The sequence below is a fragment of the Lissotriton helveticus genome, chromosome 3_1, assembly GCF_964261635.1.
Source record: "Lissotriton helveticus chromosome 3_1, aLisHel1.1, whole genome shotgun sequence".
Classification (NCBI taxonomy): Eukaryota; Metazoa; Chordata; class Amphibia; order Caudata; family Salamandridae; genus Lissotriton; species Lissotriton helveticus.
The window spans coordinates 1,464,298,960-1,464,371,048 of NC_136061.1; positions in this window are offsets into that span (position 1 = coordinate 1,464,298,960).

Below are 72,089 nucleotides of genomic sequence, written 5' to 3' on the forward strand. Positions count from 1 at the left end.
AAGGTACCTGCAATTCCGAAAACTTATAAAAACCTGGCTGTTTGCGTCCATCTAGCACACCCTCTGTCGTACTAGCTTCTGGTATGTCCGCAAGCGCTGGGACGCCCCGTTGCTGGGGTAGCCATGCGCTATACAAGATTCCATAACATAACATAACATAACCTTCTATCAGCAGTGCTCTGGTACCAACATGGGGGCAATTGTTGCCCCTAATCTGGCAAACATATACATGGACTACGTAGAACACAGATATGTACTGACCCGTATCAATATGTACCACCCCAGCATTATATGGGAGAGTTTGTTTGAAACTTTACCAACTGAAAAATGGCAAGCAGCAGTGAAAGCCAGAAGGCAGAAAGAAAGAGGAAAATAAAGTTCAGCAACATGGAGCTGCAGGTACTTGTGGAGGAGGTAGTGAGAGTGCACAACAACATTTTTGGCAGGCACTCCCTCACTGTTCCCGAGTCTGCCAAAAGGAAAATCTGGCAGGCAATTGTAGAAAAAGTGAATGCTGTGGGAGTCACAACAAGGAATACTGAGGATCTCAAAAAAAGATTCTACGACCTCAGGAGCCTCACCAAGAAAAAAATGGCTGAAATCCACAAGCAGGCAGGCCTAACCGGTGGAGGCAGGAACCCAGCGCCCCCCGTGACTGACCTGGAGGAGTTGGTGGCCTCAACCATTGAGGCAGACAGCGTCTGCGGACTGGGAGATGTGGACAGCTCAGCCAGAGCTGCAACAAAAAAAGGTAAGAGGCATGCGCTGCATTACACCCCATACCAACCTGCTTCCCTTTACCCTTTGTAGACAAGCAAACCCCAGTCCAGTACTGCTATCACTATACAGGAGCAATGCATTATGGGAAATGTAGTCAGCAAATGTAAGACCATGTGTAACAGCGCAGACATTATTTATTTATTTATTTAACAAACTTAAAAAGCGCGACTGTCACCGTTGCAGGCATCCTGGCGCTGATGAGGTCTGAGGAGGCGGAAATGAACACAGGGAGTGCGAGCTTTCAAGCGTTACCTTGGAAAATAGCCAGGTTTTAATAATTTTTCTAAAAGGGAGGAGTTCAGTGATGTGTCTAAGCTCAACCGGGAGAGTATTCCAAAGTTTAGCAGCTGCCACCTCAAAGGATCTGCCACCAGCTCGGACTTTCCTGAATCTGGGTACCACTACCAGCTTAGCATCAGAGGATCGAAGTCGTCTGGTTGATGAATACCAGGCAAACTTCTATTGCAAGGGGTCTGGGCCAAAACCGTGGAGAGCCCTAAAGACTATGCAGAGGGCCTTGAATTGTATCCTCTGTCTAACCGGCAGCCAATGAAGTTTGCCCAGAGCAGACGGCCCGTGAGATCTTCTCGGGAGCCCTAAGGCAAGCTTGGCCGCCGCAGACTGGACCCTTTGGAGCCTGTCCAGCAGGAACCCAGGGGAACCGAGCAGAAGGGCATTACAATAGTCCAACCTGCTGAGGATAGTACACCTTACCACTTGGGCACGGGCATGGATGGGAAGGAGCAGCAGGACTTTTCTCAGAGATCGAAGGATGGCAAAGCAGCAGGCAGACATCTTTTGCACATGCGTCTCCATACTGAGCCTTTGGTCCATCATGACCCCAAGATTGCGGACTGATTCCACCGGCCGTACTATGGACCCAGTTTCCGGGGGCCTAAAGTTGTTTGGGAATGGCCGGGAGATCTTGGTTCCGGCGCTAAAGAGCACCTCCGTCTTTCCTGCATTAAACTGGAGGGAGTTGTCCTTTAGCCACCGAGACGTAACACGCAGGCAATTGTGGAGCACTTCCACAGATGTTGATTCCTCCCCTTCTAGGGAGAGGATCATCTGCGTGTCGTCAGCATAGGTGACAATCCTGATATTAAAGCTTTTAATAAGAGAGATCAAAGGTCTGAGATACAGATTAAAAAGAATCGGGCTAATTGCAGAGCCCTGGGGAACCCCATGTGATATTAGAGAGAAGGCTGACTGAAAAGGTGGCATGGACACTGCCTGCTGCCTATCCTGCAGGAATGATTGGAACCACTGCAGAGCTGTTCCTCTCACTCCTGCCTCAAACAGCCGCCTCAGCAGAATCTTATGGTTCACCGTATCAAAGGCGGCAGACATATCAAGCATGATCAAAAACGCTGCCTGCCTTCTGTCTGCCCGCCTTTGAAGCTCGTCCATAGCGGTGGTTAGAGCTGTTTCGGTTCCATGGGCAGGCCGGAAACCGAATTGATCACCATCTAGTAGTTGATGACATTCCAGATAGTTAGAAAGAGTGTTACTAACCAAACGCTCGACGATCTTGGCCGGGAAGGGTAACAGGGAAATGGGCCTATAATTTTTTGAGCAGTCTGGGTCCAGGGACGACTTTTTTTAACAAAGGAGAGACTAGCGCCCGCTTCCATTGAGCTGGAACAGTACCAGTCACAAGAGACTGGTTACATATGAGGTGGAGTGAGGGAAATAATTCTTCCTCGAATTCCTTCTAGATTTTAGGTGGTATAGGATCCAAAGGAGACCCAGATGAAATCCCTCTGGCTAGCTTCGTGAAGGCCTCGTACGTAAGGGGTGGGAACTCACGTAACAGATCTTTTGTGGCCATGACTGGGCCAGTCGCCCATGCCGCAGGAGGCCCAGATCTTATATCAGAGGGCGGGACACAATCTGGAGTATTCAGGTCCTTAAGGATAAGGTCAATTTTGTCTTTGAAAAATACAGCAAGATTATCGCACAGATCTTGGGACGGGACAATGGCGTTTCTGGAGCACTCAGGATTAGTAACACTGTTGAGTATGTTAAAAATGCTCCTAGAATTATTGGTGGAATTGCAGATCACAGAAGAGTAGTGTTCTGCCTTGGATTTGTTAATCTGATTCTTATAAGTCATGACCTTGTTTTTCCACACCTCCTTAGAGGTTTCGTTATAGTCCCGTCTCCATCTTCTCTCCGCTTGTTTACATCCCAGTTTTAGGTTTCTTAGATTGTCATTAAACCAGGGGGCAGAGTCCTTACCTTTACAGCTATGTATTTTTAGCGGAACATGTGCCTCAAGGATAGTAGTGATGCCACTGCAGAGAGAGGTATAGTTATCTTCTATTGAAAAGCTGATCAGTGTGGAAAACCCTGCCAAGGGAATGCAGACATCAGCAAGTTAGTGAAATGAATGCAGATAAATGAAAGTGAAATGTGTAAAACATTTATTGTAGTGACTGTGACACAGTAGCACTCAGTTAATATACGCTTATTTATACCTATGGGCCAAATCAAGCAGTCGACCCACTGACACAGAAGGGACTGCACCAGTGAGGGAGGAGAGTGAGGAAGCAGGTCCAAGCCAAGTGCAAGCCTCGCAGGAGGAAGGTGACACGACTGGCATCTCCCATGAAGATGACACTGTACAGACCCCAGAGTTGCTGCACTCCCCACAGCTTTCCCAATCCCCTCCCTTGATATTCTCACCAGAAACTTCACCATCACTGCTCCAGTCCACTCCTGCAACTTCACCAGCCAGGAACCGTGTCGTGGCCCCACTACCAATAATGGAGGCAGCAGAGGGTGAGGGTGAGGCACAAGTCACCGTAGATGTGAGTTCTGCAGCACTGCAGTCCACAAATGAGACAGTCACTGCTCGCAGAAGACAACGCAGACCCAGCAGTGCAGGTGGACGTGGTGAGGGCACTGTGTTCCTTGGGCTGGAGGGGAGCATGGTGCGCATTCAAATGATGCAGGGCAAATCCATTCAAGCCTGCCAACGCCAACTCATAGCCCTGAATGTGCAAATAGGAGACATGGGGAAGGGCATGAGAGACATTGTGGATGTGAATAAAGAGGTTGCCAAAACAAATACGGACATTGCAGCAGGGATGCAGCAGATGAGCACCTCAATTACGTAGCTATGCACCAAACTTGACAGTCTGTCACACACAAGGCGCACGGATGCCCGTGCCCACAATACGGCCATCAATCGCTTGGCCACTGCCACATCCCTGCTATGCAGGAGGGGCATACATATGCAGGAGGCTTTGACACAGAATACAGCTGAGGTCACCAGGGGCATGGCCAGAATTACAAGTGCACTAGAGGCAATGTTAATGTCCCACACAGCACAGAATCCTGCCCTGGACGTGGCAGAGGCTGATGACACTAGTAGCCAGAGAAGCATAGCAAGCGCTATTCAGGAGACACGGTGGAGTCTTAGGCGCCAAGCTGAGGCTGCAGGGCACGCTGAACAAAGCGAACAACATCCTAGTGGCTCAGGGAAGCGCGGGCGCAAGTGAAATTACCGGTCGTGGGTGAAGTAACCCGGGACATACAGTCCCCACGTTTATAATGTTTATTTTGTTGCACTTAAGTGCTTGAACGTTGTGGCAACATTAAAATACGTTGGTCCCATACACAACCTGTCTGTGTCTCATTACTTACTCAGAAATAGTTGTGTGTAATCTCCTCACGTCTGTCTCTGCCATCCCTTGGTGTTGACACTCCAGCAGGTTGTGTTTCAGGCTCAGCAATCTCGTCGTCATGATCCTCAAAGTCTGACAACTCCACCTCAGTGCCCTTCTTCACAGCAAGGTTGTGCAACATAGCACAGGCAGCAATGATTTTACAGCAGGTGATGGGGGTATACTGCCGGGCACCTCCACTCTTGTGCAGGCACCTGAACCTGCTCTTCCATATACCAAAGGTACGCTCCACAACATTTCTTGTGCTCTTGTGGGCCCGGTTATATCTCCTTTGGCTGGGTGTTGAGGGGTTGAGGTAGGGGGTGAGTATGAAGGAGCGGAGGGCATATGCACTGTCTCCTAAAAGGAAATGGCTATATATTACTCAATTGCACACATGTACTTCTTACTGCAATAGGTGTTAATGGGGTCGCACAATGTGTCTTACCTAGGAGGTATCCTTCACCAAATTGCCCTGCTGTCAGCCGTGCATAGATACCGCTGTTTTGAAATATGAAGGAGTCGTGGGTACTCCCAGGAAATTTTGCCACAAGGTCAGTGATCGCGCACTTGGCATTGCAGATCACCTGCACATTGATGGTGTGGGTGGACTTTCTATTCCGATATAAGTATTCGGTGGCAGCAGGGGGACAAATGGGAATGTGGGTGCCATCAATGCAGCCAATGATATTGGGGAAACGCGCCATCAGATAAAAGTCAGTTTTTGTTTGGAGCAGTTCAGCATGGGTTGCAGGGAAAGATATATAATGGTCCATCCTCTGTAACACAGCGTCAAGGAATTTGTGGAAAAAGCGTGACAGGCTGGGTCACCCCACCTACTGCAGCAACCACACTCTGAAAGCTCCCAGACGCAAGCAGGTGTAGGCTGCACAGCACCTGCACGTGGGTTGGAATGGCGTGCGCCCTTGGGATAGTGTGCTCCAGCAGTGGGTGGAGGTCCCTGATGAGGTCCAAGATGGTGTCTGGGGCCAACCTGTACCTCTGGAGAATCTCTGGCTCAGTGAGCATGAACAAGGTGATCCTCTGTCTGTAGACCTGCTCCTGTCTCTGCCATTCCCTCTCTCCTTCCTCTCGTAGCCGTAGCCGTCTCGCAATGACATAAAATGCCGCCATTGTGAAAAAAGTATTGCATTTTGGGTCCTTTTTTATAGGCTGCACCTGATTACCACCTGGTTTCAATCCATGGTAAATACAGACTCTTAAATACCGAATTTCAAGCAAAATCTGTATTTATGAGCTTACCTACATCTCAATATTCAATTTTACCACTTCTTATTTACCGAATCGGTATATTTACCGATTCGGTATATTTGCCAAATCGGTAAATTTACCGATTCGGTAAATTTACCGAATTGCAAACCATTGCGATTCGGTAAATGTACCGATTCGGTATATTTACCGATTCGGAATGTTTACCGATTCGGTAACTTTGCCGAATCGGTAAATTTACCGAATTGGCCGATTTTCGGTCCCCTACATCCTGAATGCTCAATACCGGTCGGTAACGGCCGAAAATCGGTAATTTCGGACGTTACCGACCGGTAGTGGGCCACCTACATCTGGCCCCTAGTCAGGTAGTAACTCCGAATTTTTGGACTTTATCTCATATCTGAACACAGTGCAGACCCACCTTACCTTTACCTCGAACATCCACAGATCATGTGTGGCCTTCCAAGACCTGAATATACAACATGTGGAAGGCCTACTATATACATCCCTGTACAGAAAACCCACGGAGCACAACACGCTACTTACGTACAACAGCCATCATCCCAGGGCTCTGAGAGATAGTTTACCCTATGACCAATTTTTAAGACTCCGGCGCAACTGCGCCAAGAAAGAAGATTATATGAGAGAGGCTAACGTGCTTAGAAACAAACTACTATGTAGAGGTTATCTCCAAAAATTAGTAAAAAACTCTCTCAAAAGAACCTGGTTCTGCCCCAGAGAAACACTACTCACGCCCAAAGAGAAGTTCCCAATAAACAAACTCATTTGTGTCACCACGTTTGGCATACACACCAACAAGTTACGCAAACTAATTACGAAGAATTGGTATATTATCAAGAGTATAGAGCCCATTATAAAAGTCCCCATATTCGCCTTTAAGAGAGGCAGAAACGTAAAAGACCATCTCATCAGATCTTCCCTAGAAGGACCCGCACAAACCACAAGAACATTGCATACCACATGGGGCCTTCCAGAAGTCAAGGGGAATTATAAATGCGGCAACTGTGTAGCCTATCCACATACCTGCAATACGAAAACATTTGAGCATGGAAATGTCAAACAAGACCTCGAATTTTTTGCTAATTGTAATACCAAAAATGTGGTTTACTGCATTACCTGAACGTGTGGACTTACATACGTGGGCCAAATCCAAAAGCCCATTAAAGCTCGTATTGGAGAGCACCATAGCAGAATCAGGAATTCTGTTCTCGATGCCCCACTTGTCAACCATTATTTGGAGAAATCTCAGCAGACGAGCTCAAATGGCAGGTCATTGATAAGGTCCTGATCCCACCCAGGGGTGGAGACCTGTTGCAAATCCTTCAACGACTAGAATGTAGCTGGACAGAATGCATTAACTCAATCATATTGAGGCTCAACTCTGCAGATGAATGGTGAGGATTTGTCATTTCTTTGCCGGTATAAACTAACAGGGCCTGACAAAATGACCAAGCTTGAGCGCAGATACACAGAACTAAGCATCTAGAACATGTATACCCCTCACCAGGCAAGATCAGCAATGTGTATGTAAGTCACATGTGTATAGCAGAACTGTCGAAAAAGAGGGCTCACTGCAAGTACACTATCACTAACAGATACTACGCCAATCGCGTATCCAGGAAGGTCCTGCTGAGTGGGCAGACTTTGGATTGTCAACTTTGGCTATCATGGATATCGAGAGTGAAAACGCACTTCAAATGCACTTACAAAGCCAATATTTATCTATAATTTGTTTTTGTTTTTTACATATTAGAAATGTCAAAAAATAATGATCGCAGTGTTTATGGCATATTAGAAATATCGAAAGAAGGATTGCAGTATCTATTAAATTGACTTGTTGGTTATTGTATGAAAAAACTGTCATACATGAAGTGCCAATTACAGATGCACGGCTACTCTAGGGTCGGTGTTCGATCTATAAATGCAGCATGGTCACACTAATTGAATAGACTACGAATTATTAATGACACGATCTTAATATGACGTATTATACATGGTGAATTAATGATTACAATGTATGTCTACAAGGGCTGCTATGGTCTACTATGTTACACCACATATCACGTCCACCGGTCTGCGTGTATTGTTGATGGCTATTACCAATTATCTCGGTATTGTTGTACAACTGTATTTATCATTGCCTGTTACATACACGAGTCAAACAAACTGTGACCATAGGAACCCACTAGTACTAGGCTCCCGGATCACAAATACAGAGACCACTCCAGATGTTGGGCTATTACGAGACACCTGCCGTTGGCTCACTCATTTCCCAGTCTCTCTACTATGTCGATGCTTCGGTGACCACTGCGATTACGGATTCACCGAGCAGTTCCCTGCTCTGCTCTCTATTCACCAGCCCCCACTCCCCGCCAAAAACGTTCACCCGAGGCATTGTCTGTATATAAGACAACGCGGAACGGCTCCTCACTGTCATCATACCATTGAGAGAGGCAGCACCATGGAGGACCGTATTGAATACATCGTGATTGCCAGGTAAAATGCTTTCCGTATAACGGAGCTCGGGCCCGTATTTCTGATAACTACTTAGCCTTTATTGACGAAGAGACTAACAGCAGACTCTTCTTCACAGTGACTGCACCATCAGGAATGAGCTACAGTCATTGGCAGTAAAAACTTTTTTATCCCATTCCAACATCCCTTCCAGAAGAGAGAGCGCCATTGTGCACATTTCGGTAAGAATTGCTTTTGCGTCGGCCACATTCATTGTTTATCATGGACTTTACCTGCATTGATTCGCCCTTATATTTGAATCCATTTCACAGTCCCCTGCCTCTTCAGCCACACCATGATCGTGGTTACCACAGATCCTATGGACTGACCTATTATACATGTTTGCCTGCCTACCACACCCTTCTAAGGGGTAAGTAGTACAGTGTACGTCGTTCATAATTTTGGTGCCAATTTCTTGGCTCGTTGTAATCATAAGTCTTATGCGATTCTCTTCCTGTCACTTTTCAACAGCTCCCGGCCGGGAACACTGTGAGTCTCTTTTATTCATTTATTCACTTCCACCACACGGTGCCACTTCCTCCAATTACATGTTACCAAGCAGACGCTGTTGTCGCATCGCAGGGAAAGTGTGTCGCTGCTGCAGCTGTCGCATCTTCGCTGAAGCAACTTGCATCGCCAGAGAAGGGGATCGACAAAGCATCAGATGCTGCCGCATCACCGGGAAGCATGTTGCAGGGCCTGTTGCGGCTCAGAAGAATCATTGAGTCGCCGCACGGCCGTCGGGCATGCACACATCATGTTGCATCAATGAGAAAATGCTATTTTGTTCATTGCACCAGATCTTCATCGCATCACAGCGCTTCTGGTCTCATCACCATGGAAGCACAGTAAGAAACTGATGCATCACCTCTGCACGCCGAGAAGAACTGACGCATCCCCTACGCATCAGTAGGGACCCAACGCATCACCGTTCGTGCGTGTAAGGAACCGACGCATCACCTTCCCTGCAACACTTTCGTTGTATAGCGTTACGCATCCAAAGGTACATTGAACTCAAAGTGTTACATCTTACATCTTACATCTTAACAGAACTAAGCTAATTCTACCATTTTTTAAGTACAGTATTGTGGATTTTTTTCGTTTGTTTTTTTGTGTTAAGTCTATATAAAAATATTTATTTTTATACTACAACTTGTGTGGTGTCCATCTGTGGTGTTGTCACTGGGTTACTGTATGTGTTCATGAATGCTTTACACACTGCCTCTGAGATAAGCCTGTCTGCTCATGGCAAGCTACCAAAGGGGTGAGTAGGGTTTATTTTAGGAGTGTACCCCCTTACCCTGACTAGACGGAAGGGTCCCTATTTGGTCAAAGGTGCCTAACTCTGCCAACTTGAGAATCCCAAATCTAACAGACGGCATCTTCGTCCCCTGCTCTGTTTCAGCATCCGTGGTCTCTCTTCCCCGGGTAATTCGGGTTTCCCTGCACAGCGTTGCAGCATCCTGTCTATGTTTGCTCTCTCTGCTTGTCTTTCCTCTGCTTCTCTCTTGCATGACGAAGCATCCTGCTGTGTTCCGCATCCTCGATCTCACACTCTACTCTTCCCACTTGGACAAACTTGGATTGCAGGTAGCTCGATAACTCATGTGCATTAATTTGCCCATGATATAGGTCATATATAAACAATAATTGTCTTTGCACGCTCCTCCGTCTTTTGGGGACCTGCCTTGTTCTACTTTTGGTTCAAACCCCTGGGAATAAGAAATATATTTATGTGAGTGATCCTGAAGAAAGGAAGCACAAGGCCAACCTAAGGTGAAATTAATAGTCGGATTTATTTTGTGAATGGACATTTCTAGATTAGGTGAGTGATTTATGCTCTTTTCTTTTTTTCACTGCTATTGGAGTTGTTTTGAACATTTAAGGCAATGATAACTTTTATTTATGCAGATAAACACCTTCATACCGTATTTGAACTAGTATTTAAACATTGGAAGAAGGGAGACGTTCAGGTACTCATATAACAGTCTTTTGTCCTTTGTACAATCTCTTAGAAGGTGCGACCCAGAACTCACTTTCTTCCTTTTTTGCCTCATATAGGTATTCTCCTATTTGCTTGAATAGTCATCCTACCAGGGATCATTGGGGGACATTGTTTCTCTCTCTCTTACCTTCCCCTCTTCCCCCGATTTATCGTTGTGCTTTATCGTTGTTGGGCACCATTAGTGGATGGGGGACAGTGTTTCTTTCCACATTGCATGTTGTTCCTGCAGAAATCTAGGTAAGAGCCTGACAGTGTGGCAGTAAAATATTAGCTGCAGTTTGCTGCTTTACTACCAGCTCTCCTAGTAAGCCCTTCATGTACAGGGTGTTTTGCTTTCACAGCTTCCAGATTTCTTCCAACATGATTTTCCCCTTGCAGTAATTCATTTCTGCAGACCACACTATTTATTGTTGATTTGGTTAACATTTTATGTTAGTGAGCTACTGATTTTCCCATAAAGGGCGCAGAGAACTGGTTGCGGAGGATTTATTATGAAGAGGGGAAACCTTTGGGTCATTGAGGCCTGTATCATGAATCCATTCTTTGGCCTATGATAATATAGGAGTCTACACCTTCCTTTTTTCCTACTGTAATGCATACATTTACTCAGAATATCTCGGGGTGAGTCTTGATGCTGACTGCTGAGCTTGGAAACAAGAGGCAATCGCTGCCCTGTGGTATCGCGCTCTGCTGTCTCCTGCCCATGCACTAACTTGGAGATCTTTAAGAGTTAATTATGCGCATAAGACTTCGAAGACGAAAAACAAAGGCCCCTTCTGCTTCAAGTCAGCGCAGACAACGGTATCATGATATGGTCCCTTAGGTTGTGTTTTTTTATTGCATGGGTTTTGGAAAACACATTATGCTGCACTGTTTTCTCCACTGCACCTGTAGAGACAAGAACACTTCTAACAAGGTGGAGTTGACATGTATTCATCCGCTGAGACCGTACCATCCATGCACAAGCCAGATTGGCTTTATTCAGACAGGTCATGATCAGGTCAGTGCATAGGCAACTCCAGCAGTTACAGCAAAGCATCAAGATGTATCCTGCTCATGGCAGACTTCATATTTAAGAAACTCCTAGCAGTGAGTCAGATAGATTGCAAAAAAACTCCACCTTAATTGAACCACACAGGGAATACAATTTGATCAGCGCTCTCTTTGCTAGGAAATACATTAGTACTAGGCCCGGACAGAGTTCACGGAGTTCCGTTTAGAGGAACTCCGGAAAGTGACACAAATAACTCTGCGGAGTTCCACAAGTGGAGGACTGCAGGGCGAAATGTCGTTCACGCTGATCATCCTGCCTCTCGAATAGAAATTCTACCCATTGGCGAGCGCAAGCGTGGAAAAAACTCTACTGCACTACGTGGAGGAGTCTCTTTTGGACTCCGCAAGCTCGCGGAGTGCAGAGAACTCTGCATATTCTATCGAATGGGGCGAAGTTCACTGCCCAGGCCTAATTAGTAGACAGTAGAATGCCGATGGAAATAATTACTTCTTTACCAGTATAATCTCTGTTCATGATGAAAACATGTGCTGATGGAGCAGGGCACACCTGTTAGTTTATTTGTGATGTGAGGCCTAGAACGCTGAATATCAACCATAAAATGACCACCCCTTCATTAACCAAAACATATTTGCCATTTGTTAAGGAGTTATACATAACGTTTGGAAAGAAACGTTTGTTATTGAAAGCAAAGATTCCAAACGGAATTATTATGATTACTAGATATGTCATATGTTAATGGGTAGGTTATTTACAGACAAAAATCGACGATTTCAATGAGAAGCTATCTCGACGAATACCATGGGCACCCCCCAAAATGATATTTTTAAAATAGCCATTTAGGTGATTTTCTTGATTTTAGTCACTACTGGACTCACAACAAAGAAGCTGGGGTCTAACATAGTTTATGACGTTTTAATTTTTTTGCTAGATAATTAAACTGACTAAATTGTTAATTGTACTCTATTTGACTTGTAGTCATATTTTCCATACCATTTAACAAGAAATACTTAAATATCTGCTTGTCATATCTAGATGAATAGCCAAAAATGTACTTGTGTTTGAAGCTGCTGAAATACAAATTGTCACCTAGTGTCAGTCACATAATAATGTCAGTGATCAGATATCCGTCTGTGAAAAAGATGTGTCTATCAGGTAGGCAAGGATCACTTTGCTTCCTTTTCCTTTTCAGGACCTCATTATGGGTTCCCAATTATCTTGTGAGGCTGGGTTTGATGATACCTACAAATGTCAACACGCGAAATGATAGGGATCACAAGCAGTTTTCCCCGAAAATTGACAATAATACAAATAACTGATAAAAAAGTGTCTAAATGTGCTTATTTTTCTAGGATTAAAGCTACAAACATTTACTACCTGTTTGAAGCAGCCTTGAGCAGTGGTATAAGGACTCAGGCAGCAGGAACATAAATATCCTATCCGTTATAGGGAGCTTTTTTTGTTCACCCCAGTTTTATTGTGCTCCCTCAGCACCTCTTAAGCTTCCATGGGCCATATTGCAGAATACGGCATGCTCTCTTTGTTTGCGATGGGCGCACCTTCTGTGCAAACAAGGAGAGTGCACCATATTATATTGAATGCGCTGTCCACAGGACAGCCGCGTAGTTGTGCTGCCCTGGGGGCAGCACATTCAAGTGACTGACGGGGAGGCTTTGAAGCAGCCACTCCGTGTTTCACTGTGCAGGCGACAACTCACCCACACTTTTAAGGGGGATTGGAGATCCCCTTTCAGACGGGTAACCTGAGTAACTGCTACCGCCTGCAATTGGATGCCTGGGAGGTCCATAGGACTCCTTTTCCCCATTGCAGAGGGATGCTATAAGGGACGCACTGACGGTTTGCCGCCTTTTTGGTGCACTGCCATTGTACCTCCTGACAGTTTCTTTGTCTCTGCTCCCGTGTCTATAATATGGCATGGCACAGAGGGAAAGGGATTCAACAATTATTATAAGGCCATGCCCCGTGCAAATGAGGGCACACCCTTTGGTGATAAGGCTGGTGCTAGATGTGCTCCAGGGCCATCGCCATAACAGAAAGGGCCACACAAGCGTCTGCAGCCCTTTCTGTCAAGCAAATTTGGCACCCATGTGCCCCTTGCGCCCCCGGTGCTCTTTCTATAATAGGGCTCTGGTCCGGTGTCCCTGAAGCCAGGGCTATTGAGTCCAGAGTTTCAGGTCAAAATAATTACATCCCCTGAGCCACCAGGAAACCTGCAGTTGCCCGACCGGGCATACTACTTGAGGCAAATCATAATGAGGGCCTTAAAGTCTTCATTAGGAGGGTCGGAGATACACCATTCTCATTAACGAGATAGCACACAATACATTTTACCATCCATGATAAGGGAATTAAAGGACACTGCTTGTAAAAAAGAACTAGAGTAGTATCAAATGGAACATTTAAAATATGATGAATATCCTACATGAATATAAAATATAAACTATAAATACAACATATATTGGAAAGGAAGATACTGCTATAAACCTCACACAAATGCGTCTGCAAGTCACTATGCTGAATAACCGTATAGTTAATAGAATATTATAAAAAGGCAGCTAGTTACCGGTGCCATTGAAATTCCAGGGCCCACTGTAATTTAGCTGGATATGTAAACTGAACCCAGGGGCTCAGCCTCCTGAAAGCAGCCACAGTCTCCTGGTGAATGAACTCTTTGAGAGAGGGGAGTAGCCAGGGGAATCAGACCTGTAAATGCTAATCCCCCCAATATTTTACCATTGCTCGTGGAACCTTAATATTCCATCTTTAATCATCATTGGCTCTCCACCCAGAGTACTGGCACCCATCAGTAACGCGTGGGGCGAAGTTAATGGGAAAAAATCTAGGCCACTCAGAATGTGCCATAAAAAAGTCATAACACTTTGGGGCATATTATCAAGTAGGGGCGTTACCTTATCGCCGCTTTTATCGGCAGGAAACTGCCGATAAAGCGGCGATAATGGGCTTGATAATATGCTCTATGAATTCCAATCGAAGCCCATGTTAGAAGTGAAGACATCTAACATGGGATTCGATTGAAATTCATAGAGCATATTACCAAGCCCATTATCACCGCTTTATCTGCAGTTTCCTGCTGATAAAAGCGGCGATAATGTAACGCCCTTACTTGATAATATGCCCCTGGGTTTCCAAATGTTTTCCGCAAACAGGCACAGATGTCCCATGGATTGCAATAGTATTAACTTGTGTGTGATGCAATGCCACCACTTTACACTAAAATGCAAAATTGTGTTATAGCTTGAAATCTGGTGATCACACATTCAATATATTTTTACTTCTATCCACTTTCTCTAATTGAGAGCATAGCCTATCAATGATCTAAATCACGCCACTGCAATATAATTTAATGTTGTAATGACAGGGGGCTATATTTTCATGTTTTGAGGTTCATGGGGTTAAATTTAAGAGATGGATTCGGCGAAAAACTCTTCCCAATCCCTACTAACATTTGCAATACTGGGGCATGCCATAATACTTCTCCCTTTTCCCTCAGGCCAGCCTCTTTTTGTACCTCAGCAAAGTCGGATTTCTGGGCCAGTATTTAAAAATTGCACTGCTTGTCACTTGTGCATACAAGTTCAAATGACATATAAGTAAACATATTCATATAGAACCCACGTTAATATACTTTTTAGATATGAATTGTGACGAATACTTAATTCCCTTTCTTTTGTAAATTATCAAACGTGAATCGACCAATTTACAAGGAAATGTCCCAGATACGAGGAGGCTTGTTTGTATTTACTTTACTGAATGTGGAAAGAGAAAAGAAACAAAAGGTCATTTTGAAAAAGATTTTAACTTTTATCTTCTTTCTCTTCCATTTATTAATTTCTAGTTGGTTCTTTCTTGTCATGAGTGTGGAGAGTTATTATATGCATTGAAGAGACAGCAGGTGACATTTAATTATAAGTAGCTTTTGTGTGTGAAGCAGTTCGCTGCCAGGTCTGCCGATTTTTTCTTTTCTATATAAAACTAAGCAAGATAGCTGTGAGTGACTGCTGTTCTAGTTCTTAACTTCTTATAGTAGCCAGAAACTTCTCCAATTGTTGTAACTTTCTCACACTATCCTTTGAATGTGAGAACATTCTGTCACGTACATCTTCTGTACAAGCTGTTACTTCATATTGTTTACAGTCTGTTACTCATGGGAAACTCTGATTTGTGTTAGATGGAACTACTAAAATTGGCAATGTGCTTGGAGGTACCTGGTGATGTAGCCATCAATTTCAGACAGGGACATGTCATTTCCTGCTGAACCTTACAAAAAACGATTTTTTTTTCTCTTAATCAGTCTTGGAAGGCAAAAAATGGCATCCACTCTTGCGAGGCATGCAGTTTTTGCTCATCACTGGAAGTATGTCTGTCAAAAACCTAATCAGGTTAGGTGCATAAACACATCAAGCCGTGGAGCAATCCCTGGTGGGAGCAGTTTCAATCACTCCATCAAGCTCATATGGGTATGAGTCTGTGTCCTACAGCTGCGAGACTCGAGAGGGTTGTGCACAAAAACAACAGAGCGTACACGAGTTCTGCGCATGCGAGTTGATACACATTCTGTGAAAAATCCTAATAAAATATACCACCAAACCATCTGTGCAAAAAAGACAACAGTAACCACTTTCTAGACAACATCCTCTCTGTGAACGTGTCATACACAGCACAATAACTTGTGCATGCTGTCTGCAAGTTTTCTTAGTAACAAAAACGAAATGCTCAAGGGTCATTTAGAGTTTGATGCAATCAGAGCGGTGCTGTTAATTAGAGCTTTACCTGCCCCAACAAACTTGTGTGACCCCCTGCTCCATTTACAGCAGTGGAACTGACGGTTCACCATCGGTGGAGCCACAGCAAAGGTTGTCCACTCAATGGTCACTGTATATCATGCATTGGACGGCCCTTGCTCCTTAGGAGCGGCCTCATAGTGCATATTTTCTCTGCCCAGTCAGATACATCGACAGTGGCTTCTGCACAGGGAGAACTTTTCCTGCATGAAAGGGCCATTGTTTCTTCAAAGGTCTGAAATGGATTCCCTCTTTTGGGGTTTGCGTCTAAGAGTGACAACATTAATCCCAAATGGACTGCACCAATATGACGGCCTGCTGGGTATTCAGCTATGGCGACTACATCTGCTGCACCAGCTGATGACGTTTCCTCACAGGAATCCTAGGCAGGCGGGCAGGGATCTCTAGATGGCGCTATTTCGCCTGGTGGTAAAAGCAGCGCCCTGTTTCTCAGCAAGCTGACAGCCACCCACCAAACAACGAATTACCCATGTCAGTCTCCTGTTAAGTAATCAGGATATCACTAAATATCCCAAGTAAAGGGGAGTATATCTTTCTTTATGTGAGCTCTATGTGATTGTCACACTTTGGAAGTCTATGTAATGAGCTGTGCTACCAAGGACCGCTTTAGGGAATGTGAAGGCAATGCCCATTAGAGCACATTGTAAACTCAGTGTGTAAAAGAGATTACACAGCACAACTTTGAGAACTATAACCCCACTTCTAAATAAGTGGCCTCCCTCCGAGCAATTTTTAAACAGTAAGTTAGAAAAATGTGGAACATTGACAAAAGATGACCTGGGGAGCAATGCCTACCTCTCTGGGATGAACAAAATAAAATGCTGTTCAAAACCTAAGATCCTGATGCGAGGCTGCCTAAAGGCAAAATACCCTTAAACTGTCAAGTATTCAAGTATTATCATTTACGTTTTTTGTTATTGTATTTTTATTAATGCAACCCAGAGCATCGAGAGGGCCAGAAAATTAATCAGAAGTGTACTTATAACATATTGGCGTGAAAACATAATTGAACAAATCCAATATATGCTTTCATTAGAGCTTGAAGGAGAGCCCTTTTGACAACAGTAGGTTTTATCAGGATGACACCTCTAAATAAATTAGCATATTGACAAATAGAAACTAAAATTCAAATTTCAGTGGCAGAAGGTACACTTCAAACTAATATAGAAGCAAGAACTAAGAGTATCTGATTTTCATCCTCAGTGCACTGCAGATAGGTACGTTAACAAATCTAAAAGAGAACAGGAGGAGAGGTACAAAATAGGATAGACTAGGAACATGACAGATGGATGTAAGAGAATGTCCACAAAGTCCTACTTTGACAGATAGACGCTTCAGCTAATCAAAACATTTTTTTCTGTTTGGACTAAGGAGCCTATTAGGATGGCGGACGGAAATGTGTTCTGTCCGCCATGGTCGCGGCAAAATCACTCCCGACCCCACCGCGGAGAATCCGCGGTTGCGATTAGGATATTTATGTCAAGGAACTCCGACCGCGGCGGACGGATCATAACAAACACCGTCCGCGGTGGACCGAGCACACCAAAGACCGCCGTAAGCGGATGGTTCCAAAGAAACACCCTCCGCCGCGGACGAACATGACCGCGGGAACAGGCCCATCCGCCGCCATACCTGCGGAGGGTCTGGCCGTGCGATTAGGATAACGCCGCCATTCCAACAGAACTCACCACCATCCTCGACCGCCGCGGAAACAATGCATCGCCAAACGGACCATGACTGCGGAAGGACCCCACAAACACCATCCCTGCCGTCAAACTGATTCCAAAATGGCAGACGGAAGTAAATAGAAAACACACCAAACAGGACACCCAACCACCTGAAACACCTACCCCCAGCAACTACACGCCCCAATGACACCCCCCAAGCACCGAAAAATGCACCAAAATCACCACACCCACAGAACACCTGATTGCCAACAACCATTGGGACACCACCACCACACAGAGTATAAAATAATTCCCTCCCACTACCACAGTCCTTTGCATCACAGCAAAGCTGCAAGCAAGAGCCACAAAACCACCAACAGCAGACACACACAAACAGACATACAACCTGCACAGAAACACACCCACCACACACACACCCACAACACCATCCCTACACACCACACACCTGCACACCCCACCCCACCCCACCAACACCTTGCACATCACACACCATGGCACCTAAGAAAAATCCCAAGTTCACAGACAGTGAGTTGAAGGTCATGGTGGATGAAATCATCCGTGTCGAGCCACATCTTTTCGGCACCCTAGTCCAGCAGACCTCCTTGGAAACCAAAAACAACATGTGGGACAGGATAGTGACCAGAGTGAATGCGTCAGGGACCGTGCCACGCACCAAACACGAGATCCAGAGGCGGTGGCACGACCTCAAGGCAAAGGTAAAAGGCATCAGGACGAAGAACAACCTGCGGGCACACCACACTGGCGGCAGCACTCCCCCGATGCCCATACCATTTGCAGAATGGGAGGAGAAGGTGCTGGGCATACTTCACCCTGAGAGCCTGGAAGGAATCGAGGCGGGACTAGAGGCTGGTAAGTACAAACCAATGACCACTATCACACTACCATGTTCTGCCGTGCACAACTGCCAACACACATCTCCCTGGCTCCAATCCATGCATGTGTGCCATATAGTCACTAAGCATGGGCGTAAAATCCGTTCCGCTCGCGAATTTTTCGGATTTTTGGCAAATTCGCAATGCGCGAACTCTCGCGAATTTGTCGAAAATCCGTGAATTCGCTCGCGGCAGATTTTTTGCTTGGTGATACAATATTGCGGCGCGCGGCATGGTGCACGGCGTTCACTTTCCGTCATTAAGCGTTTGCCGAGTTGTTTTTCTCTATCATATTTTGCGAGTGCTGCGCCATTTTGGATCTTGCTGCGGGATCCCGCGGGAGTTTGGCGCCCGCGAATACGTAATCGCGGCTTGCCACCTTGCACAGCACGCCTCACGAGAGTTCGCAATTGCGAACACGTAGTTGGGGCGGACAGGAACAATCTCGCACTTGCAAAATAGAGATTTTGCAATTCTGCACAAGAAATCCACCAGCAAACAGGATAAACCTTCAGAAAATGATGATTTTTATCAGAATCACTTCTCAGGTTGACATTTGCATGGCCTTTTTTTTTTTGCAAGGAGTCCATTTTTTTGGGGGGGGGGAGGAAGTGCCCCACAGTCTCCAACTTCCTGTTCCTGTCCAGCAGGCTCCTCCCAGTGCTTTCTTCATGTGCTGGTCACTTTCATTTGGACCTTGACCTGGAAGGATTACTTTTTGTGGGTGCTGCTGGATATTTGGATTTGAGGCCTTTTTGACTTTCTTTGGATCACTTTTGGATTAGAAATCAACTTTCACAAGTAAGTTTGTTTGGGGCATTACAGTTGCTGCAACTACAATTTTGGAACTTTTTCAGAACATTAAATAAAATATATTGTGGGTAGCCACAGTATCCAATAGGACCAGGGTTGGTTATGGGTGCATAATACAACTGTTTTGTTGAATTTAAACACCATTGAGGCCATGGATGGGCTGGGATTGTGCTGATTTTTGTTGTTTTTGTCGTTTTTTTTTGGGGCTGCTGATGGCATTGGATTGTGGTGATTTTTGGGTGTTTTTCTGTTTTTTTGGGGTGTACTGTTGATGTGGACTGGCCATGTGGGTGGTGGTGGTGGTGGCCATCTTGAGTGCTGGCTGGTACAGGCAACATATGCTTGGGGTGCAAGGGGCCATTTTGAAGAGAGGCAGTGTCTGAGGCCTGCACTTATTTTGCCTACTTTTCATCCATTATGCCCAGGGGTGGTGAGTGTTGCATGGGCCTAGTCTTTCTGTGGGGTGTCTTCTTGAATTTAAACATCATTGAGGCCATGGATGGGCTGGGATTGTGCTGATTTTTGTGTTTTTTGTCGTTTTTTTGGGGCTGCTGGTGTGGCCTTTTGCCCAGGGGTAGTGGTGCATGGACTGAGTGTGCCTGTGGTGTGGTCTCACTCTCTTTAATGTAAACATCGTGGATGGCATTGGATTGTGGTGATTTTGGGGTGTTTTTCTGTTTTTTTGGGGTGTACTGTTGATGTGGACTGGCCATGTGGGTGGTGGTGGTGGTGGCCATCTTGAGTGCTGGCTGGTACAGGCAACATGTGCTTGGGGTGCAAGGGGCCATTTTGAAGAGAGGCAGTGTCTGAGGCCTGCACTTATTTTGCCTAATTTTCATCCATTATGCCCAGGGGTAGTGAGTGTTGCATGGGCCTAGTCTTTCTGTGGGGTGTCTTCTTGAATTTAAACACCATTGAGGCCATGGATGGGCTGGGATTGTGCTGAATTTTGTGGTTTTTCTCGTTTTTTGGGGCTGCTGGTGGGGCCCTTTGCCCAGGGGTGGTGAGTGTTGCATGGGCCATTCTTTCTGTGGGGTGTCTTGTTGAATTTAAACACCATTGAGGCCATGGATGGGCTGGGATTGTGCTGTTTTTTGTTGTTTTTTTGGGGCTGCTGGTGTGGCCTTTTGCCCAGGGGTAGTGGTGCATGGACTGAGTGTGCCTGTGGTGTGGTCTCACTCTCTTTAATGTAAACATCCTGGATGGCATTGGATTGTGGTGATTTTTGGGTGTTTTTCTGTTTTTTTGGGGTGTACTGTTGATGTGGACTGGCCATGTGGGTGGTGGTGGCCATCTTGAGTGCTGGCTGGTACAGGCAACATGTGCTTGGGGTGCAAGGGGCCATTTTGAAGAGAGGCAGTGTCTGAGGCCTGCACTTATTTTGCCTACTTTTCATCCATTATGCCCAGGGGTAGTGAGTGTTGCATGGGCCTAGTCTTTCTGTGGGGTGTCTTCTTGAATTTAAACACCATTGAGGCCATGGATGGGCTGGGATTGTGCTGAATTTTGTGGTTTTTGTCTTTTTTTGGGGCTGCTGGTGCGGCCCTTTGCCCAGGGGTGGTGAGTGTTGCATGGGCCTAGTCTTTCTGTGGGGTGTCTTGTTGAATTTAAACACCATTGAGGCCATGGATGGGCTGGGATTGTGCTGTTTTTTGTGTTTTTTGTCGTTTTTTGGGGCTGCTGGTGTGGCCTTTTGCCCAGAGGTAGTGGTGCATGGACTGAGTGTGCCTGTGGTGTGGTCTCTCTCTCACTTTAATGTAAACATCCTGGATGGCATTGGATTGTGGTGATTTTTGGGTGTTTTTCTGTTTTTTTGGGGTGTACTGTTGATGTGGACTGGCCATGTGGGTGGTGGTGGCCATCTTGAGTGCTGGCTGGTACAGGCAACATGTGCTTGGGGTGCAAGGGGCCATTTTTAAGAGAGGCAGTGTCTGAGGCCTGCACTTATTTTGCCTACTTTTCATCCATTATGCCCAGGGGTAGTGAGTGTTGCATGGGCCTAGTCTTTCTGTGGGGTGTCTTCTTGAATTTAAACACCATTGAGGCCATGGATGGGCTGGGATTGTGCTGAATGTTGTGGTTTTTGTCTTTTTTGGGGGCTGCTGGTGGGGCCCTTTGCCCAGGGGTGGTGAGTGTTGCATGGGCCTAGTCTTTCTGTGGGGTGTCTTGTTGAATTTAAACACCATTGAGGCCATGGATGGGCTGGGATTGTGCTGTTTTTTGTGTTTTTTTGTCGTTTGTTTGGGGCTGCTGGTGTGGCCTTTTGCCCAGGGGTAGTGGTGCATGGACTGAGTGTGCCTGTGGTGTGGTCTCACTCTCTTTAATGTAAACATCCTGGATGGCATTGGATTGTGGTGATTTTCGGGTGTTTTTCTGTTTTTTTGGGGTGTACTGTTGATGTGGACTGGCCATGTGGGTGGTGGTGGCCATCTTGAGTGCTGGCTGGTACAGGCAACATGTGCTTGGGGTGTAAGGGGCCATTTTGAAGAGAGGCAGTGTCTGAGGCCTGCGCTTATTTTGCCTACTTTTCATCCATTATCCCCAGGGGTAGTGAGTGTTGCATGGGCCTAGTCTTTCTGTGGGGTGTCTTCTTGAATTTAAACACCATTGAGGCCATGGATGGGCTGGGATTGTGCTGAATTTTGTGTTTTTTGTCGTTTTTTGGGGCTGCTGGTGGGGCCCTTTGCCCAGGGGTGGTGAGTGTTGCATGGGCCTAGTCTTTCTGTGGGGTGTCCTCTTGAATTTAAACACCATTGAGGCCATGGATGGGCTGGGATTGTGCTGTTTTTTGTCGTTTTTTTGGGGCTGCTGGTGTGGCCTTTTGCCCAGGGGTAGTGGTGCATGGACTGAGTGTGCCTGTGGGGTCTCACTCTCTTTAATGTAAACATCCTGGATGGCATTGGATTGTGGTGATTTTTGGGTGTTTTTCATTTTTTTGGGGGTGTACTGTTGATGTGGACTTGCCATGTGGGTGGTGGTGGTGGCCATCTTGAGTGCTGGCTGGTACAGGCAACATGTGCTTGGGGTGCAAGGGGCCATTTTGAAGAGAGGCAGTGTCTGAGGCCTGCACTTATTTTGCCTACTTTTCATCCATTATGCCCAGGGGTAGTGAGTGTTGCATGGGCCTAGTCTTTCTGTGGGGTGTCTTGAATGTAAACATCATGGATGGCATGGGATTGTGCTGATTTTTCTGTGTTTTTCGATTTTTTGGGGTGTATAACTGAACTGATGTTCCTCTGTCTTCCATTGCTTTTAGGTGCACAAGACTCAAGAGAACCACCAGTGCCAGGAAGAAGTCCTGCAGCGGTGTGTGTGTGCAGCATAACGTCACGCGACGTCACGTCTGGACACAGACAACTCTGCAACTCGTGTAACTGCTGCCTGCTGTTCTGACCTGCTCTGAAGAAGATGGCCCCAAAAAAAGTTACCCGTAGCTCCTCTAGCAAGAAAGTTGCCAGTAAGGAGCAGAAGAAGCAAGTTACCAAGGAGACTGGTGTGCCGGCCGCCCCTTTTTTTGGGAGTTAAAAAAAAAGTATGCCTGCAGCAGCAGCGGGATCTGCTGGGGACCAAGCTGGGAGCAGCATCCCCGCTCCATTGGGCTCAGTGCCACCACCACCACCACGCCAACTTAAGTCCAAGCCCTTCACTGCTGCAGAGGCACTTAGTCTAGTTGTTCAATCCCATCGACCAGTGATGTTGGCTCATCGCAAGAAAGTAGCAGCAATGTCCCTCAATCAACACAGGTTGTTGTAACTCATCTGACGAGTGTTGAACAACCACAGCCGCAACAAAAACCACATGTGCAAGTACAAGCCCAAGTACATGTGGAAGGAGAGGCAGCGCAAGGAGATGCGCAAGCAGAGGTGCATGGAGGGTCACAAGTGCCCACAATAGTTGTTCCTCCCGAAGTAGGGGCAAATCAGGAAATCGACAATCAAGGCGAGGTATCATTTGAGGAAGACACTCCTCCTGATGATCATTCATTGTCTTCCACACCCCTAGCAAGGAAGAGATCAAGGGTGGTGTCTACATCTTCTTCAAGCACACCTCCTTCTGATGATACGGATCAAAATTGGGAACCAGCACCACTGCCGTCTGAGAGTGAGGCACATGATCTGACAAAGGTAGTTAAGCGTAAAAGGAAGCTCGTCCAAAGTCTCAGAGTTATGGAGTGTGATGATGAGGCTCAACAAGAAGTGGCGGATACTGCTGCTGATGAAGACTCTGACAACGACCGCCCAGTCATCATAAAGGTCACTGCAGCCCCAGCGGGCATGCAGCAAACAGACATTTTGACCCTAGCCCGAAAAGCTGCTGAGCGTGATGATGATGATGTTGTCGACGAGGAGGCAGTGGAAACACCACAATCATTGGAGTTAAGTAGTACACCAACTCATACCGCTTCCATATTTCTTTCTCACAAGAAGGGACCTCCATCCACCTCGACCTTAATTAGTGGCGGTGAAAGTGCACAACGTACAAAAGTTGGGCAATCCAGATCTCCACTTCATCTGGCATTAGCAGCATGACCACCACCACCAGTATCGCCGCCTCCTCCGGCCCCCACAGACACTTCAAGTTCCCAGTTTGGGACTTCTTTACTGTTTGCCCAAAAAGGGAAAAGTTCGCCATTTGTACCATTTGTAAGGTTGCAGTTAGTCGTGATAAGTTTGGTACCAACTATGGTACCGGAGGCCAGAGAGGTCATCTTAGGAGACAGCACACTGTCCAATGGTTTGCGCACCTAAAGACGATCAAGGAAGCCCGAATTGGAAGTCAAGAAAACGTTGATGTTTCATCTGATGATGACGAGGAGGAAGAAGACGTGTCAAACACTTCACTTACACCCAGTACCCCTGTCAGCAGCACACCCCATGTGAGGCACACTAAGAGTGTTGGAGCGAGTGAGACACCAACGCGAAAAAGTTCACCAGCGAGCATAATTGGATCAAAGAAGTCATTATCATCCCGTAAATGCTTGGTCCAGGGCAACATTAGAACCATGTTTTGTTCAGACGCGCCATATGAACGCAACCACCCACTGACGCGTCTGTATAACACTAAGCTGGCTAAAATGCTAGCTGCGGACCTTCTCCCTTTTTCTTTTGTAGAAGCGGTAGGTTTTCTAGAATTAGTGGCAGCGCTCTGCCCTAAATGGAAGGTTCCTAGCCGGTTCTATTTTGCCAGAGTTGCGGTTCCAGCACTACATGAAGATGTGCTGGAGGTGATTGGGGCAGCTTTGCAGAAGAGTGCTGTTCACACTATACATCTGACAACAGACATGTGGACCAGTGGCGCAGGCGCTGATTACATGTGCATCACTGCACACTGGGTCTCTTTTTCAGGGGTTAAAGCAAAGCTAAACGCAGGTGTTGACCCGGACCAAGTTTTTAAAGCTGCTCGGAAACATGCAACACTAGCCATGTTTGGCTTGGAGAAAAGTCACACAGCACGAAACATTTTGGACGAGTTTAACAAAAAGGTCTTTCACTGGCTGTCCCCAAAAAAACGCCAGATTGGTTATGTTTCCACGGATAATGGCGCCAATGTAGTTAAGGCCATGGCGCTGGGTGACTATTTCAGAGTGCCGTGTTTGGCGCACTGTATCAACCTGGTAGTTCAAAAATTCTTGAGTGATAAAGACAGTCCAGCGTGCGAGGTAATGGCCACCTGCCAAAAAATGTGCAACCATTTCAGCCATTATTTTAAGGCCCGGAAGCATCTGAGGAGCCTGCTACATGAACGTCGAATGCCAGTGAAAGCACTCATCCAGGAGGTGGCAACACGTTGGAACTCAACCTTCTACATGCTTGAGCGTCTGTATGAGCAGTATACGGTACTCGATCACTATTTCTTAACACTGGGTACAGCTCAGAAGGACCTGAGGATGGATGCGGCGCACTGGGAAATAGTTAAAAGCCTGACAGAAATGCTTCGTCCTTTTGAGGTCTTCACGCGTGCAGTCAGCAAGGAGGACTGTAATTTGGGAAAAGCTATCCCATTGTTGTGCATGCTGGAGCACCAACTGAAGGCGGTGTCTTCTGAGTTAGAAAAAGATGAAAAAAACAAAGACCCCAGAGAGCTTAAACATGGCCCGGCACACCTTCTCCCACCGCTTCCGGCGCTCCCGGATGCCATAGCCGGTTGCGATCTTGCCGCCTCCCAGGATGGTCTTGGGGAGGCGGCGCTGGACGTGGAATATTAGTGCGGCCACCTCCTCCGCGCTGAAGATCTCCCGTGGCATCACTAGCTCCCCCCCTCAAACGCCCGCACGGGAGCCGGGCACGGGGTGCGGGACCCTTCCCCTTCTCAGGGTGCTTCCTGGCTCCCTTTACCATGGTCTGGGCAGAAATGAAGTTAAATAATAAAGAAGAAATAGAATAGGGAAGAAGAAAAGGAAAGAGTTTAAAAAAGTAGTTTAAAATTAACAAAAAGTAGCAGAAAACACAAAAATATAGATCTAGAAAAATAGAGGGATAGATAATAAGTAAAATAGATCAAAAAAACTTCAAACAAGCAAAGGATGGCAGAGATTCAGAGAGGATACAGAAAGCATGCCCAGAACCATAGCAATGAATGAGAAACAAGATGGCCGCGCCCGTTCACGACCGCGTGGGTAAGTTCGCGCGAGATTTTCCTCGCGATCACGAGCGAAATTGTACTAGCGAGCAGCACACTTTGCGAGATTACACATAGCGGCCGGAAACGGAATTACGTCACGCAAACAAGATGGCCGCGCCCGTGTACGACCGCTAGGGTAACTTCGCAAACGTATCGCTACAAGCGCCTTGCGAACAAGCAAAAAATCACGCGAACATACACGCCGCAAAAAAAAAAATAGTGTATTCGCACGCATTCGCGGCTTCCAAAATCGATCTTGCACGGATTCGCGCCCCGCAAATCGCGCGAAATTGCAGAAAAACGATTTTTGCTCAACTGAAAGCAATCAGCAGGTGCAAAAGTTCAAACTTAACATTAGTAACCATTCACTCTAGTGCTTCCTGAGGGGCCCCTCCAGAGTTCAGTTGCCTATTTGCAACTATTCTATGACCCTGCTATGACCCAAACAGCAGGCTCATAGAATAGCTACAAGTAGACCATAAAGGTCCTGTGAAAGAAAATTTCACTGCAACAGAAAGAAAATTACAGATAAGGAAGGAAGCAGGTGCCAGCCAGACTGGAAGTTTCAAAATTACTGACACATTAATCACCCCCAAATTAATTCATGGCAGTTGAAGAAGGGCAGGTGTGCTTGCTTTCACTGCAACAGAAAGCAAATTACAGATAAGGAAGGAAGCAGGTGCCAGCCAGACTGGAAGTTTCAAAATCACTGACACATTAATCAACCCCAAATTAATTCATGGCAGTTGAAGCAGGGCAGGTGTGCTTGCTTTTTTTCACCCCAATAATCTACAGTGATAAACAAACCTAATGGGTGGCAGTGAGGATGTACCAGAGGGTGGCATGGGTGTACCAGAGGGTGGCAGTGGTGAAACAGAGGGTGCTGTGAACCTGTGATGATAAACCAGACGTAGAAACAACATAGTCGCGGCCGTTGCGAGCCGAAAAGTAAGTTCGCAATTGCGAAATGGTCCACAAATCCTCGCGAACGCTCGCCAACACAAAAAACGTAAAAATCCGCAAATCCGCAAGAGTTCGTGGATTTTGCGTATTGCGAATCCGTAAATTCGCAAATTCGCGTACGCGAGATCCGCTAGATCCGCCCATACTTAATAGTCACCCAAATGTGAAGTCGTGGGCTCAAATGCACCCACCATGACCAAACACAAATGTTGCCTCCTACGTTCCCAGCCTTGCATGTTGTCAAAGCAGCCAGCACCACAACTCCCAACAGGCCCCATGTCTACAGGGAGGATGGTGGTGGGTGGGGTGTGTGAGAGAGGTGGGTGGGGTGTGTTAGAGACCAGCACTACAACTCCCAATAGGCCCCCATGTCTACAGGGAGGGTGGTGCTGGGTAGGATGTGTGAGAGACCAGCACTACAACTCCCAACAGGCCCCCATGTCAAAAGGGAGGGTGGTGGCGGGTGGGGTGTGTGAGAGACCAGCACTACAACTCCCAACAGGCCCCCATGTCTACAGGGAGGGTGGTGCGGGGTGGGGTGTGTGAGAGAGGTGGGTGGGGTGTGTGAGAGAGGTGGGTGGGGTGTGTTAGAGACCAGCACTACAACTCCCAACAGGCCCCCATATCTACATGGAGGGTGGTGCGGGGTGGGTTGTGTGAGAGAGGTGGGTGGGGTGTGTGAGAGAGGTGGGTGGGGTGTGTTAGAGACCAGCATTACAACTCCCAACAGGCCCCCATGTCTACAGGTAGGGTGGGGGTGGGTGGGGTATGTGAGAGAGGTGGGTGGGGTGTGTGAGAGACCAGCACTACAGCTCCCAACAGGCCCCCATGTCTACAGGGAGGGTGGTGTGGGGTGGGGTGTGTGAGAGAGGTGGGTGGTCTGTGTGAGAGAGGTGGGTGGGGTGTGTGAGAGACCAGCACTACAACTCCCAACAGGCCCCCATGTCATAAGGGAGGGTGGAGGTGGGTGGGGTGTTTGAGATAGGTGGGTGGGGTGTGTGAGAGAGGTGGGTGGGGTGTGTTAGAGACCAGCACTACAACTCCCAACAGGCCCCCATGTCTACAGGGAGGATGGGGGTGTGTGGGGTGTGTGAGAGAGGTGGGTGGGGTATGTGAGAGACCAGCACTACAACTCCCAACAGGTCCCCATGTCTACAGGGAGGGTGGTGCGGGGTGGGGTGTGTGAGAGAGGTGGGTGGGGTGTGTGAAAGAGGTGGGTGGGGTGTGTTAGAGACCAGCACTACAACTCCCAACAGGCCCCCATGTCTACAGGGAGGATAGGGGTGTGTGGGGTGTGTGAGAGAGGTGGGTGGGGTGTGTGAGAGACCAGCACTACAACTCCCAACAGGCCCCCGTGTCTACAGGGAGGGTGGTGCGGGGTGGGGTGTGTGAGAGAGGTGGGTGGGGTGTGTGAGAGAGGTGGGTGGGGTGTGTTAGAGACCAGCACCCATGTCTCACCCCAGATCAAGATTGAGTCCGCCCACCATTTGGTGACCAGTGCATCTCCTCCTGCAAACTGACAGGTAGATAGACATCTTCTCAGGGGGAACATCCAATAGCAGGACAGGACCACACATATCCAAGTATTGCCATCCCAACTCCACACCACCATATTGACCTGTACTGTCAACCACAACAACAACCATGTCCTGATTCCATAGTGAAATGTAATGTTGCTACAAAAAACATGTCATGTCCACAGCATTTATTTTGTAACTCTTGTCCCTCAGGTGATTGCAACTTAACATGCGAAAGCAGCAACCGCCAGCACCAGTCGCCCCCCTCACAGCCAGGACTCTCCGGGGACGAACCCATTGACAGCTCGGGTGCCGAGGACGAAGCTGGCCCAAGCAGACTCCCAGGGCCATCAGGCTCCCAGGACATCCCGGCCTCCACCACCTTGGCCTGTGTGACTACACCAACACCTGCCATTGTGAGCTGTGCAGCTACCACCACCACCACCACCACCACTCCTGCCTGTGCCACCCTGCCTGACCCATCGCCCGATGATGGTCCATTGACATCCCAGGTTAGCAGGGAGAGTGGGCGGGAGAGGACACAGGTGAGGCCACAGCTCACAACCAGGAGTGTAGTTGCTCGGCGAGGGCGGGAAGGAGACCCACCCCATCGTGGGGCCGAGACCCTGGAAGCCATCGCCAGAGTCAATGCCTCCTATGAGCGGTTGCAGGCCCAGTCCGATCGGGCCCACCAAGACTCGCAAGAGAACAGCCAGCTGTTGTGGTCAATTGACACACGGATTGGCCAATTTGTGGACCTCATGGGCCAGCAAACTGCTCTGTGGAGGGATTGGTTATCCCACGCCACACCACCACCCCCTCACCCAAGTGCTCAGCCGGACAGGTCACCAACACCACCGCCACCATCATCTGAGGCCACAGACAGGGAGGTTGAACCTGACCAACCTGCCCCCACAGCTGTCTCCGCTCCGGTTCCAAGACGGAGGGGCCGTCTGAGGCTGGATGCAGCTGAGAGCAGTGGAAGTGCACCATCTACCCGCTCGAAGAGGGGCTGCCAGTGACTTCACCCTTCCTTGAGCCTGCCATTCACCCTGTCAACTATCCTGCCCCACAATGCCAAGATTTGGCACACGTCTGTTGGACTAGGTGGACATCACACAATGTGTTGGCCCCTCGGTGTTTTCATCTGCCATGACCTTCAACTCTCACTTCCTCCCAACACCAACATCAATCCACAACCTGTAAATAAACACTACGTTAACACTCTATGCTATGTGACCTCCATGTTTTAATCACATGTTTGTCTAATAAATTGTCATTACCAGGTGCAGGGATCAATGTTCTTGAGAATCATGCCACTGTTGGAGTGACCTAGGGAAAATGACAGAACAACAAGCACAGGTCAGGAAAGTGATTCACACCCATCACAACACAATGTACTGCAACATCCCACAAACCACACTCATCACCAATTAAGTGGATCACAGGACACACATCAGGGAGCATTGCATGTACAACATCTCACACACACATCTGCTAACAGAACATACCAGAACAGGCAGCATAGACACACCACACCCACACATCACCAGCAAACATCCATCACGCATTGTCTAGCTGCACAAGAGGTAGCTACTTACATTCAAGGAAAATATCGCTCAATGAGCTGACGCCTCTGGTCCACACCTTCTTCCTCCCCACTATCCTCATCAGTGGACATGGGTGGGATGGGAGGCGGAGCAACCTGTTGGTCTTCAGGGTCCATGATCAGTACAATGTTATTGCGCAAGGCCAGGTTGTGGAGCATGCAGCAGGCAATCACGATTTTGCAGACTTTGCCTGGTGAATATGGCAGGGCCCCTCTGGATTTATCAAGGCAGCGAAACCTAGACTTCAGCAGTCCAAAAGTACGTTCTATCACTCGACGTGTCCTCCCATGGGCATCATTATAACGCATTTCACCAGGGGTAGTAGGATTCCGTATGGGGCTCAGCAGCCACGGCCGGTTTGGGTACGCAGAGTCGCCTAGGTGGGGGGATGACAGACACAAATATCATTACCAGGATTGGTGGGAACACCATGCCACACATGCAACACTATTGTCCTCACAACACACTGACAACACAATTGTCTTCTCAGCACACTCACCTACAAGCCACACACGTTCTGGACCCAGATTAGCCATCAGTTGGGGGACAATGCTGCTCCGCAGGATGTGGAAGTCATGGGCCGAACCGGGAAATCTGGCACACACATGGGAGATGATGTTGTCAGCCAGGCACACCACTTGCACGTTGATCAAATGGTAGTGCTTCCGATTCCTATATACAGGTTCACGTGCCTGGGGTGGTATGAGACCAATTTTTGTTCCATCAATGGAACCCACTACGTGTGGTATCTGGGCCAGGGCATAGAAGTCCCCTTTGACTGCTGCCAACTCTGCCAGACGTGGAAAATGGATGTAATCATCCTTGTATAGCATCATGGCATTCAGAACATCCCACAGTACCATGCTGAACATGGATTGTGACATCCCCCCCCGGCATGACCAACTGTGTACTGGAAAGTGCCAGTTGCAAAGAAGTGAAGTGCCGCCATCACCTTTGCTGTGGGTGTGATAGCTCCTGGATATGTCCTGCGTGGCTGCAGATGAGGTGACAATTGTGTTACAAGCTCCTGCAATCTACGTCGATCAAGCCGGAATTTGCGATCACCTCCTCGTTAACCATGTCCTCCAGCACAGTGTATGGTCGATGCACATTTGGAGCCCTCCTGTGTGGGAGTAGATGGTAGCAGATGTCAATTGACCAACAACGCATAGCTGTGCCACACAATCACATCTTGACCAACACAATGCAAATAATACATGTTGCAGACAGTGATAATATGTGTGACGTGACCAATATATAAGGCAATACAGCTAACTACACACACAATGTTCAACCACAAACAACATCCTGTGTGCAAACATGTCCAATGTAACGTGCACACATGTTGAAATATCTTGCAAGAACACATGACTGAGGGCCCACATGTGGACAAGCGCCCCCCCAGACACACATGTAGGTGCACACACAACATGAACATGGAACGCACCCTCCTTGTCTTCATGCACCCATGACCACACCTACAATGCTGGGCCTCCTCACATGACATGCGTGGGCACACAACAACAGACACGCATACACAGAATGCATGTACACCCACATCATTGTTACTTGCACACACAAACCACACACTCACAACAGCTTATGAATGTGGGTACACACCCTTGATGTACTGTGTAGATGTGTACAAATGGAAATGTGTGTCCGCAAACCCAAGACGTCGACACGTCGCCATGCATATCTGACGCAACTTGGGGGCACATCACTAGCCTTTGTTAACCACTGGCAAGGTCAACAGTATGAGCACACATGCAACAAATGGACATGAATGTCACACGTGGACACCGTCCATTGACTTGACATCATTATTCTTGCAGCATTCCGGACATGTCCTGACACACATGTACAACTATGAACATTACATATATGTGGAGACATGCAGTGTGTGTACATACGCCATCTGGGGACGGCTTCCACCAACACAGAAGATGATCGTTTACACAGCAATAAAGCATGACATATGCTGTATGGTCAAGGACCATCCCGGTCACACCCCGCAAAATGCATGTGCGCACTACCACGACGGTGCATCATTTGAAACCAATCACTCATTGGCGTCGCTATGGCGGTGCACGCATTCATCGGTGGTGCTGCAGGTTAACACATACATTTGAAATGCAATTCGAAATGACAGTTGATACCCTCCCTTACAGTCACATTGCCTGCCGGTCCTGGCCGGTCACCCACTGCCGGGTGCAGGCCGGTCACCCACCGCCAGTCCTGGCCGGTCACCCACCGCCAGTCCTGGCCGGTCACCCACCGCCAGTCCTGGCCGGTTACCCACCGCCAGTCCTGGCCAGTCACCCACCACCAGTCCTGGCCGGTCACCCACCGCCAGACCTGGCCGGTCACCCACCGCCGGGTGCAGGCCGGTCACCCACCGCAAGTCCTGGCCGGTCACCCACCACCAGTCCTGGTGGTGGGTGACCGGCCTGCACCCGGCGGTGGGTGACCGGCCAGGACTGGCGGTGGGTGACCGGCCTGCACCCGGCGGTGGGTGACAGGCCAGGACTGGCGGTGGGTGACCCGCCAGGACTGGGGGTGGGTGACCGGCCTGCATACGGCAGTGGGTGACCGGCCAGGACTGGCAGTGGTTGACCGGCCAGGACTGGCAGTGGGTGACCCGCCAGGACTGGCGGTGGGTGACGCAATGTGACTGTAAGGGGGCTTATCAACTGCCATTTCAAATTGCATAATCAAATGTATGTGTTAGCCTGCACCGCCCCCGCGTAATGCGTGCCACGCCATAGCGGCACCAGTGAGTGATTATTTTCAAATAATGCACCGTCGCGGTAGCACGCACATGCGGTTGCCGGTGTGTGAACGTGATGGTGGGTGCACATGTAACCAATGGGAACAGGCTACGGGGAGCGCGTAAGCCATGCACCGCCACACCAGGGCGAGTCATTGGCTCTTTTTGAATGATGCATCCAGGGAAAACCAATTGCTGCAGACGTGTGCCACTGATATGAGCTCAGGGCCCTATATATGTGTGAAGATTTTCTGCACACATTCACTGCTTCCAGCCACTGCTGCCTGCGACCGTCACCTCGACCTGCTGCTCCAGAGCTATCCAACAACTGCTGCCTGCGACCGTCACCTCGACCTACTGCTCCAGAGCTATCCAACAACTGCTGCCTGTGACCGTCACCTCGACCTGCTGCTCCAGAGCTATCCAACAACTGCTGCTGTTGTGCCACAGTCCTGGACCTTGCCATGCAGAGAGTGCGAGAGATCCGGTCTCGTCCCTTCACCACAGCGGAGCTGGATGTCCTTGTGGACGGTGTGCTCAGCCACTATGAACGGCTCTACGGTGCCCCCGGACAGGTGGTAAGTGCTGTGGGTAACATGTTGGTGGGCACGAGGTGGTCACTGACTCCTGGCTTCTGCAAGCTTGGCGGTGTGCTGTGGGACCTTCACATGTGTTGTACTGAGCATGGCTGCATGAAGATACGTGTTTCTACGATGTTTATGATTGTCAAACGTTCCCCTCTTGTCTCCCATCCTGGTAGGTCAAGCTACACCTTTGCAAGGCCGTGTGGAGGACCATAGCACGTGATGTAAGGGCAGTGGGGTGTGCAATAGACGACACACACACTGCCACAAGCGCTGGGACGACATATCCAGGTTCAGCAAGAATGTTGCGGAGATGACACTAGGGATTATTCCAAGATCAAGCCGCCTTGCCCGATGCACCATGACCTCTCTAATGCACGGTATAATTGCTGTGACGCATCCTGACCTGTCCGCCCGGCTGAGAGGGGATCAACAGCAAACTAGCGGTAAGCAGACTGTATGTGTCTGTTACTTGTGAGTGCATGCATGTATTCGTGCTCAGACACAGTAGTGACATCCGTGGTGCGTATGTTTTGCATTAATTGCATGTTGGTGCCATTAGCGGAGTGAGCGTTAGCACCCATATCCGCCAGGTGGACATACCAGTTGATTTTTAGTTGAGGGTTCAAGGACATGCCGCTGAGGTCTGTGGTCCCATGGCATGACATGTGTGGTGGTCTGCATGCACTTGCCCTGTTTGTATGATGTACATGTTTCACAGACACCCACGGTTCTATGATGTGAGGATGTCTGGTAGAGGAGGTTCATGTGAAGGATGGGTGCTACAAGTCAATCGACTGTAAGGAAATGTGCGACTTTGTAACCTTCAGTACGTGAGTGTGGCACTTAGGTTAACATCTCTTCCCTCTCTTCCAGCTTTGGCCGAGGGCACTGACACACAGACGACGGAGATGAGTGGTGGCAATGCATCCGGATCCGGGATGACACACACGCAGACTGACACTGAAGATGGCAGCCACGGAGAGGGGGACAGAACCGTCCCTGAGGACTCTGATGTGGAGACACCATCGTCCTCATCCTCAGACAGTGGTGGTGAGTCAGCACTGTTGTCACAGACAGGGAGTGGGCAATCAACACCTTCAGTCGGTACACAGCACACAGGGCCCACACTGCCACCAACTGCAACAAGGACAGCTCGTGCTCGCCAGAGTAGGGGGAGCAGAGTTGCCTTTGGCGCAGGCACCGCTGCCCCTGCCCCTGTGCCACAAAGTGCACTTTGTGCTGAGGCTGTTGATCTGCTGCAACAGCTGTGTGTAGGGCAAACCAACATGATCAATGCATTCCAAGACCACGATAGGTAGTTGGGGCAGGTGGTAGCATTCATGAAGGGGATGCATGGCGATGTTGCTGGTCTCCACAGAACAGTTCAGTCATTAGCAAACACTGTGTCGTCAGCCATTCTTCAGTCGCATGGACAGGGTGCTGCTTCTGTTCCCCCATCCACACCACTAGATGTCTCAGGGGAGAGTGAATTTTCAGACCAGGCGTCATTTTCGGGGTATTGCACTAGAAGCAGCCACAGACAGCAAGGCAGGGCACGGAGGGCACAAACACCATCCCCTAGGGCAGGGAAATCTTTCACCCATCACGACATGAGCTACACTGGAGTTGACACACAGGATCCTCAAGGTGTGTTGGGGGGAAAAGATTCACAGGTAACAGACGCATCCCCCTCAAAAGGTACTCCCAAGGCAAGGGCACCTCCCAAGTCCAGGGACACTCCCAAGGACAAGGACTCTACACAGGAAATGGCACCTCACAAGAGCAAGGACACTCCCAAGGACATGGACGCTTCAAAGGAAAGACACCTCCCAAGAGTAGGGACACTCCCAAGGACAGGGACACTACAAAGGAAAGGGCACCTCCCAAGAGCAGGGACACTCCCAAGGACAAGGACACTACAAAGGAAAGGGCACCTCCCAAGAGCAGGGACACTCCCAAGGACAAGGACACTACAAAGGAAAGGGCACCTCAAAAGAGCAGGGACACTCCCAAGGGCAAGGACACTACAAAGGAAAGGGCAACTCCCAAGAGCAGGGGCACTCCCAAGGACAAGGACACTACAAAGGAAAGGGCAGCTCCCAAGAGCAGGGACACTCCCAAGGACAAGGACACTACAAAGGAAAGGGCACCTCCCAAGAGCAGGGACACTCCCAAAGACAAGGACGCTTCAGAGGAAATGGCAACTCCCAAGAGCATGGACACTCCCAAGGACAAGGACACTTCGAAGGACAGGTACACTACAATGGACAAGTCTGCTCCCAGGGACAGGGCACCGCCCAGGGATCACGGACATTGCAAGACAGGACACCTCCTACGTCCAAGGCACATCCCAGGGCCACGGCTTCTCCCATGGACACGAGCTCCATCAAGGACAGGTATACATCACCCCTGGCTGCCCAGAGGCTGATGTTGTTGAAGGAACGTACAACACATGTGTCAGCGGTGGAGTCCCCACATACCTCAACTCCCATCCACACCCCGCAGAAGCAGAAGAAGGAGTACACTGTTGTTATATCCCCCATTACACATGATGCAGAGGGCAGAAGGCAGGGCCACAACAAACGTCAAGCAGGGTCCAGCACATCCCCAGAGAGCAGACCACCACAAACACTTGATCCTTCTTTGATGTCTGATGAGGCCACAACACTTACCAGTCCAGTCATGTCCAGGGTGCCCCTACATTTCACAAAGAAACGGAGACACACATCAGTGAGACCTGAGCACCCCAATGTCGCTCCAGTCCAGCTGTCCTCAGCTCCCAGAGCCACCCTGCCTCCTGGCCCATACAGCCCTGTGGCTCATCATTTCAGTGGTCCTAGTGGGTCAGCGGCCGTTCACTCTCATGTGTCAGATAGTGGCACTGTGTCTGTTGTTCGCTGTCATGCATCATGTAGTAGCACTGTGTCAGTTGGGCCCTCTCCTGTTTCAGGTACTGGCACTGTGTGTGTCAGCCACTCTCATGTGTCAGATGCTGGCATGTTATTTGTTGGTCACTGTACAGGGACATGTCCTGGCAGTGTGTCTTGGTCTATAACTCATGTGTCAGTCACTAGAGCTGTGGCTGTGTCTCACACTCCTGTTTGTGGTGCTGGCAGTGTGCCTGGGTCTATGGCTCATGTATCAGTCACTAGAGCTGTGGCTGTGTCTCACACTCCTGTGTCTGGTGCAGGCAGTGTGCCTGGGTCTATGGCTCATGTGTCAGTCACTTGAGCTGTGGCTGTGTCTCACACTCCTGTTTCTGGTGCTGGGAGTGTGTCTGGGTCTATGGCTCATGTGTCAGTCACTACATCTGTGGCTGGTCTCACACTCCTGTTCCTGGTGCTGGCAGTGTGCCTGTGTCTATGGCTCATGTGTCAGTCACTAGAGCTGTGGCTGTGTCTCACACTCCTGTGTCTGGTGCTGGCAGTGTGTCTGGGTCTATGGCTCATGTGTCAGTCACTAGAGCTGTGGCTGTGTCTCACACTCCTGTATCTGGTGCTGGCAGTGTGTCAGAGGCGACTAGTTCAAGCAGTCCACCAGATTCTGTGCTGTGAGGTGTAGCTCCCATCACTCACATGTAATTGGACTTTGTGTCTCGATTGTCCAGTGAAACCACCCTTGCATTGTTACTGTCCTTAGGACTGGGCGGTTGACCCACGTACTTGTGCTGCCTCTGATGTACCTGCTCTGTTGTAAACACTGCCCTGTTGCTGTTCTGATACTGCATTGTGCCCTCATGTGCTGCCTCTGATGTACCTGCTCTGTTGTAAACACTGCCCTGTTGCTGTTCTGATACTGCATTGTGCCCTCATGTGCTGCCTCTGATGTACCTGCTCTGTTGTAAACACTGCCCTGTTGCTGTTCTGATACTGCATTGTGCCCTCATGTGCTGCTCTGATGTACCTGCTCTGTTGTAAACACTGCCCTGTTGCTGTTCTGATACTGCATTATGCCCTCATGTGCTGCCTCTGATGTACCTGCTCGGTTGGAGACACTGCCCTGTTGCTGTTCTGATACTGCATTGTGCCCTCACGTGCTGCCTCTGATGTACCTGCTCTGTTCTGACACACTGCCCTGTTGCTGCTCTGATACTGCATTGTGCCCTCTCATGTGCTGCCTCTGATGTACCTGTTCTGTGCCATGGACTGTTGATGCGCTTTGCCCCTCTCACGTGCTGCTTCAGATGTACCTGTTCTGTGCCATGGACTGTTGATGCATATTGCCCCTCACACGTGCTGCCTCTGATGTACCTGTTCTGTGCCATGGACTGTTGATGCACTTTGCCCCTCTCACGTGCTGCCTCTGATGTACCTGTTCTGTGCCATGGACTGTTGATGCACTTTGCCCCTCTCACGTGCTGTCTCTGATGTACCTGTTCTGTGCCATGGACTGTTGATGCACTTTGCCCCTCTCACATGCTGCTTCAGATGTACCTGTTCTGTGCCATGGATTGTTGATGCACATTCCCCCTCTCACATGTTGCCTCTGATGTACCTGTTCTGTGACATGGACTGTTGATGCACTTTGCCCCTCTCACGTGCTGCTTCAGATGTACCTGTTCTGTGCCATGGACTGTTGATGCACTTTGCCCCTCTCACGTGCTGCCTCTGATGTACCTGTTCTGTGCCATGGACTGTTGATGCACTTTGCCCCTCTCACGTGCTGCTTCAGATGTACCTGTTCTGTGCCATGGACTGTTGATGCATTTGCCCTTTCACTTGCTGCCTCCTATGTACCTGCTCTGTTGTAAACACTGCCCTGTTGCTGTTCTGATACTGCATTGTGCCCTCATGTGCTGCCTCTGATGTACCTGCTGTGTTGTAAACACTTCCCTGTTGCTGTTCTGATACTGCATTGTGCCCTCTCATGTGCTGCCTCTGATGTACGTGCTCGGTTGTAAACACTGCCCTGTTGCTGTTCTGATACTGCATTGTGCCCTCTCATGTGCTGCCTCTGATGTACCTGCACTGTTGTACCCAGTGCCCATGCTCTTGGGTAGTGTGCGATTGTACCACTATTCTGTTTAATAAAGCAAGTCAATCATGTGTCGTGGTTTGTCGTTGTCAGTCCTGGTTGTGTACTTGAATTGTTGATATATTGGTGCGATCGTAAAGGCAGTTTCAAAAACATGACACTCCCCTTCCCTACGTCACAGCCCTGGCAGGTATTCCCCTTCCGACATCAATTGGTGTGTTGGCCTACCTGCGTCGTCGGCGGTGATGGGCCATGATTTGCTGGTGGTGGAGCACGAAGAGTATCGGAAATGCGTGTAGCGCTGGGTCCATGACAGCGATCTGCTTGTGGTGTGTATATCTGCAATGTGTTGTATCTCCGCTGTGGTGATTCCGCAGTGTTCAGGCAGGTTGTTTTTCCGCAGCGATTTGATGTGTTTTTTCCGCCATCGTGATTTAGAGGACGGTCGGAGACGTCATTCCGTACGGTGGTGTGTCTGGATTGGTTCCGTCCGCCGCGGGGTCGGGTGTACTTCCGCGGCGGTGCGTGCTCTTCCGCAGCGTACGGACATTTGACTGTGTTTCCCATCCTAATATGGCGGACGGAGTGCCCACGGCAAGCGGACTGAAAAAAGGCCTTTCCGCCTACTCCAGGACGGCGGTCGTCCTTCCGTCCGCCTTCGTAATCGACCCCTAAGTTCGTGTCTACATGCCCCGACAAGATATTTTTTAACAATTTCAGGTGTAGGGCCTCAATTCATTTCTGGAGAACTTAAGCTCAGTATTTTTATGAAACCTACTGAACATGATTGTCTTGACCTTCGACATTTCTTCAATCGTGAGATTACTAGGCAAAGCTTCTCTTTGATGCACATGTCATATGAGTCTCCAGATATTTCTTTCTAGCACTTAGTTTCAATTCAGATTTACCCCTATCAAAACAATTAATAGAGTGCTCAAGTGGGAACATTCAACTATTCCTCAATTGTAGTGGGCCTGACCCTCGCTGGCTCAAAAGATTTCACATAAAATTTCAGCTTCAATTGATGCTCACTAAAGTTGAATATTAATTGAGCCTGAGCATTAAGTTGCCCCACCTGGTTCTTGCTCATTTGTTCCATGCCCACATCAGCTTGCATCTCCTCTCCACCTTCTTCAGTTACTTCCTTCTTCTGACTGCTTCCCAATGGGCTTGGTGTCTTCTACTATATACCAGCGGCCAAATTCATCAAAAATGTTTTTAAATTATAGTTATTGATTTTTCAACATACAGCTACATATAATGTAGTGCAGACCAGTTACATGCTACAAGCAATGCTGGGTCCCATCCCTCCTTCTAAATCTCTGGTTAAAAACCTAGGAGTATGGTTGGACTCCTCCCTGAACTACCAAACTCACACCAAAAGAGTAGCAGCGACATGCATCGGGCTGCTGAGAAGCCTCAATTCCATTCTAGGCTTCTTTGACCCCAAAACACGTCAGCTCATAGTCCAATCCACCATCCTCTCCCAGTTGGAGTATGCTAGCGTCCTATTGCTGGGCGCTAACAAAGCCGAGACAACCAGACTTCAGCGAATCCAGAATTCAGCGGCTAGGGCAATAGTCGGCCTTCCCAGAAGATGCTCTGCTAGAGCCACCATACATAGACTCCACTGGCTCCCTGTGGAAGCCCGTATTCAATTTAAGGCCCTCACTACTGCTTTCAAAATCCTCAAAACTGATGGCCCCGAATTCCTTCGTCCGCTCCTAACACCCTACACCCCCCTACGCAATCTTCGCTCCATGGGTCAACATTTAGTAGTGGTCCCCCGCACGAAACTCTGCCATATCGGGGGTCGCTCCTTCAGATTATTGGGAGCAAAACTCTGGAACTCCCTTCCCCCGAACATCCGCCGCCTTGACAACTTGTCCGCTTTTCGCAAAGCAATAAAAACTCACCTGTTCCCTCTACTGTAAGCTTCTGCTCTCCCTACCCCCCTCCAAGTAGGTTGTGCTATGGTTCTTAGCGCCGGGACGCCCCGTTGCTGGGGCAGCTGTCGCGCTCAACAAACCCGTAACATAACATAACATTTTGTCATACTGAGTTAACTGGAACAATAAGTTGCATGAAAAGCAAAGTGCACGGTTTACAGGGTAGGAAACACATTTCATTAATGGCGCATCAAATTACTATCAAAGCTGTGGCAATGCTATTGCATCAGAAGCTGTATCAATATTACCACATAGTCGCAACCGTCATCTGGACAATGTTTTGGGGAGAGAGAATTTGGGGTAATGGTTCTCCCCGGTAGAGCTGTTTGCTCTCTTCAATGACTGGCCTGTGGGTTCTGCTGGCCTCTCCTGCATCGGAGAGTCTGATCTTCCATTGGAGGTGTCCGCTGCAGTCTTAGCTAGATAGGTGCGAATGGTGCCCCATATGTCTCTGGGGCAAGATTACGGGGCTTGTAGGTCAGCGTATACTTCGCAACTCCTATTGTAGAGGGCCAAATCCGCTAACCAGTGAGTGAGAGCTTTCCCAGTACATGCCAATGAATCTGCAGGCCAACAGAAGTGCCAGGGCAGCCGGTCTATATATCACCGGTGATATGTCCTTGACATAGCTCAAAAGGGTCATAAGAAGTTGGAAGGCCAATCAATGATCCAGTATGTCCAACAGTGTGGCTTAAACCGCACTCCAGACAGTCTGTACAGCTGGACACGGCACGCTTGATGAATAAAATCTGCATAGTTTTGACCACATTCTAAGTTAGTTGTGTGGCCTTTTGTTGACTATTTTGCCCTGTTTAGCAGGAGAGAAGTAGGGTATAGGAATTTACAGTATAAACGTTTATGACAATGGTTTAGTGAAACAAGCTTGGTCTGTGTGCAGCGGAAGTACCAATGAGCCAGTACGATAGTAAACTCAATATAATGCTCACAAGCACATCTAGCATGGTCTGTGTGAGGTGGCTTGAGTGATGCACGTGTCAGGTGAAGTCTAGAGTCCCATCAAGTTAAGTGAGTGAACCCCTATTAGGGCTGTTAGGGGGGTAAAGTCTTCAGGTTCCTCCGAGACACCACTGAGGTGTTCCTTGGCCATGTGTCTCAGTCTGGCATAAAGAAACTTTTCTAATGGAATTAGCCTGTGGGATGATCACGTGTTCTGTGGATACAAATGTTCTCTGATGATACACGTCACACAAATTGTGGATCTCCCAATGATTTAAGGTGTTGTGCACCAGTGATTCTGCTGTTAGGGGCAAAAGGGAAATCTTTGGTAGTGGCAGAACTGGAGACTAAAGGAACAGGTGACCTAGATTCTGGGATAGCCGCCTTCACGCCTACCAGGTCAAATCGACAGTCTTTGTTTCCCTGTGGTGTAAGGGTGTGTCCTCAAAAATCCGGACCCTGGTGTTTTCCCGATATCGAGGTCCAATACCTGTGTCACAAAACCTCAACGCACCAAGACGATTTTGGTATCTGTGGCATCGTGGTTCTCTGTGTCCTTCATGACATAGCTGCGCTGATGTCATGGAACACTGGAACCTCATATGGAATGTTATGCTTTAACCTAGAAGCAGTTGCTGTCATACCTTGATGCTGGCTGGATGCTCACCTGTGGCTGGGATCTTTCTTCTAATAAACCACTACTTTTCATCTTCAAATTGTTGGTTCCTATTTTACATTTGGCGACGCAGGATGGGAAGAAGATAAGATCTCAACACCTATCTCTAATAATTAAAAAAAAAAAAAAAAAAAAAAAACGATTATTCCCTTGGAAACTTGTGGACTTTTCTAAACAATTTTAATGAGATACTACGTGGCATTCAACTTTGAAGATTTGGAAATACGTCACTGACTTTGGACTTCAAAAAGAACTTCATTTTCGTCTTTTCAGGGTAAGAAGAAACAATTTTTTATATAAAAGGGAAACAGAACCTTTGTTTTCAATTTTAGCGATTTGATCTTTACTGTTCCTGTTGCACCTTTGCGATCGCTTTATCAAACGTTTTGCGCTTTATTTGACTATTGGAAGAACTGCACTACTACTTTGCGATCCGCATCTTTTAAAAAGGGCCCTACCTGCCGACTCCTCGCGAGCTACATCCTTTGGAGAACGCTAACGCCATTGCCTAGCAGCATTTCAAAACCTTGAAACCTTGAAAATAAACACACCAGCTTTGGTCGTCTTCACGGCTGTTCGCAAAGCTTGCTGGGAAGCACGCAAACGTACCGCAAGGTATGCTGGGAGTCACGCTGACGTGGGCGCCATCTTGAATTGGTCAACTTCCTGGTTTTCATTTCGGAGTGCGTTTTCATCGCATTTCATGACTCCGATTACCGCTAATCATCGCTAATTCTTCCAAATCACCCTGAAGTCTCTTGTTTTTACAAGCTTTACCACAGTTTCAATGGACAATACAAAGGTACTGTTTTGACTACTTCAACCGTTTCTCTACCTTTTGGAAACTCTCACTTGAATCTGTTTTTGTGTGTCCGGCTACTGTGACACACACACTAGACTTTGCACCTACGATTTTGTTGTTTTGTGTGCACTCACTGTGACACACACGCATATTTGACATTTAATTTTCTTTTTCCTGTTTTAATTTGTTTTTTTTTTCGCTCTTGTTTTCTGCTTGTTAGTAACAGCAATATGCAAAATGTAACTGCCCCCCCCTTCTTCTTATCCTCACCTGGAGATCCACCTATCAGATGGAAAAAATGGCGTAAAGTGTTTGAAAGGTATGCCAGAGTGTGTGGATCTAGCTTGAGTGCTGAAAGAAAGACCGCTCTACTGTTACACTGTTTGGGAGCAGAAGGACAAGAGGTATTCGATCATTTGCCTGACCTTGATAATGGTACTTTAAATGAATATGAAATTTGTATTGCTAAATTAGATGAACATTATCTTCCTAGAGTCAGTACAATTTTAGAAAGATATCATTTTGGTCGGAGAACACAATTGGAAGAAGAGACAATTGAGAATTATATTACAGCTTTAAGAAAGCTGGCTTCTTCGTGTAAATTTGGTGCAAGTCTTGATGAACACATAAGAGATCAGTTCATGCTCGGATGCTATATTGAAAAAGTGAGGGAGGAATTGTGGCAAAAGGACGAACCCTCTTTAGAGGAAGTTCTTACTATTGCTAAGAGGATAGAACATTCTATCAAGTGTGTAGAAGTTATAAAAAAAAATGGGGAGAACAAAATTACTAAAGACACAGTGAGTGTTGTAAAATCTACTCCTAGAATAGGCGAAAATCACCGGAAAGAGTCTAGAAATGAAAATGGTGCAAGCAAAATTCCCTATAAAAAGAAGGAGAACAGTCTTGATTTCTCCCAAGTAAGGTGTTATAGGTGTGGTAAAATGGGACATTTTGCTACGAATAGACAATGTCAAGGTTGGAAGGCATATTGTGGTAAATGTAAAAGGAAGGGACATGTTACCTCATGTTGTAAAGGGGGAAACTACAAAGGTAGAGTGAGTGAGATATTTTATGACTTTGAAAATGAATGTAATTCTGATGAAAATCTAGATTGTGGCCAAATTTGTATACAGACAGTAAGTGCTGAAGAAGCAAAGAATTCACCTTCTGACGAAATTTTAATAGAAGGTTTCCCCACAAAAGTTTTGTTTGATTCTGGAGCAAAAATCACTATTGTTGCAAAAGATTTTTTCTTGAATAAGTTAGGCCAAAAACTTGAGTTGTCTCGCCCTGACATAAGACCTTTCGGCTATGCGGGACAACCCATTAAGCTACTTGGGGTGTGTGAAGGAGTGATCAATTATAAGAATAGGTTGACCAGAGCAAAAATGTATGTTTCTCAAAAGGGAGATAGCATAATAAGTTGGTTTGCTCTCAAAGATTTAGGGGTTATGCTTGATCCAAATTCCACTCCTCCTATTGTGTTAAAAGAGCCTTTTCCCTCTACCTCCCATACTATTTCTCTGGTTTCTCAAGATTACACCACTGAGTTGAAAATGAGGTTTCCCAAAGTATTTTCTGAAGACTTGGGGTGCCTGAATGATTATTGTCATCGTATCATTTTGAAAAAAGGTGCTGCACCTGTTTGCTGCAAAGTACGAAATGTACCTGTGGCTGTCAGGGAGCAAGTTAAAGCTGAACTTGAGAAGCTTGTCAAAGGAGGCATTATTGAAACAGTAGAGGGGACGGAATGGGTTGCCCCGATTGTTGCAGCTAAAAAATCGGACAACTCTCTTCGTCTCTGTGTTGATTTAAGGGAGCTCAACAAGTGTGTGGTCACTGATCATTACCCTTTACCCAAGATTGCTGACATGCTTATGCTACTCAAGGGTGCTAAGATTTTAAGCACCATTGATCTACGGTCCGCATACCATCAGATTAGGTTAGAAGAAAGATCCCAGCCACAGGTGAGCATCCAGCCAGCATCAAGGTATGACAGCAACTGCTTCTAGGTTAAAGCATAACATTCCATATGAGGTTCCAGTGTTCCATGACATCAGCGCAGCTATGTCATGAAGGACACAGAGAACCACGATGCCACAGTATCTATGAACCGATAATAATTAGGACATCATTCCTATGTATTTGCGTCACAATCGAGGGTTGCCAACACCCCAAAATCGTAGTTTCCGTCCCCATCCCTTAAACTCCATTTTGTGAACGGCATCCATCTTGCATCTTGCCCTCATGTTAAGTCAATTAAAGGTCGAGCTTGATCAAAAGGGACACTTCCACCTTTTCGTGACTTCCCCCTGACCTGTCCCAACTGACTCCATGGCCTTAGGCCAAACCTGTTTGGGCAGCTCCTCGCCCAGTGGCCGAATACGATAGCATCAATACATAACATTCCACAAACCATTCACACATACAGACCATGCTTTCTGCAAACATGCACCTGTCCACATTCCTTGTTTATGGCCAGTTTTATGACTGGGTTGTGCCTTCCTTTATTAAGGTTTCATCGATATCTGATGGGAGTTCCAGGCCTAACTGGGTAATCTATCAACAAACTGGACATCTAAAATATGGGCTTGCTTACATGACTCTGCTCTTTGTATTATTGTAGAAATATGTGTATAGCCATATCATAAACTCAGGAATTCTTGCTTGCAGCTATTATTTTTGTATATAAGGAGACGGCTGGTTCTGTAAAAATGAACAGTCTCCCGAAAACCTACTCTCCGTGCAGTGTACTTCTGGGACACGTGTTACTTGGTAGCTACCAATAAAACTTGATCTTTGACGGTAACTAGAAGACTCCGTGTTTCTGTGGTCCGGAACAAGGGAGAACTCAGAGGTCCTCGGGTGCTACCCCCTGGCACCACCGGGTTCCTAAAAACCCGGCACCTCAGTTGGCGCCCAACTCGGGGCGATATCAAGCGGTGACGGTCCAAGCCAGATGTTCGTGAGGAGCTTCGTGTGAAAATTCCGGAGGACGGCCAGCCACTTCAGCGACCCCTGTATATCGACGTGGTTCCGAAGGTGTTTGCTGCGAGGTTCCCCGCGTCCCGACGGCTACGAAGGACTGCTGCCCTGACTATCGCCTTGTTTTGGACCCAGTGATCTTTGGTAGAGCGAAACGATAGACGAGTCTTCTAGCGACGTCACAGATCTTCAAATACTTCAGTTAAGTATAAGTGGAGCGTCTCCCAGTCCTTAGTTTGGCCTTAGTTTTTGGTATCCTTGAGATACGCTTTGATTTGGTACTTGCAAGCCCCAAAGCCGAAGGACTCGTGTATTCACGAGATATATCGTAACAGATAATCCTTTGAAGTTTGAAGCTAGACTAGTGAGCGAAGATGCCTGGTTTTAGCAGACTTGGAAACTTGTTTTGTCTTGGTTGTAGTAAGGACTCCCGATTAGAGGAATCTTGTCCGGTTCCTCCAATTGGAACTCCAACGTATGAGCTCTATGTAAAGCACGGCGTAGGTCCTATAACATATAACGAAGTATGGATAAAATACACCCGCAAGGATGGTGTTTTAAAATGGCCCCAATACGGTAGTTTCGACTCAGAAGTTTTAGATAACCTAGAAGTCAAACTATTCAAGAAGAAAGCCCGACCGGCGATGTTTGACTCTTTCCGCTTATGGCGTAAAGAGGCCAAACAGAAGGAAATTAAATTAAAAAAGAAGAATAAGAGGGAAAGAGGTATTTCAGTAATGCAAGCCGCGATAAAATTTAAAGACAACGAAGAGGATCGAATAAGTGAGCAGTTGCACAGGCAACGTAAAATGGCAATAGATAAATGCTACCCCGTTTTGCCATCTCTTCAGCGAGAGACAGTAAAAGAGCGTGAAAAAGATCCATTAATGGCTCATTTGCTAAGTTCGCCACCACCCTATGCACAAAATGCCACAGCACCTCCGCAACCTTTGGTTGCACCTCTGGTAGCTGTTATACAGGCTCCTTTACCGCACTCACCGGCTACTCTTCAGCTGGCTCCTGTTTCTCTGGCGCAGCCTCCTCAAGGCTCACCGATCACATCTACTTCTCCTACTGTTCCTTCTAAAATTTCGCCTAGCACACTTTCTAGTCTCTCTGATACTCGTTCTACGAACATTTCTGTTTCTACTTTGCGTGACTCTGTTCTACCACCAGTTATTCCCCCACTTTCACCTTTCGTCTGGCATAAAACGGCCAGCATTGTTACTAACTTTCCTTCACCACTTTTTCGGTCGCCTAAAACGACCCCTAACACAGAACGAAGACAATTACGAAGCCAAATGCCCGATTATCAGGAAAGGGAATGTTTGAATAAGTTAGCACGAAATTGGGCTATGGACACAGCAAGATATGATGTAGAGTCTGTCATGAACGTTTTCCGTCAATGGGATGAACCAACGCAAAGATACGTCTTTGAGCAGATGTGTGTTTTTCTGTGTGAGGATTTGGTAGATAATGGTCAGAAGACCAACGAGCAAGAGTTGTGTAGTGTACGATTTAAATTTGGGGAGGGTATGATTGTAGGTCCCGACGTTGAAAAAGCAGTTGAGATATTATTATCACATAGAAGTACGGGTGGTAATTCTGGGTCATCCTCTGACAGTGGTACATCCAGCAGGAAAAGAGCGAGACAGTACCCCATGAGAGAGGTTCCTCCGGTCTGGAGGGAAGGTGACGCAACTGCAGTTCCACCGGTTCTGCCTCATTTCCAGCGTGTATGGGTACATGTCCCCTGGAAAAGATCCGAAGTTTTAGCACTCAAGCAGACACTACCCGATCCCCGTAAAAACCCGACTGGGTATTATAAGGAGTTGTCCCAAACTGCCAGCTCATGTATAATGAATTTAGCGGATATAGACATGTTGTTTGGGAACGTTGTTCCACATCCTTTATGGAGTAAGATACGTCATGCAGATCATGACCAAGAATTAGGTGACTCGTGGGCAAACATTGCGACTACAGATGCTAGACAAGTCGGTGGTTTCAAGCCTGAGCCGTTAATAGCTGAACTTCCCGGTAGAATTATTGCGTACATGAAGACACTTATGCCTGAAGTACGCGTAAACTGGGACAAGCTATCCGCGTGCAAGCAGAAGAAAGACGAGAATGTGTCTGACTTTTTCACGAGATTTGAGGAAACTTTCACTGACCATAGTGGTCAGGATATGGCTACCGAGGGTGGCCAAAGATTGTTTGTAGACAAGTTTGTACACAATCTGCTTCCCGAACTGTGTGCTAAACTAAAAGATTCAGAGAGTGCTTGGGCTGTCTCTACGTCAGCGCAGATTCTAGCAACAGCTCAGTACTACGAAAACAGGCGCAAAGACGAGCTAGACAAGGCAGACAAAAAGACGAAAGATCTAAAAACTAAAGTTCTTCTCCAACAGGCCTATCCGCCTCGTATGGCTAGCCAGCCCAATTATCAACAGAATAAGCAGTATTCTAGAGACGCGCAAGGAAACGAGTCTTCCCACCAGCGTGTTCCGTATGGCCCGAATCAATGTGCGTATTGCAAGGAAGAGGGTCATTTTAGGAGTAATTGTCCGGCTCTTGCGCGACGCTTAAACGGTGTTTCGGGTGTAAGAGGGAGAGGTGTTCAACATGCCCCCAGAGGTAGGGGCCGTGGAAATTTCTCCCAATACACAGCTTCTTTTCCGCCTCAAAATTCCATGAATAGCTTTGACCAACAGAATAACGCATCGTCTAGGTCAGCTCAGTACTATGCTGACGACTATTACACCGAACACGACAATGAGGGTAACGATTGCTAGGACAGCCATGGACAAAGAGAGGGAGTTGTTTCAGTTCCAGTAGACCAAGATGGACCTTATGTCAAGGTAATTACCTCAGGAGTGTCAGAGCCATTTCTGCTGGATACTGGTGCTACAAAAAGTTCTATTATGCACTCAAAACTTCCTGGCGCACCTTTGTCTGGCGAAATGAATGTCTCAGTAGGCTTCTCTGGCGCCCCTGTTAGAAACCCGATCTCTAGTCCTATATCCCTTTCTGTTGGCCCCTATGAATTGGAAGCACCCCTCATTCTTACAACAGGTTGCGGTGAAAATTTGTTAGGATTGGATTTGCTAAAAAGGTTGTATGCGACTTTGTACTGTTCTCCCTCTGGAGTACAACTTACCTTGGGGAAAAAAGTCATTTCTCCAATGTATTTGTCGAAAGAAGGTATTCCAACCGAATTATCATCACTTCCTGATATACTGTGGGCTAATGGTTCCAATGACGTAGGTCGTTTGGAGATAGCACCGTATGTCATAACTTTGAAAGCCAACGTCGGATTGCCACGTATTCCTCAATACAAAATATCTAACGAATGCGAGAAGGCGTTGTTAACGATCATTTATGATTTGATCGATAAAGACGTTATTGAAGAAACAACAGGGAACGTTTGTAACAGTCCAGTTTTACCGGTCTTAAAACGTACTGATCCTTCACAGCCCCCTGTGTATAGGTTTGTGATTGACCTCAGAGAGGTAAATAAGGTTGTTATCCCACAGTTTCCAGTTGTCCCCGACATTACTGCTTTATTGACAATGGTTCCAGCTTCAGCAGACTGGTTCTCGGTGATTGACCTGAAGAACGCTTTCTTCAGCATCCCGATCGCCGAAGAGAGTAGAGACCTTTTCGGCTTCAATTTAGGAGGACGAAGCTTCCGCTTCAAATGCGCTCCTCAAGGCTACTGTGAAAGCCCATCTATATTCAGTCAGGCACTGAAAACACAACTAGACACAATTGTGCTGCCAGATGGGTCAACTTTGATCGAGTACGTAGACGATCTACTGATCGCCGCAGACACTGAGGAGATTTGCAAACAAGCCACGTTGTTATTATTGCGTCACTTATGTGACATGAAGCACAAAGTCTCCCTTTCCAAGCTGCAATTTTGCCGACAAGAAGTAACCTACCTAGGTCACATCTTATCGAAGGAGGGAAGGAGACTGACACCAGAAAGAATACAGGCAATTACAGAACTAAGTGCCCCAAGGACACAGAGAGAGGTTCGAGCCTTCTTGGGCATTACATCGTACTGTAGACAATGGATACCGAATTTCTCACTACTAGCCAAGCCCTTGCTGGCACTACTCCGCAAAGACACGCCTAATCCTATGCCTTGGTCTGAAGATTGTCAGACGAGTTTCCACGAGTTGCGTGATGCATTGTGTTCGGCCCCTGTGTTGGGAAACCCCAACTACAGTAAGTCTTTTACATTGTATGTCCACGAAAAGGAAGGTTGTGCATTATCAGTCTTAACGCAACACTTTGGGGACAAACAGCGCCCATGCGCGTATTTTTCGGCAACTCTGCATCCAGTGGCTAAGGCACTGCCAAGTTGTCTAAGAGCAACGGCCGCAGCAGCTGTCTGCATTCGACAGTCTGCTGGACTAGTCATGAATAACACTCTGATCGTTATGGTTCCGCATGCAGTCGACATTTTGCTAAATAGGACCAAGACACAACATCTTACTAGCGCTCGACTATCCAGTTATGAACTTACCCTGCTAGCAAGTCACATCCACATAAAAAGGTGTGATACACTCAACCCCGCTACGTTATTACCCATCCCGACAGAGACAGACAAGATTGACAAACATGACTGCTGTTTCAGGACAGAAGAAGAGACAAAAGGGAGAGTAGACTTACAGGACACTCCCCTTCCCGAATGCAATGATACTTTGTGGGTTGATGGTTCATGTTTCAAGTTGCCGAATGGTGATACGACCACAGCATACGCCGTAACGACATTATACACCATTGTAGAGACTGCACGCATTTCCCACAATTCTGCACAAGCTGCAGGGCTGATCGCGCTTACTAGAGCATGTGTGTTGGCGAAAGGAAAGCGAGTGAATGTGTACACTGACAGCCAATATGCCTTTGGTGTGGCTCACAGTTTTGGGAGATTGTGGCGTGAACGTGGGTTCCTTACGTCCCATGGTGCAAAGATACAACATGGCCAGCTAGTTAATGAGCTCCTTGAGTCACTCACCTTGCCCCTACAAGTCGCCATTATAAAATGCAGTGCACACAAAAAGATTCAGGATGATGTTGGCCGCGGAAATGCATTGGCAGATGAGGTTGCGAAAGAAACTGCAAGGAACACAATGAGTCGGATGTATGTTATGGGTCCCGCTAGATGGACTGCTGATGTGGGAATGTGCGAGGACACCATTGAAAGCGTAAAATCGATACAAGCTGAGGCCACTGAGAACGAGGTGAATGAATGGAGAGAAAGCACAGGTAGATTGGATGCGAATGGTTGTTGGGTCGAACTATCAGAACACCAGCGATGGCTATTACCTAATGCATACGTACTTGCAGTAGTAACGATGGCTCACGGAATTGCGCACATCAGTTCGAAAGGAATATGTAAACTATTGGCCCCAGTATGGCAGAATAGCATTATCCCAAAATATGCAAAGAATGTGGTTAAAAAGTGTATGGTGTGTTTGAAGTACAATCCCGGGAGGGGAACCCCAACTCCAACTGGTCATTTTGCGCCTCCAACGTACCCGTTCGAGGTTTTACAGCTCGACTTCATCCACATGGAGAGGTGCAACAACCTAAAGTATGTGCTCGTTGTTGTCTGCGCCTTTTCAAGATGGGTGGAAGCGTACCCCCTTAAGGACAATACCGCTTTATCAACTGCCAAAACACTCGTCAAAGAGTTCTTTCCGAGGTTCGGTATGCCTAAAATTGTCTGGAGTGATAACGGAAGTGAATTCGTAGGATGCGTGATGTAGAGAGTGTGTGAATGTTTAGGCATCCACCAAAAATTCCACGCTGCAAATCACCCCCAATCAGCTGGATTAGTAGAGTGCTACAATGGCACTCTAAAACTCAAACTAGCCAAGATCCAAGCCAGTACAGGTCTTAAATGGCCTGACGCACTGCCCCTAGCGCTTTTGTCAACCAGAATGACTGTCCACTCCAGATTAGGACTTAGCCCCCATGAGATCGTGTTTGGCCGCCCGGCCAACGTCTGGGGCGTGCCAAGACCCAAGAAACTAAGTGAGATAGAACACCCCGTACTACTTGACTATTTGTGCGAATTGACAACTAAATTGCGTGTTTTACACCAACAGGTTCACAGTTCCTCTCCACCAGCTTCTGACGATCCAGGTCACCTCATCGAGCCCGGCTCGTGGATTTTGGTGCGGAATTTCCAGCGCACCAACAACGGACAGCCGAGGTGGACCGGACCGCACCTAGTGCTGCTTTCAACGAGATCTGCTGTTCGGGTGGAATCCAACAATCCACAAAGGCTTGTGAAGTCTACTGGTCCTGAGGCCTCGGTCAGGGGGCAAGCTCTTTTCCAAGCCCTTGGAGATCCTTCACAGGTTGAAATAAAGCACACAAAGTTCCTTTCTCCTCCCTTTGGCAGTCAAGCAACCCCTGCAGGCCAATCCCCCAAGCAGCACTTCAGCTTAGGGATAGTGTCTTCTTAATTTCTTCAGGTTCCTCTCCTCAGCAAAGGTTTCTTCTTGAAGTCCAAAGCAATCTAATTTCTTGGGCCAACCATAGGGGTGTCTGATATGAAGAAAAGGGAAGGTTTAGGGACTGGCAAGTTGGTGCACTTGCCCAGTCAGCATGGCAGTAACAGACTGCACACTGGCTCTGCAATGGCAGGCCTTGGACACATTTTACAAGGCCGCTTCTGTGGGTGGCACAACCAGTCCTGCAAGCCCACCAGCAGCATTTGGTTTACAAGCCCTGGGTACTCCTGGTGCACTGTACTAGGGTCTGACAGGTTAACCAAACCAGCCAATCATGGAATCACAATTTCATACATTAATTTACAATAGGGAAAGCATATGCACTTTAGCACTGATCAGCAGTGGTAAAGTGCCCAGAGTCATAAAATAGCCAACAACAGGTCAGTAAAAATATAGGAGGAAGGCAAAAAGTTCAGGGATGACCCTGCAAAAAGGGCCAAGTCCAACACTAACTGTCTAACATATTCAGCACCTCTTGTTTTCTGTCACATTCAACAAAAATGCACAGGTGGAATGGCACCATGCCCAGAGGTAGGCAAAGATAGTCTCTGTAGGGCGCACACACCAGACATAGCATACCTGTATGGCTGAAGTAACTTTCATTACCTGGACTATCAGGGGTATAAATGATCACCAGAAATCCAAGCTCATGCATGCTTACCTGGCCCATCACAACACCGATATATGCTTCTTGCAGGAGACGCACCTTGCCTCAACCAATCAGGCCAGGCTCAGGGCCCGCCACTGGGGGGAGTCACTTTCGGTCGCATACTCTAACTATGCTAGAGGTGTAACTATTCTAATCAGGTGAGGTCTGCCGTGGTGTACTGACCATAAACACATAGATTCTGCAGGAATATATGTAATTTTAATAGGTACACTCTATTCCCAACCTCTAATACTGGCAGCCATCTATGGCACCAATCTCGACGATCCAGATCACCCCTGGCACGGACTGCCTAACACCCACTTTTATAAAGAATATGCCCTACTCTTGAAACCCCATCTGGTTGAGATGAATAATGAGTCCATCAAGCTCGATTGCCTTCATTCCTCACTCTGCAAGGCGTGCATTACACTTATTTTGAAACCTGATAAATCACACACATTGTGCAACTCCTACCGACCACTTTCGCTTGTTAATACTGACAATAAATTACTGACCAAGGTGTTGGCAAACCGGCTGCTTCCCCTCATGTCGCTAACAGTATGCCTGAACCAATCTGCATTTATTCCTGGCCACACCACCTCGCATAACATTCAAACCATTTTCTCTATCATACACCAAATGAATCCCACTCGCACCGCAGTCGCTGCATTTCTCGACGCTACTAGAGCGTCCGACACTCTGGAATGGCCTTTCTTGTTTCCTCTGTTGGCCCGCCTGGGCCTCAGCGCAGGCTTTAATGGGAACATTAAACTGCTATTTACCCTCCATACAGCGTGCATCAAATGTAACGGCCAGATCCCCAATCCCATCAAAATCACCAGGGGCACACAGCAGGGTTGCCCACTCTCGCGGTTGCTCTTTGCCATCACCATGGAACCCCTAGCGGCACAGCTCTGCGAACATCACACACACCGGGACATTGGGTTTTCTGCCCGCGCCTTGGTTACATCTATGTATGCTGACAATATTGCATTATTTATTCGAGAGCTGGACAAGAATTTAGATCCTATGACCAGAGAGTCAATCACTTTGGGGTACTCTTGGGCATCCAAGTGAACTGGAGCATTTCCATGTTATTCCCCTGACGGATGCCACACAACCCTGCACGACCGATTTCCCGCTCAAATGGGTAACTGAGCCAACACAATATCCGGGCATCTGCGTCAGCAGGACTACAAACTAAATCTGGTCTGCTAACTACGACAAAGCCATTGAATGGCTGGAAGACAAAATACCAATCTGGAACAAACTGTGCCTCTCCTTATCTGGCTGCATCGCAATAGCCAAAATGATTGTTTTGCAGAAATTCCTATACTTGTTCCTAAACATACTGCTCCCGCTCACCATGCAATTTTTTAACAGACTTCGATCCAATCTAATCACCCTGGCTTGGGCAGTGCACCAACTGCACATCGCCTATAATATCCTGATTCTCCCCGCGGTGGCAAACTATACGCTTACAGTGTGCAGGCTAGATTCTTGCACTTCTGGCTCCACCCGACGCCATTCCAACCACTCCCTGGCCGCTTAGCACCGTACTGTTCCTGCCCTATAAAAAACTCCTAGAACGAGTCAAACACTATTGAATGCTTGTGCTGGGCATGGGAGGGACTCCGTAAATACAGTGTTACTGATACTTTTTATGCTCCATATATGCAACTTACTTCAAAGCCAGCCTTTCCCCGCGCTACAAAATCCTGGCATGGCGTGCTGCCCGAAAGCACTCGGTATCAACATAAATGCTGAACTATACCCAGATGGCCAGTTCCTTTCTCCCCCTGAACGCACCGCTACAGGGATGCCCACACTACTAGACAGCCTAATATATCACCAGATGCGGGCAACACGCAAAAGCACTAATAATTCATTCCCTGCGCCACCTCCTACTAACCCAGCATTAGAATATATCAACACAGCCACTACACACCGTAAGCTTGTCACTAGACTCTACTCACTATCCATGGCAGCTACATCCATGGGCGTAGGAACTGTGGGGGACATATCCCCCCCAGATTTTGGAGTGGGGGGGACGCAGGGGACAAACGCATTCCCTTCTCCCTCCTGAGAGGGAGATTAGCAGGCCTTTAGCGCGCGAAAAAAAAGTGCGAGCGGAGCTGCGTGACCTAATGGCCCTGCACTTGACCTGGCGCCTCTCCAGGTCCCTGTCTGTGAGCCGCCAATGATCCGATAGCAGGGGCGGGTTGGCACAGCGTGCAATCGGGCATTGGCCGAAGGGCCGGTGTGTTGGTGACCTCTGTGGGCCGTTTTTTCCCCCCTTGTTAATTTCCCAGCCCACAGAGGACACTGGACAGGTATAATGAAAAGCTGCCTCGGTGGGGAGCGTGTGATATGGCCTTTGGGCGATGATTAGTGTGGTCTCTCTTTGACCCCCTGCCTTGCCAACCTTTTGCCCTGATGGTGGGCTGGGAAGCTGAGGACTGTATGCGAGAATCGGCCTCCCTGGGGGCCAGGTATTCCTCAGGCCAGTGAGCCATTCTCACCTCGGCCCCCCTGGGGCCACACAGCCCAGAAAAGGTGTTTTCATCTGACACCTCGCACATGGGCCTTCTCATTCAGTGCACTGGTGGGCGGAGGAGGGTGGGTTTGTGCTGGGGCCTCGCTGTGGGGGACAGGTGATGTTGTGGACTTGAACCATCTTCTCACCGCTACCCCTGCCCCTCTGGATGGCACAGCAGTGGAGTTTTATGCTTTATACCCTCCCCTGTCAGGCCATTGCCCCGAGGCAGTGGAGGACTGGGGAGAGCTTGAGTAATTTAGTAATATAAATGGGCCTGGCAGTTCTGTTGCTCTGGCAAGGGGGGCTGGAGGGGGGATTTAGTAATTTTCTAAGTGAAAGGGCCTCCCTGTTGTCCTATTGATCAGGGTGTCGGCCATTGTCACCTTGCCCCCAGTGTCCTTCCAAAGAACAATATCCTCCACTTTCATGGCTTGCATGTGCATAGGCACATGTGACCTGAAGGTCAGAGTTGCAGAGATGGGGGATCCGGTTTGAGTCCAGGCGTCTGCTCTCAACATCCTGTGATTCTGAGCAAATAACTTCATCTCCTAGGCCCTTAAATAAAACATCTGATCTTGTGTACTGTAATTGGTGCTCATGAATAGCGCTTAAATAGCCTTTGCCTTGGGTTGGGTTCACAATATATAAAACTGTCAAAAAGAACAACAGCAATAAAAAACAAGCATTGGCAATGCCAATAGGTTGCGCATTCGCAAGAGTTGGAGCTATTGGCGCTGTAAATGACAATGTGTTTTACCCATGTGTTTTGGAATGGAGTGGTGGTATGTGTTATGGAGTGCAATTATGTTGGTTGGATTCGAATTGCTAGTTGTGGAATAGTGTGGCGTAGAATTATGTGGCAAGGTGTGCAGTGGAATTATGTGGATAGTAATGATTTGGTTTTGAGTGTACTGGAATTATGTGGAGTGGGATTTACCCTAGTGTGGGCTTCACAATGCTTCGCTCTGTGTATCCTTAGACTGGGGTATGAAGTAGTCTCCAGGAAGGGGGCAGGGGGAGAGAGGTATAGATGGCGTCTGGGTGAGGTAAGGTCCATAGGATGGAAGACCAGGAGAGCGGTCCAGAGAGAGTTTTGGTGCTCAACAGATTGTCTGTGTGAGTGATGAGAAATACTTCAGGAAAGACGGGAAGGGACGGGACATGATGGAGTCCAGGAAAGACTACTGGTCGGGTCTGAACAAGGGACAATGGGCAACGAGAGAGCGGGATAAATATGGGTATGGTTTGTGTATGAATGCCTAGTTTGTGATTTGACTAAGTAGTGTGGGTTGCAAATGTGCGTGCAGTAGTTGTGGTGCAAGACACAGTTCTTCTGTAACACTGCTGACTGACTTGGTCAGAAGCCGTTGCCTGTCCAGTCCACAAACAGGTCACATTATACCCGTCTGCAGCACATTACACAATGCTGTGAAACCAGCCACACCACATGTGCACCATGCAAAGCTGCATACTCACTGCCTGCCTAGAGTCACTTACTACCTTCATTGATGTGGCTCACCTGACTGTGGCTTTACCCCCATGGACCTTATATGGGCAACTGCTGAGCCTCAAAGAAGGGCAGGGTCAGGAACACCTTGAAGTAATGCAGCACCTAACCTCTGGCCCCTTATAGTGCTTGCCCGACATGCTGCATGCTAAGGGCTGGCATCAGTGTCTGAGAGGGAAATGAGTGTTGAGTCCTGGCGGGGTGGTTATTCAGGCCACGCCTGCTCCGACACACCAGGTGACCGGCCGAGGCCCTTGATCACGGGAAAGGGATGATCATCATAGAGTAGTTCCCGGCTCCTTCATCCAACTGTTGGCACACAGAGGGCAGGATCCTCCGGACTCACATCTCGCTCTTCCTTTGGGATAGGGCAAGAAGAGACAGGAGGAGCCGGGGAGGAACTGTCCTCTTGCTCTCATTACCTACCTACTTCTTCCTCTATCTATATCTATGTTCCTTTTCTCCCGGCTATCCAATCTTTGTGTCTTTACCTTTGGTCTTTCCCCATCACACCTATCACTACCGGATTTCTAGTTCTACTTCACCTCTCTTTACCTCTTTTTCCCCCAGCCCTCCCGTTGGCACTACCCAGCAGAGCTGGAGATCACTGTCTAGCCACAGTAGTATGTAAAATGGAGAGAGAGACCACTTGTAGTCAAGGGAGTAGGGTACTCTTGACGAGTAAAAAAAAAATATTCACTGTTGGCATTAGAGGTTCTATTCTCCATGGCAGAGGTTCAGAGTTGCTCTTCCTGTTACTTTTGTTATTACATATGTTATTCCCAGAGATTCCAGTCTAATTCTTTCTCCATGACTTTGTACTAGATTTCTGAGATGATCAGAGTCAACAACATAGCTGGTTGGGAAAGAGTATCTAACTACATTGTGCAGGGCATTAAGATTGCAAGTAAGTATTCAGTTATCAGAACTGCAGTGCTCCTAGTCTTTATTAATGTTACTCGCTCTATAAGCTTTAAAATGCTTAATTTACCAGAAATTTCTCTACAAATGACACCTCTGAGAGTAACCAAATGGTATTTCGTGAAAGGGCACGCCCCGCGAATGTGGGCCACTTTTTTAGGCAGTGCCCGGGCAAAATTGTGATCCCAATCCGACCCTGTCCGATAGTCACAGCATAAGGTGACCTCAGAGGCCACTCGCCCCCCTGCCTCTGCCCTTTTTCAACTCTTTGTGTGGCACAGCACCCTGAGGCTCCGGGAATTATTTATTTCTCACCTCAGCTGCCTGTAGCCAGTGCACTGATTGATATGCTGACCTTGGACTCCTCGCCCCCGTGTCTGTGGCCGGCTTGAAGAAGGAAGGGCTGCAGCAGCACGCTCCCACTAAGTGTGAGGTCCTTCCTGCGTGAGTACCTATCCCATTGAAGTGACTAGTGAAACAGCAATAAAATCAGCTGACATGAAAAAATAGAATGATCCAGAAAACCAAGATGCTGTTGTGTTTGGATATGTTCTGTGCCAGACATTACAAGTTTTTTTTACAATACATGTGAAAAACACATGACTTTAGTTTTGGTTAAAATTCGTAATTTAGGGGAACAATTATTAATTTAAGGAATACGTTACTTCAAGTGAATTTTGACATTTTTACACATACCTACAGTCTCTGCAAAGATTTTGCCTCGTTAGTACCAATATAACATACAAATGCAGCAATGAGAAAGGTGACCAGTCAACCTTTGCAAAGGGCCCTCCACTTTGCAGCAACATACCTCACATTTAATCAGTAATTTTTGATCCCTGTGAGCTACAAACCACTTTTTAGTTAAAATTGTCAGATTATTCAGCAGATGATGAATTATGTGGCAAATATGGTACAACTATAATTATGAACAAAACATTTGCAAACTAGGATATTTTGCTATTCATATTTGAACTGCGGAAAAGAGAAAAGTACTGATGACAGAAACTGCTTGGCTCAGAGACAAATGGCCTGTGATTCCACTTTTAAGCGTATTTGGGACATTCTGTGATTGAAAACATATCCCACTTTGTGAATGTATTTTAATGTCAATAACTCATATTAAACCTTAAATACGCATGTGCGGCTATTGGTTGAATTAGATAGCGTAGTAGTTTGTAACTGGTCAGTGAAATGCTAAACAAATACTAAATATAGGGAAGATTTGCTCTTTCTGGCCACACCTCTGACTCCACCCATAAATCTAATCCTCAGGTTATTCTGGGCCTCTGATTCGCTGCCCACAGTTCTCCTACTTCCCCCCCCCACTCTGAAAACATAATAAGCTGAAAGCAGTGGTCAATGTCGAACCCCCAGAAACTGGAGTATTATCAGAGTAGGGGTTAAGCACGACAGTCGCAGATCACAGTTGGCTCAGGTGGGAACTGGGTTTTGAAATTAGGAATCACGGGCTGCATAGGGGCAAGGGCACTTTCCCTGTGCCTTGCCATTTTACTAATGAAGCCCAATAAATACCAGATGACACTATCAGGAAAAACGCTATTTTGTAGTCCCTGACTTTCCTTAAGCGCACTAATGCATCTTGGGATATGTAGTCTTGCATTACATCAGCTTAACTAAGTGGACTAATATACCTGAGAGCAATTTCAGGAAAAGGGAAGACCCATGGCTTGACCACTGTGTATCTAATGATATTATAGAGTACGGTGATAACATTAATGGTAAGCTACATTTATTCAGGCAGAACCACTCTGAACCCGGAGAGAAATATGAGGGCTCTTTTTGCAGGTGTGGCAAGTGTAAACTGAGTTGCCCCATTATCAAGTCTTTTACCATTAATGGCCTGAAAGTGTTCCCAAATTAAAAATTGATTTTCCCACTTAAGCCTCTTGTGCTTGTGTTTGTGATTCGCAAAAAGTGCAAGAGATTTACTCACAGTCTTGAACCAGCATTTGAAATGTGAGTAGCCCTCATGACCTTACTGCACCAGTCGGCGCCTAGCCACCTTTAGAAGTGTCAGGCCTGCTAGGGCATCTTCTTGATAAAACGTGTGCCAAGTGCCACATGCCCTCCGAGCTTTCTGTTTGTGTTTGTTTGTGACAGCTGTGGGTCATCTTGAATTAGAGACACAAGTGGGATTTCAGGAAAAAATATGCTTTTGAAGACTGTACAAATTATATTTTCAGCTGAGTGACTTTAAATTTTAAAGCTCCAAGTGGACAACAATTATAGATGAGGTTATCGGCCACTTGTGGCTTTTTAGCCAGCAGCCCTTTGCATTCTGGTACTTGTAGTTTTATGTTTTCTACTATAGGCATGGACTTTGAAACCTAGCCTTACATAGTGCAGCTGAAAGTCAACCAGTGGTGTTAGAGTTAGCTGGTTTCTTGGCTATTAATGCTTTGTGAGGCAATATTCTTTAAAACGGTGTTTCTTCAATGTGTAAAATTTCCACCTGCAGAGGTCACACCTATCATACAAACAATGAACATAGTATTTGTACTATTTTTTATTTGATTTTTAAGTCTGGGAATTGGCAATTTGGTACTCACTCCCTTACATATTTTGGGTGCAAGGGCAGGCTATGGCAGAGTACCGGTGGACTATAGGCTAGAGGTTACCGGCAACATGTTTGAGCCTTCGTGCATCTCACACACACTCTCTCCTAGTTCTGTGTTTCACAATTCTCTATTGCTCTTAAAACTATGTGGAGTTTTTCACCTGATGGTATCTGGGCTCAGGATACTGCTAGTGAAGATATTGTCTCAAGTCCCTCAGTTTCATTCCTTTGTACTTGTCACCATTTGACAACTGAGCAGGATCATCTTAGTACCGCATTTGAGTAGCCAGTACATCTTCCAAGTCCACAACTTGCCTGCCTTTCTTAATATTTCTCTTCATAACTATGCGATTGTATACATTTAACGCGCGTACGGTCTCACACAATGGGCGATTTGTATAGGGTCACTGAAAAGTCCACAATGTTGTACCTGTCCCCCCCAGAAATTTAGTGTCTCCTACGCCCATGGCTACATCTACTTGCGCTGAGCAGGCACGTGTTGTCTGGTGGGCAGACCTGCTCAACAGCCCTACACCCGAGCAATGGAAATACTGTTTCACACAAACAGAAAAACTCTCCCCTAATTACAGACTGATACAAATACACTTCAAATTCCTCCATAGGCTATACCGCACTCCAATTGCGCTGCACAGAATGGGCCTCATTACGGATGCGCGCTGCCTAGATTGTGTGTCGCCTGATGCCTCATTTATACATTTATACATTTAGCTTAGTCCTGCTCAAAAGTGGCAGCCTTCTGGCTTGAAGTGTGCGCGTCCATTGGTGCCATCACATCGATCACCCTCACACCTAATCATATTCTTTGCCTACTTGGCAACGTAAAGGATATTTTTTGGCCAATAGGACCCAGGTCGTTACTGTGGGACCTTTTGAATCTTCTCCCCTGTCACTACCGTGTGGAGTGCCCCAAGGCTCATCCCTCAGTCCGACACTATTTAACATTTATGTGTCGGACCTTGCCAATGTCATCAGGGCACACGGGATGAGCCTCACTTCATACGCCGATGACACTCAATTGGTCCTAGCCGTCAAAAATGATGGGCTTCAGAAAGCCAATATGTTCAACCAGGGTATGTCGGCTATCGGGAACTGGATGTCACACAATTGTCTGAAGTTAAATTGCGATAAATCGGAGGTGGTACTTTTTGGTAATCTCTCTCCGGAGTGGTCCCCCTTTTGGTGGCCATCATCCATGGGCCAGGCTCCAGTCCCGGTCGACAAAGTGAGGAACCTGGGAGTCATGTTCGACAACCGCCTGAACTTCCTTCCACACGCCAACCAGATATCCTCCTCAGCCTTTCATAAACTTAGGCTCATCAAAAAAATTTTGCCCTTCATACCTGAAAACATGGCGAAAACGCTGGTAAGCTCCCTGGTGCTCTCCACCCTAGATTATTGTAACGCTTTGTTTCTAGGGGCCCAGGAGAGAGTGTTAACAAAAATGCAGTCTATACAGAACGCGGCCGCCAGGCTCTTAGGACGAATCCCTAAATTCCACCCGGTGTCACCCCACATAAAACAACTTCACTGGCTTCCGGTGAGGAAGAGGATTAAGTTTAAAACCTTATGCCTGGTATATAAGGCTCTACATAACGCTGCTCCATCGTTCTTCACTCAGAACCTCACCCTCTACTGTCCATCCAGAGCACTGCGTTCTTCCAGCTCCCTGGACTTGGTTATCCCCCGAACTAAATCTGTCAACTGGGGTGACAGAAGATTCCTCGTTGCTGCTCCAAAACTGTGGAACTCTCTGCCCCACTCGATCAAGTCCAGCACTTCATTATGGTCTTTCCGAAAAAACCTCAAAACTTGGCTTTTTAATCAGTGATCTTCTGGCCCCCTCGATGGTCAAACATTGCAGTTACTTAGCGCCGAGATGCCCATGGGCCTTCGTGTCGCGCTAAAAAAAAAAAAAAAAAAAAAAAAAAAAAAAAAAAAAAAATATTCCCTGGTGCCCACAGATACCTTGTGGCAATGTTGCTGGTCCTGGCCAAACGTAGAGTGGCAATACACTGGGGGCGAAAACCAGCACCGGCGCTCAAACTTTGGCAAGCTGATGCTGCATATTGTCAGACACAACTAACAGAATTTTAGAATCATCTTGCAAAGCACTAGCAGGCCGCATGATATATGGGGACCTCTAGTCACGTACCTACAAAACATAGCAGACGACACCTCAGAACATGATGCCCCTGTAAATAGCCCGGAGCACAATCATGCGCCGGCAACAGATGATTTGAGAAGAGACACAGGGAACTCCACATGTATGATTACTGTTATGTCTCTATTTGCCTCCCTAGGACTAGTACCTCCATCATACAGGATCTGTTTTATTCTGTTGCGTATCTCAGAGACAATTAAAATTCTGCCAATTGCCAATGTACTAAGGAATTTGCCTCAAATCCTCTGTAACTGATTGATGACACTGCTGAACTGAATGTATCATTGTACTTATGTTGAATCCTCAATAAAAACTTTAAAAAAAAGAAGAAACAAAATGATGGCATCAGTAAAGGGCGGGTGGGCGGGGGCCAGGTGGTCTGTAGACGAAGATGCGATGGAGGGTGGTGTTGGGGCTGGTCCTGAAAGTGAGGATGTTACATGGTTGTCATTGGGGCGTCCAAGTGGGTGGTCAGGTGGAAGGAGTTCTTGTTATGATGGTGATGCCTCCTCCTAGTCACATGGTGCGGGCCTTTGCTGGTGATCTTGTAGCAGTTGGGGATGGCAGTGGCGATGACCGGGCCTGAGCTGGGGTTTTCCAGGTTTCCTTGAAGAAGTCGATGTTGGGGCTGAAGGAGTCAATGAGGTCCCAGATTGCTGTGGTGGGTTTGTGGAGGGAGCGCATGTTGAGCAGTATGTAGCTGAGCCAGTCAGATGCACTATGAGTCGGCTGGGTGGCTGGAGGAACTGGATTGTGGAGGTGTGTGAAGGTGCAGCTGCAGTTTCGGCAAGAGAAAGGTCCTTGGGTGTCCTTTGGCAACACGAGGTGGCAGGTGGCGTGGTGTCCGGTGGTGAGGAGGATCCTGGCATCATGTTGGTAGAATGTCCAAGAACCGGGGTCAGTAGCACTGGGCGCAGTCCAGGCATGGACGGGTGTAGATGGGCTTGGCTTTCGCCCACCTTCGATTGGCTGTTAGTGCACATTAAGTAGTGTGAGGGGAAGGGCTGTACAGCTAGGAGGTGGGAAGTGGGACACATGGTGCTTGAAGAGGGCGAGCCACAGGGGTCAAGCGGAGGCAGGGGCACAGTGCAAAAAAAAGAGAGTGAAAAGTGAAAAAATTATACAAAAGGGAGAAACAGAGAAAAAGTATAAAAGAGTACAAATAAGGCAGAGGAGAAAAAGAGACAGAAAGCACCTTGGGGACCAACAACTCCTCCTGTTACCTCCAATAACATAGCACAATTGCTTAGAGTTCTTCAGAAGGCCAGGCCTCCTTTCTCCACCACTAAGCAAACGTGCCTTCTGGGGGATGAAGTCCTCTTGGCTCCAGAGCATTCTTAGGGGCCAACAAGTCCTCCTGTTACATCCAGTAAGTCCCACAAAGAGCAAATGTTTTTATGCTGTGGCAGGGTCCCGGGGGACTGCAAGACCATGGCTTGGGGGTCAGGGTATTCTTATCCTACCCCTTTTTCTTTATCTTCACTTTTGTTTCTTTGGACTCGGTGAAGCTGAGGAAGTGTTGACAGCAAACCAAAACTGTGCATTTCCCTGCACAAGCTCATTTTTTTTAGGTCTTGCCTATGCAGCACACATGCGCTGCTTAGGCAAAAAGACCTTTAGCAATCGCTTTGGCTTTTCAGCCAAAAACGTGCACGCGTTCCATTGCTTTCAATGGCAACGCGTGCACGTGTGGCGATTCACTTGCGGGAGCGTGCATTGCCATTTGGTAGCAATTATCGCTCCTGGCGCTGCTCGCTCTCGCAAGTGAAACACTTTCACTTTTCTTTTACTGTGCTATACTGGGCACCTACCTCAGCCCTTAACATTTTAAATATCGAGGATTTATAAACTTTTTAAGATTGATGTTGTTACTTCTACACAGTTAAACTGGAGGACACAGACTTGTAAAACGTGTTTGTGCCTTACAGATGCGTAAGGAATACATTAAAGAAATGTGATCTATTCATTAACCCTTACTAGACCACGGCGTAATGATTGCGCACCCTTGTCTTTTTCTTACACTGCGTTGTAGTAAGTGGCACGCAGTTTAGAAACCTTGCACAAAACATTCTAAAGTGCGTGAAAGGATTTCACAAACCCGCGTGCGCTGTACTTCAGGACAGTTTAGCTCAGGCTGGGAGGTTGCTGCTTCAGCTGGGAGCCCGGCCATCGTTTTATGGGTCTGTGGCACCCACGTTCAGTGAGTGCACTTAAGGGGGGGTTAGGGACACCATCCGTCGTGCTCTGCCATCACTGGACAGATGGACCTTCGCGGGCGCAGCGCTGTCACAGGCACTTAACTCTGCCCCCTCAAAGGGATACCGCACCCCCTCCACTTGCGAAGACGCCATACGATAAACAGACACCGATTAAAAGTGTGTACAGTTAAGACCCAGTGCCGTACACAAGTACTTTTATTGTCCTGCCACTTTGCGTCTCTTGTTGCCATGTTACCAAGACATGCAGTATATCACACGGCTCACACCGGTGTAAATGGGGCACACACAGGGAGACAGCACAGTAATAGGAGGAAGACACTGGCTGGCTGTTCTCTAATGCACCACAGACCCCCTTCCGCTGGTGCTTCTCCTCAAACCGCGCACCATAATGACCAGGCAAGTCTGTAGCACAGTACACAGACAAGGAGTGTACCACAGCCAGCGAGAGAGTAGTTATCCGGTTAGACATTGCGCCAGAATGCAGCACCTCCACCATTTCTGAGTGCTGTGAACAATCCGGGTAGATATAGCGCCAACAAGCAGCACCTCTACCGTTTCTGAGCGCTGTGAATGGTTTTGTTGCACTTAGATTTAACGGAATCGGAAGGATGAATCTGGGTTGTGGGGAGGATTTAAGCTCTTGACTCCTAAGGCACCACGTTTGTAAGCAGTGAGTCTTTAGTTCCCTGAGCCATCTGACAACTAGAGGAGGTGTTTACCCCACCGCCTTCCCCAGGTACTCTTAAAGCCCCCCACCTTCCTCACTCCCTCCCCCCCAGCTGTTTGCAGTTTACTTCCACCCACTATCAGTAGTATGGAAACTCTTGTTGGCAAGTTGAAAGTGATTTATTCTGGTTTTAGTTGCCTGGATATATTTTGAAGAAGAAATAGAAAGACAAGCAGTCCAGTGAAAGAGCTGGAACCAAAAACACGTTTTTCTGCTAGTTCTTCACGTAAATACGGGAAATGTAAATAGAAAGCTATCCGCACAGGTCATTTTATAGCGGTATTTCTTTCAGTTTCACCCAGATTTCCATAAACCAGTCTTAACTGGTCAAAACACTGCTCAATCTGCAGGGCCATCTAGTTGAGACCAGAATATGTTATATTACGAGATCTTTGTCCTCGTTAGAACTGGTTATTGGTTATGGTTGGTGTTTTTATTTAACTGACACATGTCTTCTGTTCTTTCTCATGTATAGTCAATTCCTTCTAAAATCCATTCTCTTCTAAGGGATTCTGTAGAAACCATTTGTAACTGGTTATGTGGAATTTACAGCAGAGTGATACACTTGTAATTTTATTTACTGTGCCTAAACTTTTAATTTTATTTAGTAAGCCTAAACATTTTCTTTGCATCATGGCAGAGCGCATCTGACAGGGACATATTCATTTTTAGTTCTCCTGAGGCGGAAGCCGGGAGTGTGTTCTGATAACTATTTAAACATTTTGAGAGTCACTTATTGTGTGTTGTATTACTTACCCTTCTCCCCCTCCTGGCACTTGATTCTGGGCACTAGTCTCATCCTGGTCAGGCCGCGCAGCGGAGCTCAGCGCTGCTGCGGAACAATCACTTCTAACTACTGCCGCCATTCCGGCGTTCATTGAGGCCACGCCCCCTTCTTGAGGCCACGCCCTTCGCCAAGCAAACATAAGACGCTGAGTACAAGCGCCGGTTGATTCATTTTTAGTTCTCCTGAGGCGGAAGCCGGGAGTGTGTTCTGATAACTATTTAAAAATTTTGAGAGTCACTTATTGTGTGTTGTATTACTTACCCTTCTCCCCCTCCTGGCACTTGATTCTGGGCACTAGTCTCATCCTGGTCAGGCCGCGCAGCGGAGTTCAGCGCTGCCGCGGAACAATCACTTCTAACTACTGCCGCCATTCCGGCGTTCATTAAGGCCACGCCCCCTTTTGAGGCCACGCCCCTTCTTGATGCCACGCCCCCTTCTTGAGGCCACGCCCTTCGCCGAGCACACATAAGACGCTGAGTACAAGCGCCGGTTGATTCATTTTTAGTTCTCCTGAGGCGGAAGCCGGGAGTGTGTTCTGATAACTATTTTAAAATTTTGAGAGTCACTTATTGTGTGTTGTATTACTTACCCTTCTCCCCCTCCTGGCACTTGATTCTGGGCACTAGTCTCATCCTGGTCAGGCCGCGCAGCGGAGTTCAGCGCTGCCGCGGAACAATCACTTCTAACTATTGCCGCCATTCCGGCGTTCATTGAGGCCACGCCCCCTTCTTGAGGCCACGTCCCCTCTTTGAGGCCACGCCCTTCGCCGAGCACACATAAGACGCTGAGTACAAGCGCCGGTTGATTCATTTTTAGTTCTCCTGATTCGGAAGCCGGCAATGTGTTCTGATAACTATTTTAAAATTTTGAGAGTCACTTATTGTGTGTTGTATTACTTACCCTTCTCCCCCTCCTGGCACTTGATTCTGGGCACTAGTCTCATCCTGGTCAGGCCGCGCAGCGGAGTTCAGCGCTGCCGCGGAACAATCACTTCCAACTACTGCCGCCATTCCGGCGTTCATTGAGTCCACGCCCCCTTCTTGAGGCCACGCCCTTCGCTGAGCACACATAAGACGCTGAGTACAAGCGCCGGTTGATTCATTTTTAGTTCTCCTGAGGCGGAAGCCGGGAGTGTGTTCTGATAACTTTTTTAAAATTTTGAGAGTCACTTATTGTGTGTTGTATTACTTACCCTTCTCCCCCTCCTGGCACTTGATTCTGGGCACTAGTCTCATCCTGGTCAGGCCGCGCAGCGGAGTTCAGCGCTGCCGCGGAACAATCACTTCTAACTATTGCCGCCATTCCGGCGTTCATTGAGGCCATGCCCCCTTCTTGAGGCCACGCCCCCTTCTTGAGGTCACGCCCTTCGCCGAGCACACATAAGACGCTGAATACAAGCGCCGGTTGATTCATTTTTAGTTCTCCTGAGGCGGAAGCCGGGAGTGTGTTCTGACAATTATTTTAAAATTTTGAGAGTCACTTATTGTGTGTTGTATTACTTACCCTTCTCCCCCTCCTGGCACTTGATTCTGGGCACTAGTCTCATCCTGGTCAGGCCGTGCAGCGGAGTTCAGCGCCGCCGCGGAACAATCACTTCTAACTATTGCCGCCATTCCGGCGTTCATTGAGGCTATGCCCCCTTCTTGAGGCCACGCCCCCTTCTTGAGGTCACGCCCTTCGCCGAGCACACATAAGACGCTGAATACAAGCGCCGGTTGATTCATTTTTAGTTCTCCTGAGGCGGAAGCCGGGAGTGTGTTCTGATAACTATTTTAAAATTGTGAGAGTCACTTATTGTGTGTTGTATTACTTACCCTTCTCCCCCTCCTGGCACTTGATTCTGGGCACTAGTCTCATCCTGGTCAGGCCGTGCAGCGGAGTTCAGCGCCGCCGCGGAACAATCACTTCTAACTATTGCCGCCATTCCGGCGTTCATTGAGGCCACGCCCCCTTCTTGAGGCCATGCCCTTCGCCGAGCACACATAAGACGCTGAGTACAAGCGCGGGTTGATTCATTTTTAGTTCTCCTGAGGCGGAAGCCGGGAGTGTGTTCTGATAACTATTTTAAAATGTTGATAGTCACTAATTGTGTGTTGTATTACTTACCCTTCTCCCCCTCCTGGCACTTGATTCTGGGCACTAGTCTCATCCTGGTCAGGCCGCGCAGCGGAGTTCAGCGCTGCCGCGGAACAATCACTTCTAACTACTGCCGCCATTCCGGCGTTCATTGAGGCCATGCCCCCTTCTTGAGGCCACGCCCCCTTCTTGAGGCCACGCCCTTCGCCGATCACACATAAGACGCTGAGTTCAAGCGCCGGTTGATTCATTTTTAGTTCTCCTGAGGCGGAAGCCGGGAGTGTGTTCTGATAACTATTTAAACATTTTTAGAGTCACTTATTGTGTGTTGTATTACTTACCCTTCTCCCCCTCCTGGCACTTGATTCTGGGCACTAGTCTCATCCTGGTCAGGCCGCGCAGCGGAGTTCAGTGCTGCCGCGGAACAATCACTTCTAACTATTGCCGCCATTCCGGCGTTCATTGAGGCCATGCCCCCTTCTTGAGGCCACGCCCCCTTCTTGAGGCCACACCCCCTTACCTTTGTTGTCCGTAACTATAAATCATGTGCTTCTTTCGGAAGCGCAGCGGACGAGTGCAGCGGGAGCGCCTAAGGCAAGCCCGTCTGCACCCGTCCGCGCCAAGGTAGCGCCGTGCGCCAGTGGACAGAGTGAATAGAATGTTAGTGTGTCTGGAGTGTATGTGGAATGACAGTTGAAGAGAGTGGGCTGAGCAGTGACCATCCTGTTCCTGGTGGGGTTATCTTCATTACATCTTGTTACCATCTTACATGAATAAAGGAACATCAAGAAACCACTTGACTATCCATCATTTATTATGTACGACAGCCAGCTACGCTGCCTGTTTTGGTTTATCGATCCTGAACAGCTACCTTCTGGACCCCCTTACTCTAGAGAGGCGCTTCTTCTTATTGGTAAGCACTTTGCTGACAAAGGAACAGTTGCTTTGTCACACACGGCACTTCCACGAGTCGACTTTCTGAGTAATTATCTTTTAAAATGTGGGCTTTTGAATGTGAGGTCTTTACCTAGGCACAGCACAGAGATCCAGCTCCTGATTGAAACTCATGAATTAGATATCCTTTTCATGACAGAGACATGGACTCGTCCTGACTGTGCGGTGGACCCTGGATTTGCTTGTCCTCCTGGGTTTAAATTTCTCCACACTCCGAGACCGAGTGGTAGAGGCGAGGGGGTAGGTGTTATCTTCAGTGCAGCCTGCAGTATTAAGGTTGTGGTTTTAGACCCCATTGCGGGCACAGAGCTTCTTGGCTTATCAATTCATGCCCACTCTGGTACTCCGGTTACTGGGGTAGTGTGCTATCGCCCGCCTGGGGCGTTTAGCCTTCAACAGCAACAAGCTTTACTGACTACCTTCACCGACATTGCCTTCTCTCACCACAAGTTGATTATCCTTGGGGACTTTAATCTCTGGCGCAACGGTGCCCTTGACTCAGGTCTCGGCAACTTATTCCAAACTTGTGAAAGTTTCGGCCTTCACCAGCTGGTGACCGGGGCAACTCACAAAGCTGGACACCTCTTAGATTTGTTATTCGCCGCTCCTTATCTGGTGATGATGGGTGAAACCTTACCTATGGAGTGGACAGACTACCCACTGGTTAAATTTTTTATACACATGAACGGTGGTCTCCACAAGGGCCCTGCAACGACTAGGGATTTTAAGTGCAGAGATTGGAGGGCTCTCGCACGTCTGCACTCCCTTGGTAGGGTTTTCCACACTGACCAGTTTTTTAATGGGGAAAAGCAAATAGAAGACAACTATTCCTCTCTCTGCAGTGGCATCATAACTATCCTTGAGGCACATGCTCCGCTAAAAATACGTAGCTGTAAAGGTAAAGACTCTGCCCCCTGGTTTAATGACAATCTAAGAAACCTAAAACTGGGATGTAAACAAGCAGAGAGAAGATGGAGACGGGACTACAACGAAACTTCTAAGGAGATGTGGAAAAATAAGGTCATGATTTATAAGAATCAGATTAACAAATCTAAGGCAGAACACTACTCTTCTGTGATCTGCAATTCCACCAACAATTCTAGGAGCATTTTCAACATACTCAACAGTGTTACTTATCCTCAGTGCTCCAGAAACGCTATCGTCCCTTCCCAAGATCTTTGCGACAATCTTGCTGTATTTTTTAAGGATAAAATTGACCTTATCCTTAAGGACTTGAATACTCCAGATTGTGCTCCGTCCTCTGACACAGGATCGGGGCCTCTCATGGCATGGGCATTTCCTATGTGAGTTCCCGCCCCTGACATATGAGGCCTTTACGAAGCTAGCTAGAGGGATTTCCTCTGGGTCTCCTTTGGATCCTGTACCTCCTAAAATTTGGAAGGAATTCGAGGAAGAATTATTCCCCTCACTCCATCTTATATGCAACCAGTCTCTGGTGACCGGCACTGTTCCAGCTCAATGGAAACGGGCGTTAGTCTCTCCTTTGCTAAAAAAGCCCTACCTGGATCCAGACTGCTCAAAAAATTTTAGGCCCATTTCCCTGTTACCCTACCCGGCCAAGATCGTCAAGCGTTTGGTTAGTAACACCCTTTCTAACCACCTGGAATGTCATCAACTACTGGATGGGGATCAATTCGGTTTCCGGCCTGCCCACGGAGCCGAAACAGCTCTAATCACCGCTATGGACGAGCTTCAAAGGCGGGCAGACAGAAGGCAGGCAGCGTTTTTGATCCTGCTTGATATGTCTGCCGCCTTTGATACGGTGAATCACAAGATTCTGCTTAGGCGGCTGTCTGAGGCAGGAGTGAGAGGAACAGCGCTGCAGTGGTTTCAATCATTCCTGCAGGATAGGCAGCAGGCAGTATCCATGCCACCTTTCCAGTCAGCCTTTTCTTTAATATCGCACGGGGTGCCCCAGGGCTTGGCAATTAGCCCGATTCCTTTTAATCTGTATCTCAGACCTATGATCTCTCTTATTAAAAGCTTTAATATCAGGATTGTCAACTATGCTGACGACACGCAGATGATCCTCTCCTTAGAAGGGGCGGAATCTACATCTGTGGAGGTGCTCCACAACTGCCTGCGTGTCACGTCTCAGTGGCTAAAGGACAACTCCCTCCAATTTAATGCAGGGAAGACGGAGGTGCTCTTTAGCGCCGGAACTAAGATCTCCCGGCCATTTCCTGACAACTTTTGGCCCTCGGAAAGTGGGTCCATAGTACGGCCGGTGAAATCAGTCCGCAATCTTGGGGTAATGATGGATCAAAGGCTCAGTATGGAGACGCACGTGCAAAAGACGTCTGCCTGCTGCTTTGCCATTCTTCGATCCTTGAGGAAAGTCCTGCCTCTCCTACCTATCCATGCCCGTGCCCAAGTGGTAAGGTGTACCATCCTCAGCAGGCTGGACTATTGTAATGCCCTTCTGCCTTGCTCTCCTAGGTTCTTGTTGGACAGGCTCCAGAGGGTCCAATCCGCGGCGGCAAAGTTGGCCTTAGGGCTTCCGAGAAGATC